Source organism: Atractosteus spatula, chromosome 18 (genome assembly GCF_055471065.1).
Source record: "Atractosteus spatula isolate fAtrSpa1 chromosome 18, fAtrSpa1.hap1, whole genome shotgun sequence".
Lineage (NCBI taxonomy): Eukaryota > Metazoa > Chordata > Actinopteri > Semionotiformes > Lepisosteidae > Atractosteus > Atractosteus spatula.
The window spans coordinates 13886753-13945080 of NC_142723.1; the positions used below are offsets into that span (position 1 = coordinate 13886753).

At 42.6% G+C, this 58328-nt stretch overlaps 2 protein-coding genes and 4 long non-coding RNA genes across 8 annotated transcripts; 3 read left to right on the forward strand and 3 right to left on the reverse strand.

Annotated features, from left to right (window-relative positions):
• Positions 1-2007: 2007 nt before the first annotated feature.
• On the forward strand, positions 2008-3313 carry LOC148818643 (uncharacterized). The gene is made up of 4 exons (XR_016094432.1): positions 2008-2039; positions 2178-2258; positions 2478-2533; positions 2943-3313. It is a non-coding gene; the product is annotated as an uncharacterized LOC148818643 (long non-coding RNA).
• A 14868-nt stretch (positions 3314-18181) lies between these two features.
• LOC148818644 (uncharacterized) lies at positions 18182-22303 on the forward strand. 2 transcript variants are annotated; one of them, XR_016094430.1, is made up of 5 exons: positions 18182-18340; positions 20851-21006; positions 21145-21225; positions 21444-21498; positions 21911-22303. It is a non-coding gene; the product is annotated as an uncharacterized LOC148818644 (long non-coding RNA). The 2 variants fall into 2 exon arrangements; XR_016094431.1 differs by lacking the exon at positions 18182-18340 and adding an exon at positions 18806-18887.
• Positions 22304-23954: 1651 nt separating this feature from the next.
• LOC148818645 (uncharacterized) lies at positions 23955-24530 on the reverse strand. The gene is made up of 3 exons (XR_016094405.1): positions 24513-24530; positions 24131-24182; positions 23955-23985 (listed from the first exon to the last, which is right to left on the reverse strand). It is a non-coding gene; the product is annotated as an uncharacterized LOC148818645 (long non-coding RNA).
• A 7510-nt stretch (positions 24531-32040) lies between these two features.
• On the reverse strand, positions 32041-35825 carry tmem11 (transmembrane protein 11). The gene is made up of 2 exons (XM_088936595.1): positions 35754-35825; positions 32041-32930 (listed from the first exon to the last, which is right to left on the reverse strand). Exons 1-2 carry the CDS (start codon positions 35798-35800, stop codon positions 32414-32416), a joined length of 564 nt encoding a protein of 187 aa, XP_088792721.1. The 5' UTR covers positions 35801-35825; the 3' UTR covers positions 32041-32413.
• Positions 35826-36116: 291 nt separating this feature from the next.
• On the forward strand, positions 36117-47013 carry LOC148818647 (uncharacterized). Its single transcript, XR_016094458.1, has 3 exons — positions 36117-36131; positions 40067-40191; positions 46878-47013. It is a non-coding gene; the product is annotated as an uncharacterized LOC148818647 (long non-coding RNA).
• natd1 (protein NATD1) lies at positions 38960-54820 on the reverse strand. Of its 2 annotated transcripts, none has more exons than XM_088937031.1 (3): positions 54598-54820; positions 51689-51807; positions 38960-44968 (listed from the first exon to the last, which is right to left on the reverse strand). In XM_088937031.1, the coding sequence occupies exons 1-3, from the start codon at positions 54695-54697 to the stop codon at positions 44852-44854; spliced, it is 336 nt and encodes a 111-aa protein (XP_088793157.1). In that variant the 5' UTR covers positions 54698-54820; the 3' UTR covers positions 38960-44851. The 2 variants fall into 2 exon arrangements, with proteins under 2 accessions (XP_088793157.1, XP_088793156.1); XM_088937030.1 differs by lacking the exon at positions 54598-54820 and adding an exon at positions 52762-53007.
• Between the last annotated feature and the right edge of the window lie 3508 nt (positions 54821-58328).

Genomic DNA, 58328 nt, shown 5'->3' on the forward strand with positions numbered 1-58328 from the left:
TTCTAAAAATGCAGTTACTGGTCGCCTTCTTAATTATTCTGAAGCTCTGATGCCTTTTCATGTTTCATTTTGAACTGTTCCTATCAAAATAGGAAGCAAACTTGTCCGACATTCTGCTACCCAAATGAAGCAAAACATCCCGGGATTATTTTCATGTCGCTGCAGAGCCGCTATTTAAGGACAAAGACGCAATACTGCTGCCAGAACAAGTTTTAAAGGACACTAATTGAAGGCAGATAAAGATTAATCACATCTGGCTTTGGACTGTTAATTAATTAGAAATGTGTAAAACACGGACTGGACTCTGGAGTTGGCATGGATCCCTCAGTCTTTCCGACACAAGTAACTGGAGTCAATCCCGTTCCATGCTTTTAACTACAGCGCTGATGAAATAACCTTATTAAAACTTTAATTGAGGATTTACGATCTGTTTACAGTTTAATTCAAAATACAATGTTCATCCCCATCTATCATCAATAGTAAAAGGTTACAAGTTAGCGACACCCTTGCGCCAGAAACAGTGTTTCAGAATTCCGTCTTTTAGCTTTGGGTCAAGCAGTAAGAATTATACTGTTAGTGTCTGACAGTCAGTCTCACCTGTGATTACTGTACTGTACGTCACTCACTGACCGTGGTTCCCTTTTCACTGTAAAACCTATGTATACAGTGTAGAACACGATAAAGACTTTTTTAAAGTAATCAAAATGAATTTGCATCTCTTAGAGATGACACTTAAAGGTATGAGTTATTACAAATCTCCTAAACACCTGTTGCACACTGCTTCCACTAGTTCACTACCAGGTGTCTGATATTCATAAAAAACACTTTCACCACCTGCACTGTGCACTTGACTACAATAACTTTACATATTATAGTTTATGAAGTAATAGCGTCTCTCATAGTAATAATAAGAAGCGATGTGATGCCCCATTTATTGCAAAACTAACTTTTACATCCTTGTCACTGTTCTGTTTTCAATGCATACACCAGTTCACTTTCTATTTACATACATGGCTTTTGATTTTTAAATCTTTAATCTTTAAGCTTCTATGTTGAACCTTGTCAAACGCCCATGGAAATATAAATATACTGTCGTGACACCTGCTGTTTTTGAGGAAATAAAGGGATACTCTGCCCAAACACCAGCTGGGGTATAAAACATTTAGACCCATTTAATCGTCCATGTAGTTTTATTAAAGTTGTCTTTAGAATCATTACAGACATTTAAAAAAAATAATGCCTGGTGATAGAGCAAACAGGGGAAACCGCCTCGTCTCGGGACTGTGAGTCGGCTTTAGGCTGAATAAGAGATGTACATGGCCGGTATTCTGCGTGGCCGGCCTGGTGGCTCCGCGGGCTGAACCATCGGACACGTCTAAAGTTCAGAGAGCAGATCGACTCCCGGAGAGTCGTGTGAGTTGAAGTCGAGCCCCGAGCCTCCCCGTCAGTCTGAGATCTAAGCCCCGGGTGAAGCTCTCGTGCTGTCGGGGTGAGTTTGTAAAGGGGCTGTTCTCTACCACGCCGGCCGTTTTGGGGGGCTCCATTTTCGGGGCCTTCCAAAACAGGGAAAATGGGGGGTTTAAGTCCTTTATAAATGCGTAGTTCGGAATTCAATTCAATTCGAAAAAGCAGCCCCTTATACCACTGTGACACCTTCAGGACAGGTGTGGCACTAGCAGCTAAAGAGAAGTGCAGTCCTAACTAGGAGCGACAGGGGTCTCTCTCCAGCACATTTCTCTTGATTCGACCAGCTGGCCGCAAGCTAAACGAGTCCGGCGAACAGTTTTGTAGGGGAATGTCACTGAATTAGGTTCTCTGAAAATCCTTAGCCGTTAAATACTAAATTTATGATTTGGTGAGTTCAAGTTTCTTTTTATCTTCAGTAGCGTGAGTGTTGAGCCCTTGTAACCGAGTGCCCAGCTGTCATTCAGGAGCCTAGCCCGCCTCCAGAGTGACCTTCCTCAGCGGACACGCCCCGTCCACCTGTTCCACAGGTGCGCCCGGCAAGATGGCGGCGGGGCGAGTTTCTGCGGCGTGAGGTGCGTTTGCGTTTTATTTCGAATTTTCTTATTTTAAATACAAAAACTCAAATTTCACTTTGAGGAAAGTTAGACAAAAATGTATTGTTGTTGCAACTTTTGTTAATTGCATTTGTTTCTGTTTAATTTGTGTTTTAGGACGCCGAAATGAGTGTCCTGTCTGAGCGTGCTCTCGAAGTTGTAAAAGTCTGCGTTCAGCGTTCTTATACTACCTTTCATGTAAGTATTTTTTAAAGACATGGTATCTCTAGCTCTGTTTCCTTTAACGAAAAAAGCTGTAATCTATCTTCAGTCATTTGCTGTATAAAGTTAGTAACTGTGTATCTAACTGATAGTATCTGTTTTTCCTAATTGGTTATAATTTCGCTTTCCGTTCCGAAATGATCAACTTTTGCAAAGTTTAAATGAACTAATTCGTATGTTTTCTTATTTCTCCAGGTGACAGAAGGATTTCAAAAACCAGCCTCCAGTTATTAAAGTGTTTTTTTTCCGAGGTAAGTTTTATTCTTAACCTACACTATACTATTTATATTTGTGTATTAAAGACGACACGTATTTCACAGCATGTTAACACCAGAACGGTTTTATACTAATGTTTTCACTTCTTTTCGTTTAGTTGTGCTCTTGCTGAATACAAATAGGAAACACTAAATCGCTGGTTCTTTTTATGGCTTCTTTTATTCTTAATAGGCTGAAGCTACTTTCTAAATAATAGTAGTGGGACCGGGGTGTATCTGTGATTTCTCATGCTGTTACCTATTGGTTTCTTGTTGAATTTGAGCGTGTTTGTATGTTTCTTTATTGGGGCAGTTTATTTAAAAAGTTAAGACTTCAGAACTTCAAGTTAAACGATTGTGCAAATCCGATATCTTGTTAACTTGATCCGTTTTCTTTTGCCTTCAGTTCTGCGCTTCCTGCTGCTCTGCGCTCCGACGATCTCCTTTCCAATCCACTCCAGCAACTCGTCGTGCTTTGGCAAGTTCTTCTTGACAATGTGTGCTTTTCCTTGAATTGTATTTTGATACCCATGGCTTGATCTGTAGTGTGTACCCTTTATGTACCGATTTATCCTGTTCTTAACCTGCATGTTGACTGCTGCTATTGTATGTGCTGCGGCTCCTGGTTCACTGCACTCCGACGATCTCCGGCAATTTATTCTTGACAATGTGTGCTTTTTCTGACATTTGACATTTGATTGTTACCAGTGGCTTGATCTGTAATGTCCCGATTCAGTGCTGTATTTTATTCTTGACCTGCGTGTTTTCTGTTGACTGCTACTATTGTATGTGCTGTGAATTCTGCAATAAAAACTCTCATTTCATTGTCTGCATTGTCCTGTATTTTCGAAGGTGCGAAGGGTTGTCTTGCAGTGTGCGTCACGCACCGCACTACTTTGACTTGGAAAAGTGCGAAGACTCCCGCCTTTTTAGATAGTGTGTGGGGGGAGGAGAACTGAGGATAGCTCTAGCCAAGCCCCCTCACTCCCAGCAAGAGGGGAAGGCAGGCTGGAGATGGCCTCGGCCCGAGAGAGAGGAGGCACCCAGGGCGGACTCAGCCTATCAGTCACAGCTTGCAACTGACAGCTTTCTAAGTCCACACACCAGGAGACCTGCCTCTCTGCAGGGACCAAAGCCACCACCAGCCTGCCATCCTCTCCTGCCGGGAGCGAGTGGGCTTGGCTAGAGCTGCGGTCAATCAGCCAGCCCCCGCCTACCCCTCTCCAATGAGGGGGGTGGGCGAGGCTCGGCTTGATTGCTACCACACCCCGAAGAAGACCCCAGATACTAAGTTTTTTGGCGGGAAAATCTGGACACGCTTAAAAAGGGGGTAGCCTTTGACCTTTTCAAGTCAAAAAGCGATAGGGGGTCCCCTTGCGGCCACAAGCTGTTAGCAAAATCTCTCCGCCAAAAAACTCACCAACATCGGGGTTTTTCAGGGCCAAGGGGGTACAGAACTCTGCACAAAAAATCAAAGAACAAAATCAAGGTTCAATCAACAATTTATTGAGCGAAAATGGCATACAAAACAAATTATTACAATACGTCGGATGCACAGGCGTCGAAGTGAAAATGAACATGCATTTCAATTACAAAGTGTCAAAAGCACGGCTACATTAACGCTAAATACTGTTACAAGTCAACAGAGAAAGAAAACATTTGCAAGCAGCTACATGTTAAAACAGAAACATACAGCACGTTACTGTTTCTCCGAGGCTTCTGTCGAGGCAGCGACCGGAATGAAGATTGGAACTTTGTTGCAATTCCTGCAAACAACAAAAATCAGAATTAACTTTCGGACACAAACAGGATCTCGAAATTATCTCAGACAGATAGATCTTCTGAATCGATTCTTGCGTTCAAAAGATGAAACAGTTTAAAAATATTTACAGATGCAATAAAGCGATTAGCCTGGTGTAACAGTTACATTTAAAGTGTGAATACTGAAACAATACAGCTAGAGTGTGTCGATTAGAAACTACCACTACTAATGTGCTCTTTAACGTTTTCCATTTTGATTAGCATAATCTTTTTCTGCAACAATTAATTTAACACACAAAGTTAATCCATATCTTTATAGGCTCCGTTGTTTTAATTGTTGTGATGCAATTTGGACGCCAAAACGGTTCTGAATAATTATTATACGCAGCAACAAACCCGAAATTGATCGTAGTTTAGCAGAAAACGAGTTCTATAAACAGCAGGCCTACAATTTTGTCGGGTCAAAACCATTTCTGCCCGGGAGAAATCTAGTATCTCCTAGTTTGAGTCTTTTTTTGACAAGGTGTATCACATTTCCAAGAACAATTTTCGGGAGATACATTATCTAATGTAGTTCAAAATGATACGTGTAAACGAATAAAAAGGTTTATACTTACATCGATAATTCCACCAGCTGAGCCAAGCATGTCCTGCCCGCAGACACCGAACTGGAAACACAAGAACACAAGTATTTAGACGATTATGTAAAGATAATTTAAACCAAGGTTTCTTAGTAGCAAACAGCGTTTTCACCAGGCTAGATAGCGCAGAAAACATTTCAAAGAAATACGTGTAAAGGAATGAGTAAAACGTTTATACTTACTTGGATAATTGCAGCAGCTGGGCCAAACATGTCCTGCCCAAAGACGCACAAATACAGAATTTAGAATTTAAAGACCATTAAAACTAACAAGTATTCGTTGCAAGATAGATTTTTATCACTTATCACTTTTTTCCTGCGAGGTTTAGACTACATAATTACAAGAGTTAAATTTTATCTATATTCAAATAGAGGAAAAACAGAAAATAATCATAAAAGACGCGGAACAAACTCACTCAGCTCCGCTCTCTCCAGCAGAAACCGGCGCACAGGTGCGCGGGGCGTGGCCTGCGAGAGATGTCATTCGAGTGGGCGTGGCTACAGACTGACGGCGCCGGTTGCTTTTTTTCTTGGCTCCACCTGGAAACTTGTTAAAGAGATGGAGCATGTTTACAGAAGCCCCCATGAGTTACAAGTTTCAAAATCTTTTTTTCCATGGCCTACTGAGTAATCACAGTTAGTGCGTTTATTCCTTATTAGTATCTGAAAGCCGCATGATGTGAATGAAAGAATTTAGCGATATGTAGGGGTATAAAGTTATTTGGAGGACACTTAACTGTTCTGTAATCTGATCTATCTTAACTCTGCACCAAGAAGTCAGATTTTTCATGTGTGAACGTTTATCATGCACTCAGTTTACCACCTTTGCACTTCTAATTAGTCATGCAGCTGAAGTGTTCATGTAATACGTTACAAGAACATGAGAAAGTTCAAATGAGAGGACAGTATTCGATCCATGTAGCCCTTTTGGTTAGTGATATCAGCTTGATTATATCATCTCATGCAGCCATTGTTCAAAAGTAAGGCTGTTGGTTTCAACAAAATGGCTGGATTGCTTGTGCCATTCTCCCACAACTCTTTGTGTAAAGAACTTTTAAATACACTTTCCCATGACATCCCTTCATGCTTATCTTGGGCCATGTCAAAGTTGTCCACACTGTATTGCTGCAACTTATTTTTTTTTAACTGGTTAACTGCAGCAACTACTTTAATCATTAGCATAACACTAGTGCACTGTACTGAAGTACATGTTATATTCAAATAAACTCAAATTTCTCAGACTCAGTGCATCCCCAATTCTAAAGTTTAGACTATTCCCTAAGCATTATATATGGATGAAAGATTATACTGCAACCCCAGACACCAGGAGGAGCTGGAGACGATGGCTTCACTCGTTAAACCAGACAGACCCACCAGTGCTTTTGCAGAGTCAGAACCTACCTGGCAGGAAATGAACAATTTCCTAAGAAGGTCTAGAGCAGGATCAGTGCCAGAGCCAAATGCTGTCCAGTACAAGACTCCCAAGTACTGCGAGAGGCTCAGGCGCAGATTCTGGGAGCTGGTGAAAGCAGCAGGGAGGAAGAAATCCAGTTTCACCAGAGCTTCTCTATCGCCTTCTTTGCCTTACTGGCAGGCCGACTCGGCAACAACCGAGGCTTCTACTCCCTCCAGACCTTGCTGCACCTCAATGTCACTTCTCAATCTCTCCAGGAGCCTCCTTCTCCTCCCTGTAGCCACTGGTCCTCTCATGACCAGCCAGCCCTCGGGCTTCCAGGTCCTCCTCCACTCGCTGACATCATCTCCTGACCCCACCGGGCTGGGTCTCACACAAACCAGAGTCTCACTGTAACGAAGCTAGGTTGTGGTGAAAAGGATCCGATGCAGATGCAGGAAACCTTGGGCGGTGAGTAGGCGGACAGAGCAAATCCAGGAGCTGAGTCGTAGTCCGAAGGCGTAAGGTAGGTCAAGATCCGGTAAAGGCACTGGTGGCGAACAATCCAGAACGAGAGACAGGTACGTGGTCGAAACAAGAGCTGCAGGGTCAATAAAGAAAAATAGTCACTGGTAGCAAACAATCCAAGGGTCGAGACGAGAACCGAAGTCCAAAGACAAAAGGCGAAGTCAGAAAATCCAGTAAGGCAAAAGGGAAAGAAACGCTAGGTAGAGCAACACGTAGTGAACTCAATACCGAGCAGTGATATGCGGGTAAGGGAGGCTTAAATAATGCAGCCTGTCGCACGGTAAGGCGTCTGATGAGAATTAACACGTGCGGCGGCGTTTGTAATTATCACCCTGCTGCTGGGACTGATTAGACCTCTTAGGAGCTGGTCTGGGCCGGTTAGTGGTCGTTACACTCACTCTCACACTCAGACTCAGCTCACTCATTACACCCAGTCTCCAGCTCCTCACTGTCGGGCTGAGACTTGACACACTCATGTTAGAACCACACAACCTCTCAGTGCCTCACTCTCGTGTCCGAGGCTGTGCACACGCAGCTGCCAGCTCACCTTTCCTGTGTCCAGTCACCACTGCTAACTACCTCCACCCCCAGTGGAGCTTTGACTCCCTCTCACTCTCATTCCCAGCAGACGTACTGCACAGCCCTGTTCTCACACTCAACAGGCTGCTCTCTCTTTAAATAATCACATCTTTCACACCAGACAATTCCCTCCAGGATAGCTGCTCTCACTCGATCCCTTCGATGTTCTTCTCCACAGTCTCCTCTGACACTGTTGCTCTCATATCTCTCCCCTCATCAGGGTTTCTTCAACTGCAGTCGCTACTCTGCTCTCACATCTGGAAGACCTGTTCTTTCCAGCTGTTATTATTAGACACAGCTCCGACCTGGTGACTCTCACTGCTGTGCCTCAGCCTGCATGTTAACGGGAGACCTGTTCTCCTCTGGACTGCCACTAACTCAGGACTGACATCCTGCTTCAACTCTCCCAGGGAAGTTTTCAGCCTGATCTAATAATCACGCCTCCAACTGAATCTCCTTAGCTTCCAGACGCTCTTCAGCTGTGGTCACATAGTAATGTGTAGTTCTCTATTGAAAGCTCCACCTGCCTGCCAAACACACCCCATATGACAACACAGGTGCTTTATACCAAAAGAGCAAAACTCAAGAAACCACAAGCACTTCAAAAACATTTCATTTCTTAATGCAGGTGAAATTTGTTTCACAATTTAGGCAAGTAGGCTAACTAGGCTGACTATGAACAACAATTCTATTGATGCATCTACAAAAGAGTGGCATTCCAGGAGTGACTAGATGCCAGGAACATGCTGGCACCATTTGTAAGATCACAGGAAGTGCAAAGCAAAACCTTGCAGTCCTATGGTTAAATCTAGCTCATGCCTGTGGAGTTATACTATACCTCACAAGCTGGTTGTCACCATTTTATACTACTTTGTTCCTGGAAGGTTTTAAGAGCTACATCATCTTTTGATCTATAGACACAAAGCAGGGAGCCCTGAACTGACAGTGCCCTGGGGCATCAGGGTAGAGGAGGCACATGAGCGAAAACTCAGGGAATATCAGTCCCTCATCCCCGAGTGTCAGAGAAATGCATGGAAAGTATGAAGACTCCCAGCTGAAGCTGGCCGTAGAGGTTTTGTGGGACAGTCAGTTTGGAGAGGCCTGGGGCTGCTTGGTGTCAAACAAGCAGCAAAGAGAAAGTTAGTGGCCAAGGTCAGTTAGCAAGTACGTGCAGTATCCAGATGGATCTGGATGACAAGGAGTGAGCTTTGGCTGTAGGGAGACAGACCTGAGCTGTTATGAGTGGATCTGAGTAACAACACATGTGCCATAAACAATCCAGTGAATCTCAAAGAAAATGAGGGTTATATGTCTTCACACCCCTGTGTTAGTTTATTATAAATGCTCCTCTGGCAGGGATTACACTAACAAGGTGTGTCTTGCAGTTTCTGGCCCTTTTGAGAGGGGATATGTGACCAATTTAGCGGAAGATGTTCATGGTCCATCTCCCATCCCTGAATTGTTCAAACTGGTAGAAGCAGTAAGAGCAGTTCATTCATAATGGGTTGTGCCTAAAACAAAGAGATGAAACTGAAAACTGATAGGTGCTGCGGTTCTTTGAGTACATGAGGAGAAGCCAAAACCTTAAGCAAACACAAACAAAATGTTATTTCAGACTCTACTGGTGATTCAAAAAGTCACTCTGCTAGTTTGTTTAAGTGCCTGCTTACCAAACCACCAGACCAATTCTCAGTGCAAATGGAAGGAAGCTGTTCAATGGAAAAAAACTGTTAAAGATCATCAGCCAATACAGGGCATCAAAAAATTGATGGTTGTTAATTCTATGTCTCAATGTAATCCCTCAAGCTCCTTAGCTAACTCAAATTTCAGGAGACTCTATTAGCAAAGCATGGATTTGCAATGGGTCTGCAGCACTGACTTTCAACTTTGAGAAACCTCAGCTGAGTATGCTATTCCAATCATAGCAGGCATGGACAAGTGTTCTGACGGAGGAAGAGGAATAATACTGGGTAGGGATGCAGAAGTGGTTTAAGAGTTCATCAGAAATCTGTACGTGTTTAAAGAATATATATAAGCCATTACCAAATCATTATATTTCTCTATTAAACGATTCCTGAAATAGATTGAGGTATGGTGAAATGTTTCGGAACTAATAATGTTCAAGGAAAATGTATTAGCGCAATGTTGCACTGTCCCTAGAAGGCTTCTGTAGGCACCTTGCATTTTGGCTCAAGCCCAGGCTGTGGTGCTTCTCTGAGCCAGGATGGCTTCTGAGCAGGTAGGGATCTGGAAGCAGGTGTGCACTATTGAGCTGGACGCACCTGGGCATTCCCCATGAGGATTGTAGGGCTTTGGGGATAGGTTCCCATGGAATTAGCCAAGCCCCTGTAATTAATGAAGAGGCTTATAAAAGTGACATTTGGGAGAAAAGCAGTCAAATGTCAGTGTGAGTTTTGCCCATGCTCCTGTGGCTCTGGAGTAGTGGGATTTGTTTGGTGAGAAGAGCAAGATGTCACTGGTTTGGAAAATTAAACCAGCACACTTTTACTGAAGCCAGCAGATCCTCCTTGGGACTTGACAAGCTTAGCTGTGTGAAAACACAACGTTTCGGCCATGGAGCCTTCACAACATTGTGTTTTATTTCTTCTTTTTTTCAGCATGGAATAAACTTATTACTTGTTCCTTTGCAGCCTACACATACTGACGCAGCTGCCCACCTAAGCTGAGCTGTGGTTTGGAAATGCAGTAAGTGATGCTGTCCAGAAGGGGGAGCTACATGTGCTGGGATGTTGTGTAAAGGATGCGTGTGCCAGCTCATGGGTAAGCTATGTTGGGGTGAACTGAAGGTGTGGAGTAAATTGGCATTGTAGAACTACATTCAGCAGCACTGACCAGGAGCTGTTCAGGGTGTTGTATGCAAAAAGCAGCTGAGCTTGTCCACATTGGTGTATCTTCTAGATGAGGGTTAGCTGGCTGCACTGTTGTACTGCCTCTGGAGGCAGTAGGTCCTTCAGTACAGGACTGACACTCTGCACAATTGAGTCTTCATGGGTTCGTACAGTGCCTTGCATTGATCTATCTTGTATGTCTTGGCAGCATGCTGTTATGGAATCTGTCACTGAGAACCCCATTCCAAAGTACAAGGACAGCTGTATTGGGAAGAACCCAGTGTGCTCCTGACTTGGGGGATCCAGAAACCCAGTTTGACCCTGCTGAACAGCCAGTGGGGAGAGATCCCTCCACCGAAATCCAGGTAGGGCACTGTGGCTCAGCTGTTGAAATTAGTAGAAAATGAAGGTATTCTGGATAAAAGCATCAGCCTAACAACCCAGTCCTTTTGTGCTAAAGGCTGCTTCCTCACGGCAGTACCTCCACTGGACAGTGATGGAAACCATCCTTCAACGACGGTAATGATCTGGGTGAGGTTGAGCATGCTCTCCATGCTTGGGAGTCCAAAGTGTGACTGGCCTGGGTACGAGTGTCCAGTGTGTGGTGTCAGGACTTGGTCATGTAATCTCACCTTTCAAGAGGTGCAGGAGAGGTGTGCTCTTGGTATCTTTTTCCCCACTTCTGAAAAGAGCCCTGTTGATCACCATGGGGAAGAATGGAGAGGTGTGCTGGGAAGTTTTTTTTCTTCTGCCCTGGGAAAAATGGAGACTGGCAACTGAAGCTCTCCAACAGGAAGGGGAGATCCTCAGCACTGCATCTGTGATGTGGAACCAAGAACTGTGGTTTGTATGGGGCTCCTCTGACCTTCTGTCATGTCATTGAGCCTGCTCTTGTAACATCTGTGTCATGTCTGTATAATAAAGCCAAGGTGTCACTGGGAGTCTCATGTACAACCGTTAACTTTGAACTCTGTCCTCTGTTGTGGTGCCCGATTGCTTTACTGGACTGAAGATCAGTACCTTCAGGGGTAGCTTTCATTGGGCTACAATGTAATGTGGAGGGAAATTGCTGTATCTTCTCACTTACTGTTCTCTCGAAAGAGACAAATGGCACCTTGCACTAACCAAGGAGCTTCAGTTGTGCAGTTGTCACACATGTAAAGCAAGTCTCTGCCTATTTAATCTGTGCAACTGCAGAAGAAGGGATCTATAGACCTCATCCTGAAACACCAATTGAAGTGGTCTTACAGGTCCTCCACTATTTACCTAGGAGCACTGGGGAGAGAGTGCAGTTACGTAAATTGATCACTCTCTGACAGGAGCTCCTTTAAGGGTCCTCATTTTGTTGTGACTCCTTCAGAATTTGACATCACCTGAAGGGTTGGTCCAAGTCCTTGAATGACCTTTTAATAGGCAAGTATGGAACCTGCAGAGCTCAGCCTCCCCCAAAATGGGGTTGAGAGAATCTCCGCTTAATCTAGAGCATAAAGGGTTCTGTTACTACAGTGCAGTGAGAGAACATCCTTTGGTGATTTATTTAATCTGGGTACAGGGCACAGTTACCATTCTCACTTTAGTTGGTTTGTATAACTACTTCAACATTGTGGAGGGGAGTTGGGGGCAGGCATGTAATTCCTTGGTTATTTAATGTTGGTACAGAAAGCAGGGAATTCCACAAAGCTTGCATTAGTGTCACACATGCAGATGTGTCTCTGAAATAGACTGTGCAAACAGAGCTGTATCTTTACATTTAAGGATCTTAGTCTCTTGTGTTCAGAAGGGTTTCATCCTAGTGTAATTATTTCACTACTGCACAAGGCTCAGTCCTCTTTTGTAGGTGGTGTTTGACATATTGGCAGGGATTCACTTTATCCATCATGAAAAGGCAGCAGTAACTGGTGACATGCACCAACAGACCCTCTACCAGTTAGAGTAAAAGAGAAATTAAATTAATGGAAACAAGCCTAGGTTGTCTAGACTAGCCATGAATTTAGCCAGGACTCCAGGGTTAAAATCCCTACACTTTAATCTTTATAAACCTTAAACATCATCCAAATGATTGAACGTCTTTGAGCAAGGGGTAAGATGGAAGAGCACCTCCTACAGGTCTCCCCCACCCCACACCCCACTCGCAGTGACAGTCTGGTTTTCCAGCTTCTGTACCAGTCTTGAGTAGGCTCAGACTTGCTTAATGTGAGATCAGGCTACAAGGTAGTAACACTGTTTTTTTTTTCCAGATCTGCTTCCTGACTGAAGAGCTGAGGAGTTTTTATTGGCAAAGTTTAGAAACCAGAGCCACACTCTGTCAACTGGTGGCTGGAGTACCTCAATCACCTATTGGTCAGCTGTTCATATACTGAGGAGCTGTTTCTATTGTAAGCTTTATTATTGGTCAATAAGAGGAGGCATCTATTCAATTCCTATTGGCTGGCCAGACGTGGGGAGCTGAGAAGCCAATCAGATCATTTTCTAGATGACGATCTTCCTACACTCCTCTCTGAAACAGAATGTGTTTGAAGTTCCTACAAGTACAGAACTGGTAGGATTACAGAAAGTCACAATTGTATAAATTAAATAGAAGGCAATTTTCTATCCTCTGAATCATATTTACATCTTCATTAATATTCTTTGGATTACAATGACCACAAATGAGTTAGAACAGAGCTCTTATTATAAGTATCATCTTTGACAACAGAATCTACCTACAGTATAACAAATGTTGTGTGTGAAGGTATGTAGATGTATATAAGCTTGTCATATGTCTATTGCATGGATTTTATTCAGACTGCTGTGGGTGTTATTTTTATGCAAACTCATCGGTTGTGGTTTGACTGCTAAAAGAGCCTTGAGCTATGTGTTACGGTGACTGGGAGGTGTGGCCACCATACTGTACTGTGTACATATAGAGCTTAATTGTAACAGTTTGGGACTCACAGTGAGTCTTACTGTGGTCACTGAAGCAGGAGACGATTTATATTAACTCAGTATAAATCAAGTAAATACAGTGAAAACTAAGTAAAAAGTACAGTATGTCATTTAAAAGTTCTTAAATGTTTAAAAGGAATAAAATTTAACTGCATATTTATTCAAGTGCCGTTATAATTGAAAAAAAACAACAATTTAATATCGTCAGCTATCGCCTACACTTGAGGCAGGTTTTGACATTCATGCAGAAGTTTTACAATTGGAACAGTCCAGTAGACATCTTGTAAAGATGATACAGCCACCATTCAAACACAAGACACAAAATGAAGAAAACCCAGACTCGCCTGTATCAGGAAGTCTGAGCACAGCTTGACCTGGACATGCATGCAGAATGCCAAGTTTACATCAAGAGTGTGTAAGATGAGAGATGAAAAACTTTAGGAATCCCTATATCTGTGACAGTGCTGACTTTCTAATGAGAGAAACTGAAACACGTTAGTGTTCATTTGCTAATGAGAGGACTCTTTAATCGAGAGTGTGTGCATTGTGGATTATTTCAGACCTGAAGGCTTCTACTTCCGGAAAGGAGAGATCCTGCACACTGAGCTCGTTGGAGGACACAGCTGCCACAATGCAGGTAGGAGTATCTCTGCTCTGCCGGCACACAGCCTGTGTTTTACAGTCCAGGTTCTTTTGCACAAAGCACCTGTCAAATGTAAAGCACTTTGTAAAATACCAGCTCTTCCCTCATGTTTTCTTGTCTGTCAGTATCACGTGTGCACCTGTCCTTCTCCAGCAGTGTTTGGACATGAACTGGATTCTCTAAGTATCACTCTGTCCACCTGCTTCACTGGAAGAATGTGTGAATGTTCTCTCTAAAATGTTTATTCTTGGAAGGTAAACTTTTGATGTTCGTTTTCACATCACTTTGTTCTGAACTATGAATTTCTGTTTGTATAACTTTTGTCATGCCATGATGGGCACTGCACTGAATGGGAGGTACTTTAAGAAGATTTTGCTCAGACTTTTGATCTCATTTAGGTGGCAGAACTGAAGTACTGCAACATACAACACTGCAATGATGATAGAAGTGGAACAAGACAGAGCAGTGCTCGTACCTGCAGGCCATATAAATCAAACCCAGAGATGACAGAGAGTAGAAACTGAAGCCAAGCTGCACACAAACTACAGCTGACTGGATATGGTGAGTACATGATTTCCCATTTGGAAAAGGACATAGGGAACATGTTGGAAGACAACAGGAAAACAAAGGCTTTGTATTAAACTAAACCATAGCAAAACAAAGAAAGGGCAGGGGGAGAAGAGAGAATTAGAAAAAAGAAAAAGGTAAAGAAATAATCAAGAGCAGGTAGTATAAGATAAAAGAAGAAAAAAACAGACCTTTTGAACTGACACGTCTTTAACTCACCAGATCTGGGACTCCTGTCTGTTTCTTTATGACCTCGCTACCTGCCATGGGAGTTTGGGTAGGCGTTTTCAACTCTGCTGTAGATTTCTCCTGATGCCGATTATAAAACTGCCTCAGAAATTAATTTTGGGAGTTTTCAATGGCTGTTTGCTTAATTGAGTTCTCCCTAATGATTATCAGTATGTAAAAGGCTACACAAGAGGTTCTAGGACATTAGATCCCTGTTATGGAAACATTAAGAACACCTATAAAGTTCATATCAAACCACTGACATGATGATCTGATCTAATCCAAAAAGAAAGAGCAGGAATTCAAAGCTGTGATAGTTTGAGAGGGGAAAGTGATTCAGAGGAAGATATAGGAAGAATTGAAACAGGCTAAAAGAGATTAGAATTCCAAGGTGGAGAAACTAATGAATAGAAATAATGTACAGGAGGAGTGGCGTAGGATCTAAACCATGATTGGCCAGGTAGCCCTTAGTAATGGGAGCTGGCTTGAGCACACACCCCACTATGTAAATGAACTGATTTTTTTTTTTTGCTCTGTTTGAGAGAAGAGAACCAGGAGAACCTATTTTTAACAATGTGATTGACCCCACTGGTGTGTCTCCCTTTACTGTAACATCTAAACAAGTGGAGTGTGTGTTTTTTGTGTTTTAAGGACTCAAAAATGAATGTGCCTGGAAAATCTGGAAGGCAATACTTTGCAGAAATGAACAAGTCATGAAGAGCTTAGGCCTGTATTTTATAAATTATTCCAAACGTCACTGGACATATATACAGTTCTGAGTTTGTGGAAGACATCGGCACATTGGCATAACTCTATCTTAAACATCTATAACCTGTTAAGTTAAAATATTTCTGTCCAGTTACATTAACTTCAGTCACAATGAAATGATTTGAACGAATAGTTTTGTTACATCTTCAGTCTGCAACCAGTGCACTCAGGGACCCCTGTCAGTTTGTGTTACAGAGCGAAACGAGGAGTGGAAGAAGAGTCTGTTGCTTTGTTAAATCAAGAGTACAAGCATTTAGATACTCTGTCATCCTATGTGTGTGTACTTCTTGCTGACATATCTGCATTTAACAGTATTCAGCCAAACAGGTTGGTAAGGAAGATTTTGGATATGGGAGAACATCACACAATTACTCAGTGGATATATAATGTTCTTCCTGGTCAGGGACAGTATTTGTGAGTGAGCTTGGGGAAGACTCTCACCATCAGCACCAGCACAGTGGTAAGATTCCTAAGATTTTATGAAAAAGTGTGTTTTATTTGCACGGTGGCTGTCAGTTTTTAAACAGTGTACGAGTAGGTGGCACTCTTCCCTGTGGCCCACAACACCATACCAAAGCCCCAGTACAAAGACTCCTGCAGTGAACTTTAAATATCCTGGGTCCTACAGGCCTCAAACAGGTCATTTCAACTCATCCTCTTGGAGTTTTGGTTTGTCTGGCAGCTTGTTTTTATCACAGTTATGTGAGCGAATAATTTACATCCTTACATTTACATACAGCCCCAGTACAAAGACGCCTGAAGTACCTGTGTCCTACAGGTGCTACTCTTGGAGTTTCATCTGGGACTCGGTGTTGCTATCAGGTAATTTTACATGCTCCTGCACTGACTACTGTACTAAGCATGTCGAGTCCAGACTAACCCCGTGCAGATTTAGATGAGATAAAAGGTTATGAGCATGAATGGTATGATTTTAGGGCCACGTTGTCCTAACAGAAATCCATCCCTGACACTTGTACTGTTATTTTAGACTGCTTTAATTGGGTTGTGTTGGTCTTGCCGCTTGTTTTTATCACAGTTATTTGAGCTAATAATTCACATACATACATTTAAGTACTGCTATATGACTCATCATAGATAACTATTAAACAATAGACTTTGTATTGATTCTATTTTCCTCTGGGCTTGAGCAACTGTCCCACCCTGTGCTGACAACCCAATTCTACAGAAAACCTGTCATGACTTGTTTTGAACTGTGGGAATTATATTTGTATCTGCAGTTAATTGTGGGTGTCTGTATATATTAGTGCTCTGGGGCAGTGTAAGCCTACCTTGGGGAAGGCCAGTAACTGAGTAACAAAGGGGTGTTGGGCAGGTTAACCTTTACTTGTGTGAAACAGACTGATTTTTAGGCTCATAATGATTTTCAATATCAATTATATATACACGAAACAGACATGAAATGGTTACATAGCCGTTTGGTTCTACAGTAAGAAGCCTTGTCTCATACTGAAATCTGTTTTCATATTTGGTGATGGAGGAATGATTATATCTCCAGTGATTTCTGATTGTATTTCTCAACTCTCAACAGTACAGACAATCACAGGCCTTACCCCCGAGTCCCTGAGCTGGGGGGGATCATGAGGACCACCTGGACACTCAACACAGTCTGCAGCCTCACCTGCATGAGAGGTCATTCTGAACAACAGGTTCTTACGTCATTAAGAGGGAGTTTTGATGTAGCGTTTTGTCTTTCAGGGGTTTAAAAGATATCACATTCCAAATTCTTTTAAATGTTGATATGAAAACATAAAATAATAGAGTGATCATTTTATCACTTGATACTCATTCCATTTTAAGTAAATAGCTCTGCACCTGGAGTTACAAATGTTGAACATTGTATCTCTTCATCTCTCTTGTTTTTCAAGGAATCATTGGATAGTTTAGTGTTTCCTTTTTCCCACAAAAGGAAACATGAAATGTAAACTAAGTTTGTAAGCAAACAATGGTTTTCCTTATGAAATGTCTTTTTCCAAGTAAACTTCCAGTTTCTTTCATCATATCCATGTTGTGAGGAACTACAGAGATCTCAGAGACCTGCCAAGACATTACGATTGATTTACATTTGATGATTTTGTCCTAAAGTAGTAATCAGTAGATATTTTAAAGAGCTGTTGAATTGGATTCTGCTGCATGCAGATTAAAAGTTAATTCCTTGAATGTTCAAAATGTTTGTCACTGACTAATAGTTAAACAGTTGAAGAAATTGAGTGTTTCTTCCTTTAAATGTGCATCTTTATTAGTTAAGATGCTTGAATTCCTGAGTTGGCACTCAAAATGCCTACTTAAATGTGGAATAGTGTTCAGAGGTGTAGCATTGTGAAGTAGATAGTGAGGGTGTGTGTTATAGCATCACACAGGTGTTAATTAACCATGAAGTGCTCTTACAGGACTGTGATCATTTTTCTCATGGTGTGCTCAGCCACAGGAAAGCATATTAAACCTCACTTATTTACATTCTCTCTCAAATTCTTGCCAATGACATTAAACAAATGCAAGTGTCTCTAAAGAATTATTTTACCAATAGGAACTGTGCTATCAAGCAGTTGCTTGTCCACAGGATGCATGCCTTTGAAGCACCCTAAAATCATGACTGACAGCCACTCTGAGCCGTCTGCAGGGAGAGAGGAAATGCATGTAGGCTCATTAAAGAAACAGGAAGAGGATCCCCTGTGGAGATGCGCTCTTACTACATAAAGTCACCCCACCAAGCTACCCAAACAATTTGGTTCACGAAACAATCCAAGGACAATTTATTGCAAAAATTGAACAAGAAACAGTACAGACGTAACACAACCGGCTGTTATCCAGACGCTCCGGCGGCCCGCAGTCTGGAGCCCCGGGAGAGGAAACGCTCCAGTCAGAACAGCCGGTCGGAGAGACGGTGGCCACCCGGGACCGCGAGGTGAGTCCGGCTGCTCGCCGGGAGTAACTGCTGCTGCTGCTTGAAAAGGGGAGAAAAAGCGTTTCTAACCCATGTAGCCGCAAGTTCTGGCCTCTCGCCTTAGCCTATACAAAGTTAACACCACATTTGAAAGGCAAAAATGAGGTGTTCAACGGAGCGAAACCCTGTTTTACCTGTACTGACCATTTCCCCGCGGTATTTTCCCCCACCCTCAGATTAAGTGAGCGCAGCTGTGGGCTTCTTCACAATCTACTGCTTTGCCATACTGAGAAAAGTCAATTGGTCCTGGGATTTCTCCGACTACACACAAAGCTCTTTCTTTAAACCTGGAAGCAAGAGGCTCTGCAAGCAGAGTGCAGACCGGTTGGATTCTCACCTTCGAGCTGACCGCTCATCTGTCCGGTTTCACGCCACACGGGAGCTCTGCCCTTCGGCGTCAAGGCTGTTGTAGAGGACAGGAAGGCCGGGGAGCTGGAGAGGAGGATCTAGGGAATAAGACACCTGCTGAAACACCACTAACAGACCTGAGCAAGCACTAAAAATACAGGTAGCCATTTTAAATAGCAGCAACAATGATCCGTTCCATTTCGCCTGTTAAAAAAAAAGTTACTGGTTTAGTTTGAATTCAACTTTTCTTTATAAGACAAATCCAGTTATTGGCCGCCTTCTTAATTATTCTGAAGCTCTGATGACTTCCCTCGTTTCGTTTTGAACTGTTCCTATCAAAATAGGAAGAAAACTTGTCCGACATTCTGCTACACAAATAAAGCGAAACATCCCGGGAATATTTTCCTGTTGCTGCAAAGCCGGTATTTAAGGACAAAGACGCAATACTGCTGCCAGAGCAATTTTTAAAGGAGACTAATTGAAGGCGGATAAAGATTAATCACACCTGGCTTCGGACTGTTAATGAATTAGAAATGTGTAAAACACGGATTGGATCCTGGAGTTGGCATGGATCCCTCAGTCTTTCCGACAAGTAACTGGAGTCAATCCCGTTCCATACTTTTAACTACACCGCTGATGAAATAACCTTATTGAAACTTTAATTGAGGATTTACGATCTGTTTACAGTTTAATTCAAAATACAATGTTCATCCCCATCTATCATCAATAGTAAAAGGTTACAAGTTAGCGACACCCTTGCGCCAGAAACAGTGTTTCAGAATTCCCGTCTTTTAGCTTTGGGTCAAGCAGTAAGAATTATACTGTTAGTGTTTGCCAGTCAGTCTCACCTGTGATTACTGTACTGTACGTAACTCGTTGACGTGGTTTCCTTTTCACTGTAGAACCTATGTATACAGTGTAAAACACGATATAGACTTTTAATGACTTTTTTAATGAATAAAAATGAATTTGCATCTCTCTTAGAGTTAATACAAAACTCCTAAACACCTGCCGCACACTGCTTCCACTAATTCATTGCCAGTGGTCTGATATTCATAAAAAAACACTTTCACCACCTGCACTCTGTGCATTTGACTACAATAACTTTCACATATGATAGTATATGGAAAAAATAGCGTCTCCAATAGTAATAATAAGAAGCGATGTGATGCTTCATTGATTACAAGACTAGTTATTACATCCTTGTCACTGTTCTGTTTTCTACGCATACAGCAGTTCACTTTCTATTTACATCCATTGCTTTTGATTTTTAAATCTGTAATCTTTAAGCTTCTATGTTGAACCTTGTCAAACGCCCATGGAAATATAAATATACTGTCGTGACACCTGCTGTTTTTGAGGAAATAAAGGGATACTCTGCCCAAACACCAGCTGGGGTATAAAACATTTAGACCCATTTAATCGTCCATGTAGTTTTATTAAAGTTGTCTTTAGAATCATTACAGACATTTTAAAAAAATAATGCCTGGTGATAGAGTAAACAGGCAAACCGCCTGGTCTCGGGGCTGTGACTTGGCTTTAGGCTGAATAAGAGATGTACATGGCCGGTATTTTGTGTGGCCGGCCTGGTGGCTCCGCGGGCTGAACCATCGGACACGTCTAAAGTTCAGAGAGCAGATCGACTCCCGGAGAGTCTTGAGAGTTGAAGTCGAGCCCCGAGCCTCCCCGTCAGTCTGAGATCTAAGCCCCGGGTGAAGCTCTCATGCTGTCGGGGTGAGTTTGTAAAGGGGCTGTTCTCTACCACGCCGGCCGTTTTGGGGGGCTCCATTTTCGGGGCCTTCCAAAACAGGGAAAATGGGGGGTTTAAGTCCTTTATAAATGCGTAGTTCGGAATTCAATTCGAAAAAGCAGCCCCTTATACCACTGTGACACCTTCAGGACAGGTGTGGCACTAGCAGTGCAAGAGAGGTGCAGTCCTAACTAGGAGCGACAGGGGTCTCTCTCCAGCACATTTCTCTTGATTCGACCAGCTGGCCGCAAACTAAACGAGTCCGGCGAACAGTTTTGTAGGGGAATGTCACTGAATTAGGTTCTCTGAAAATCCTTAGCCGTTAAATACTAAATTTATGATTTGGTGAGATCAAGTTTCTTTTTATCTTCAGTAGTGTCAGTGTTGAGCCCTTGTAACCGAGTGCCCAGCTGTCATTCAGGAGCCGAGCCCGCCCCCAGAGTGACCTTCCTCAGCGGACACGCCCCGTCCACCTGTTCCACAGGTGCGCCCGGCAAGATGGCGGCGGGGCGAGTTTCTGCGGCGTGAGGTGCGTTTGCGTTTTATTTCGAATTTTCTTATTTTAAATACAAAAACTCAAATTTCACTTTGAGGAAAGTTGGACAAAAATGTATTGTTGTTGCAACTTTTGTTAATTGCATTTGTTTCTGTTTAATTTGTGTTTTAGGACGCCGAAATGAGTGTCCTGTCTGAGCGTGCTCTCGAAGTTGTAAAAGTCTGCATTCAGCGTTCTTATACTACCTTTCATGTAAGTATTTTTTAAAGACATGGTATCTCTAGCTCTGTTTCCTTTAACGAAAAAAGCTGTAATTTATCTTCAATTATTTCATGTATAAAGTTAGTAACTATCTAACTGTTAGTATCTTTGCTTTTCCTAATTGGGTTATAATTTCGCTTTCCGTTCCGAAATGATCAACATTTGCAAAGATTAAAAGAACTAATTCGTATGTTTTCTTATTTCTCCAGGTGACAAAAGGATTTCAAAAACCAGCCTCCAGTTATTAAAGTGTTTTTTTCCGAGGTAAGTTTTATCCTTATCCTACACTATACTATTTATATTTGTGTAGTAAAGACGACACGTATTTCACAGCATGTTAACACCAGAACGGTTTTATACTAATGTTATCACTTCTTTTCGTTTAGTTGTGCTTTTGCTGAATACAAATAGGAAACACAAAAGCGCTGGTTGTTTTTTATGGATTCTTTTATTCATAATAGGCTGAAGCTACTTTCTAAATATTGAAGTAGTGGGACTGGGATGTATCTGTGATTTCTCATGCTGTTACCTATTGGTTTCTTGTTGAATTTGAGCGTGTTTGTATGTTTCTTTATTGGGGCAGTTTATTTAAAAAGTTAAGACTTCAGAACTTCAAGTTAATCGATTGTGCAAATCCGATATCTTGTTAACTTGATCCGTTTTCTTTTGCCTTCAGTTCTGCGGTTCCTGCTGCTCTGCGCTCCGACGATCTCCTTTCCAATCCACTCCAGCAACTCGTCGTGCTTTGGCAAGTTCTTCTTGACAACGTGTGCTTTTCCTTTGATTGTATTTTGATACCCATGGCTTGATCTGTAGTGTACCTTTTATGTACCGATTTATCTTGTTCTTAACCTGCATGTTTTTCTGTTGACTGCTGCTATTGTATGTGCTGCGGCTCCTGGTTCTCTGCAGTCCGACGATCTCCGGCAATTTATTCTTGACAATGTGTGCTTTTTCTTACATTTGATTATTGTTACCATTGGCTTGATCTGTATGTGTCCCGATTCAGTGCTGTATTTTATTCTTGACCTGCGTGTTTTCTGTTGACTGCTGCTATCGTATGTGCTGTGATTTCTGCAATAAAAACTCTCATTTCATTGTCTGCATTGTCCTGTATTTTCGAAGGTGCGAAGGGTTGTCTTGCAGTGTGCGTCACGCACCGCACTACTTTGACTTGGAAAAGTGCGAAGACTCCCGCCTTTTTAGATAGTGTGTGGGGGGGGAAAGGGTCCCTAGGAGGGAGCGTGGGTATAGCCCTGGGGGGAGGAGAACTGAGGATAGCTCCAGCCAAGCCCCCTCACTCCCAGCAAGAGGGGAAGGCAGGCTGGAGATGGCCTCGGCCCGAGAGAGAGGAGGCACCCAGGGCGGACTCAGCCATCAGTCACAGCTTGCAACTGACAGCTTTCTAAGTCCACACCCCAGGAGACCTGCCTCTCTGCAGGGACCAAAGCCACCACCAGCCTGCCATCCTCTCCTGCCGGGAGCGAGTGGGCTTGGCTTGAGCTGCGGTCAATCAGCCAGCCCCCGCCTACCCCTCTCCAATGAGGTGAGGTGGGCGAGGCTCGGCTTGATTGCTACCACACCCCGAAGAAGACCCCAGATACTAAGTTTTTTGGCGGGAAAATCTGGACACGCTTAAAAAGGGGGTAGCCTTTGACCTTTTCAAGTCAAAAAGCGATAGGGGATCCCCTTGCGGCCACAATCTGTTAGCAAAATCTCTCCGCCAAAAAACTCACCAACATCGGGGTTTTTCAGGGCCAAGGGGGTACAGAACTCTGCACAAAAAATCAAAGAACAAAATCAAGGTTCAATCAACAATTTATTGAGCGAAAATGGCATACAAAACAAAGCATTACAATACGTCGGATGCACAGGCGTCGAAGTGAAAATGAACATGCATTTCAATTACAAAGTGTCAAAGCACGGCAACATTAACGCTAAATACTGTTACAAGTCAACAGAGAAAGAAAACATTTGCAAGCAGCTACATGTTAAAACAGAAACATACAGCACGTTACTGTTTCTCCGAGGCTTCTGTCGAGGCAGCGACCGGAATGAAGACTGGAACTTCGTTGCATTTCCTGCAAAACAACAGAAATCAGTATTAACTTTCGGTTACAAACAGGATCTCGAAATTATCCTAGCTAGTTCAACCGAGTTTCTGAACTGATTCACACGTTCAAAAGATACAGTAGCAATAAAGCGATTAGCCTGGTGCAACAGAGTATTCCTGTTCAACAAGGTATAGAAGAAGTTACATTTAAAGATTACATTTCAAGTGTGAATACCCAAAGCACAATACAGCTACCGTGTCCCGATTGCAGACTAACATTCTTTTTATGCTTTCCGTTTGGCTTAGCATTCTTTTTCTGAAACAATTTAGTTAACACAAACTATTCATCCATATCTTTATAGGCTCCGTTGTTTTAATTGTTGTGATGCAATTCGAAAGCCTAAACGGTTTCTGAATATTCTATTGGACGCATAAAAAAACTCGAAATTGATCGTAGTTTAGCAAAAAAACGATTTCTATAAACAGCAGGCCTACAATATCGGGGTCAAAACGATTTCTGCACTGAAGAAATCTAGTATCTTCTAGTTTGAGTTTTTTTTCGACGCGGTGCATCACATTTCCAAGAACAATTCTCGGGAGATACTTTAAAATGATACGTGTAAACGAATAAAAAGGTTAATACTTACATTGATAATTCCAGTAGCTGAGCCAAGCATGTCCTTCCCGCAGACACCAAACTGGAAACACAAGAACACAAGTATTTAGACGATTATTTAAAGATAATTGAAACCAAGGTTTCTTAGTGGCAAACGACAGGCAGATAGCGCAAAATATATTTGAATGAGATACTTGTAAAGAAATGAATAAAACGTTTCAACTTACCTTTAAACTCCCAATATTTCGTGCGAATCATGTCCTTCCCGAAGACACTAAACTGAAAACACCAAAATGTACAATTTAAAGCCCATTAAAAGGTTAGTTGCAAGCGACAATTGTATCACGAATATAAGAGCAAACTCTGGAAAGGAGCGAAAATCTTTACAAAGCTACTTTTCAAAGTACTTTCCAAACGTAGGTTTGGATGAATGCACACGCTTAGTTTTGTGAACAAAGGTGCATTAAAAATGCTATTTAGCTCCCAAAGAAAATACGTGTTTTACCCTTTTCTTATGTAAGGTTTATTCTACATAATTACCTTAAATTTTATCTACATTCAAATGAAGGAAAATAAGAAATAATCATAAAAGCCGCGGAACAAACTCACTCAGCTCCGCTCTCTCCAGCAGAACCTGGCGCACAGGTGCGCGGGGCGTGGCCTGCGAGAGATGTCATTCGAGTGGGCGTGGCTACAGACTGACGGTGCAGGCTGCTTTTTTCTTGGCTACACCTGAGCAAGAAATCGAGCGTGGTTACAGAACCCCCCATTAGTTACTAGTTTCAAAATCTTTTTTTTCCCCATAGCCCACTGAGTAATCACAGTTAGTGCATTTAATCCTTATTAGTATCTGAAAGCCGCATGATGTGAATGAAAGAATTTAGCGATATGTAGGGGTATAAAGTTATTTGGAGGACACTTAACTGTTCTATAACCTGATGTATCTTAACTCTGCACCAAGAAGTCAGATTTTTCATGTGTGAACGTTTATCATGCACTCAGTTTACCACCTTTCTAATTCTAATTAGTCATGCAGCTGATGCGTTCATGTAATAAGTTACAAGAACATGAGGAAGTTCAAATGAGAGGACAGTATTCGATCCATGTAGCCCTTTTGGTTAGTGATATCAGTTTGATTATATAATCCCATGCAGCCATTGCTCAAAAGTAAAGAAGCTGTTGGTTTCAACAAAATGGCCGGATGGCCTGTGCCAATCTCCCACAACTCTTTGTGTAAAGAACTTATAAATCCACTTCACCATGACATCCTTTCACGTTTCACTTGGTTCATGTCAAAGTAGTCCACACTGTGTTACTGCAACTTATTTTGTCAACTGGTTAGCTGCAGCAGCTACTTAACTCATTAGTATGATTTTCAATACTAGTTTACTGGACTGGAGTACATATTACATTCAACCCCTTTGTTAATCTTCAAACCCTACCCTAAGCATTGCAAATGGATAAAAGATCAGGAAAGCTGGAGTTTACAAAAGAGGAGGTGGAAGAATATTTGTAAGAACCCACAGCGACCCCAGAGACCAGGAGGAGCTGGAGACGATGGCTTCACTCGCTAAACCAGACAGACCCACCAGTGCTTTTGAAGAGTTGGAGCCTACCTGGCAGGAGATGAACCATTTCCTAAGAAGGTCTAGAGCAGGATCAGCACCAGAGCCAAATGGTGTCCAGGACAAGACTCCCAAGTACTGCAAGAGGCTCAGGCGGAGACTCTGGGAGCTGGTGAAAGCAGCAGGGAGGAAGAACTCAGTCAAGGAAAGCTGGCTGATTGCAAAGAGGTGTGTGAGGCCATGAGGGTAGTGGCTGCCACTATGGACATCTCAGGCTCAGAGTCAACAATTCACTGATGCCTCTGTCCTCTCTGATCTCCTCTGAGATCAAGCCCTAGCTCCCTCACATTGCTGAGTTCTTCACTCGTGGTGTCCTGAGCACAATGAGCTTCACCTCCAGCTCTCGTCCCCTGGGTAGTCCTTGTCAGGGAGAAGCAGTGGAACGCCCTCGACTCGATCAATCCAGTTTGACCAGACGGACCCACCAGTGCTTTTGAAGAGTTGAAACCTCTTCAAGCGAATCTACAACTCTCTTCTTGTTCGAAACAAAGAGGAATGATAGTTTGGATTGCACAAATGGGCTACACCTGTTTGTTTCACCTAACAATCATAATGATGAAGCTAGTGATTGATGCTCATTTTCCAGTAGCTTGAAGAAGAACACTTCTCCGTTACTTTTTTCTTTTTCTTCATTTTCCCTAGGCTGAGAGTTCCCAGAGAATCGGTTGCTGCTGTTACAGCACTATCTTGGTTTCTTTCTACTTTGTTTCCCTCTTTCTTCTCTTCAGCTGTGACAGACCCAGGCGATGCATCTCTCTCTCAGGGTTTTAGAGCTCTCTAACCTCAAAGTCTGTTTGGCGCAAGAATGTGGTAGCAGTCTCTTTTGCTCTGACAAGAGCAGGTTTCCCCGGACATAAAGTTACAACACGCTTAACATTCCTGTGACAACGAAACTTTAAACAGGTTTTAGTATTTTATCATAATAATTCTTGCCTATTTTTATGCATTTCTATAGTGTTTCCTTTAGGAATAAAACTATACATGCCGGTCACTATATGGTATACTAAAAAAAAATACATAGGTATCAATTTTGAGATGGGTTTAATTGTATTCTTATAGACTTAACTCTTGCTCACTGGACATTACAGTGTTTTTGACTGAGAGCTCTGGTGTTAACTGACAAAGTCTGCAGTAGAGCTGTTGGTGTGAACATGAGGTATTCCTCTGATACGTTATGAAATCCCACAGGTACAACTGCTGCCTCTTTGAAACCGACATGATGAAGAAGCAGAGATAAGATATGAGAGACTCCTGGCGTCCTGTGAAAGTATCAGGGGAAATTCAGATGACGCACCAAGAATTGACTGTAACTCTCCTAAAAGTTGTGGCCTGCCTGCTGTTACTATCAAATCAAACACCAACACGAAATCCCAAAAGAAGTCACCTGTGTGCGCTGGCATTTCCTAAATTGCATATAACTCGTCGTGGCTTACTCTTCATTTGGCTCTCAGAGCGTTTGACGACATGCACTGAACCGGTATTCAGCACATGTCCTGTTTATTTGCTAGGATGTTGAATCTACTGTCAGCTGTGTATCTCCGCAGGTTTCAGATCTCTGAAAGAGAGCTCTGAGTAAAGCTGTCTGTCTTGTAATTTTTCTTCACATCTGTATATTTTTCTGTCTACTGTATTTGTGCCTCTTCTCAACAATTGACCCCCCCAAAAAAACCCTGACATAAATTCTTAAACATTTCAGAATTTGCACATATAGCAGTGCTATATCAGATAGTATGATGATATGAACAAAGATATGACAATGAAGTGACCACAACCTTTACTTGTTTCTTTGCAGCCTACGCATGCTAACGCAGCTACCTACTTGAATTTCTAGTATGATGATAGCACTGATAATATTCTTAATCATGAAACTTTCAATTGAGGGGGAGTTTTGCTCATTGTAATAAATATGCTCCACCAAGAACAAGGTGAGTCGGGTCTTGGGCTGTCTTGTGCTGGTCTACTGTATGAATAGATAGAAGATGTTGTGGTATTACAGATTATATTCTTGAATTCCAGTTTTAACCTTGTACCTATACTTCTGTACTGGTATTTACAGTGGAAGATTAGCAAGAATAAGCTAAGAAATGTAATGAATTTCAAATGCCGCCTTCAGAATGCTGTAAACCTCTGAAATCCTCGGTATTTTGTAGTGATGGAGAATGAGTGCAAAGATTAAACATAGACTATGTTGTATGTCTGGGATGTATAATTTTGTGTTTTGACAGATGTATGAGACCAAGTGACTGAAGACAAAAGTGACTGTTTAGACAAAAATGATCTAAAGTAGTGTGCTTGTTTTCTGAGTAGCGACAGCAATTCACCAAGAGATATTTTGTAAGCTATATAGTATGTCTAGCGTCTACTATACATTTTGTTTCAGTAAAAAGGGGGAAATTACTTTTTTTAAATTACTCGACTAATAACTAGTCTTTCAGACCCCTGGCACAGCTGTGTGCTCAGCAGCCCCTGAGGAAGCTCACTTCCTTCAGCAGTCTCCTGACCTTCTGCCTTCAGGAAGACATTTTTGTCCACAGCGCAAGACAGATAGAAGGAAATTTAGCTTCATTCCAGAGACCTGAGGCTCACAAACAGTGACTGGAAATGATGTCTATTGGACAGAGCCCATCAAGAAAATGCGAATGCACTTTAATACCTTCCTAAATACTACACACTGTTTCTTTTAAACACTTTCATGGTCCGTTTGCTATTTTTTTTATGCTTACACCTTTTTCTCCTAGAATTTTTTTGTTGTTGTTATGCGCCGAATGTTGCACTGCTTGCTGCTTAAATTGCTCCCCTGCCTGGGGACAAATAAAATATTTTAAATGTTATTTACAGTTAGTCTGCTTGGAAATGACACCTGGAACCGGAAAGATGACGATGCACGAAGCACGAAACAGGATTGTACAAGGAGAAAGGGCTGAGGCAGGCAGAAGGAGGAAATGACCCTCTTCAGCAAGTCCAGCCAGTGGTAGGAATGCACAAATGTTTGTTTTTCTAAGATGAAAACAATAAAACCAGCTCTGGGGGGGGGGGGAACATCCTATTTGTGTTTCTTTTTGTGTATTGCAAAATGATGGATTGCTCTACTCCTGCCATGGCTATATTAAAATACGGCAGCAGTCCAAGAACTTTCCAAGACTGTTTTTTGGTTTTTCCACTTTCTAAAGAGGCAGGAAAGCTACACATGCTAGTTTCGCCACAAGTTCACAAGCCAAGGCAAGGCAGCTGTGCTAACCACTGTGCCACCATGCTGACCTCCCAGATCTTTATTTTTATTATTCCGTTTCCCTGCAATTGCAGAGATAATCTCGGAGTGAACTGCTCGTCTTTAAGACACACCTGCATACATACATACAAGAACGAAATCCTTCTGGCGATGAAAGTTGTGCATGTAATTCTAAATGACAAGCACGCCGGAACAATTCATCAGCTAACTCAGCCCACGTTTCAGGCTGGTGGGAGAAAAACCCACAGATACAAGACAGACAACTCCACATAGTAGAGCACCTAGAACAGACTCAAACCTGGGACCCTACTCCATTGTCCCATACATTTGATCTTGAATATGAATTTAAAAAAAAATACGTTCACCTTCTGGAGTGAGCTGTCCGTTTGCATTCATCAGGTTTTTTTCCCCATGCATGTTTGGCAGGACATTAACAGTATTCTTGCACACACAGGTGAAAGCGGACACTGTCAGCAAGTGGCCAGATATTTAATCTCTGGGAGGAAAATAATTCTTGGCTAATTTATCCTGTACATTTACATTATCCTACTGTGTCGTGAGTAAATCCACTGTAGCTGCCTTTTAGAGGTCACAGGGATTTTCTGGCACTGTTCTTAATGAGCTGTATTCTTTTTGATCGGCTGTCAAATTATCATCTCCCTGCACTACACACCGCATTCACGAACACTGAACACACCCTGGGGGCCTGTACTGTTCAAATCACTGGCTTAATAAATACACTGGTTGCTCTGAAGAGATCAAGATCCCTGATCAAGATCCAGCTGGACTGAAATACAGTGCAATGTAATGCATTTTATTACTTCTCTATTCTTTTTCTAAAACCTGCAGAACCCGTGAAGCCGACTGTAACTTAACACTCGACTTAAGTTCAGTTTTTGTTCATGTAAATGAAGGTTTTGAAACTTCGCAGCTCATTAGATTGTGGATGTAATGAACCTCAGATGAACTAAGAACACTGAATCAACTTTTTTTTGTTAGTTTTAGCTACCTTTAGAAATGTGAAAAGCCAGCTAATAGCAACGAGTCATTGAAAATGACAAAGGCTGTCATAAATGCTCTGTACAATTTTAAAAAAGCCCTACGCCGAATACAATACACCACTTTATACATCACAATTACAATACCTTTTGCTCTAAGACTGATTGCTCAAAATGACTTGCCTTGAATGAATATTAGGCAAGGCAATCACATTCAACACCACATCTGCATTTTTATAAGAGCAAAAGGCATGTGTTCCACACAAACCGTCAGCTTTGTAGAGACCATTTGTGAAAATAATTTATGTAACTGCAATTGACCTGCTCAGAAGAAATAAGGATCTTTGACCCTGTCGTTTTCTATCACGCAACACCTGCAGATTTCCCTGGTGTATAGCTTACCTGGGTAAACGGGAACAAGTGGCGATGCTGTTATACAGTATTAATAACTGTCCAGAGACATGCCGGTAAGTTCAATGGCCTTGGTGTTAGTGTGTGTGCCTGCCCAGTGATGGACTGGCGTCCTGTCCAGGGTATATCCTTGGTATAAATCTTGGTGTAACAGTGACTGCTCGTACTGTATGTAAATTGTACAACAATTTGAATGTAGACACAGAAAGCTGCGCTTTCCAAGCACACAAAGAGCTGCTTGCGAGATTCGAGATGCGATTCCCAGAGCAGTGGAACCAAGACATATTCGCATGAATGGTTAAGGGATACAGGAACCATAATAGATGCACCACAGAACTGAAACCTACGAAAATCCACATGAAAAGCATTCCGACTGGTTTTTACAGGTGAGATATGAACGGCTCCATTAAAACCAAGATTTTCATAGGTGAATGCTTTCACCTGAGGCTCTGATTCACGATTTTGAGATCTGAACATGTCTGAGCAAGATTCTGTGACTAGAAATAAGCAAAGTGAAAATGAGCAAAGTGAAAATGCTTATCACTCCGTTAAAACTCTCGATCTAGGTCTTGTTACTAAGATTAATAACTTGATAATTAGCGTTAGCTTCAAAAACCCTTGTTTTCAGAGAGCAGGTCACACCACACATACTTCTGTAACTCTTTGGACTTGCTGAAAATCCTTCCCACAAATCCACTAAAAGGTTAGCGCTTGCATTTATACCAGTCATGACTACACCTGAAAATAATATTAGAGATCTAATTGAATTTTTTGACCCTTTAGAGCTTTAGTCTCTTAAATACAAGCTTTTCTGTTTGCTGACAGAACAGGCATCCTACTCGAAGATTCATCCCACCCTGAATCGAAACTGATACAGCCTCTGTCCATGTCAACCATCTGGCTTGGAACTGAAGCCATAATGACTTCAGCTTAGAATTCAGCTGAAGACCCAACTGAGCCAGTTGGGCAGATCTCCCCTGGTTAAAATTAGAATTCAGATCAGATCCCAGTACAGTTTTGCGGAGGGGAAACTGTGACGGCAGCTTCTGCTGATGGCAATTTGAGTTATGGCACAAACAAGCCAGGATAGTAATCGGCAGTGCAACTTTAGATGCATGGTGCACAGAAACAGGGTACTGTAGACCACAATGTTACTGTGTACAGTGTGAATAGGGCAAGCTGGTGAGAGCAACTCGTGCTACTGTTGTGCACAGGGAAGCCAGTGGCAGACACTCAAGGACTTCTCTAATAAACGTGTGCAATAACTGACGGCTTACGTTTCAAGGGCTAGCAGAATGTTTAAGCACTGGCCACTAGTGTTTTTCAGAGTCACCTGCAGCATTTCCACACAGCGTGTGGATTTTTTTTAACCACAGGCTCTGCCATGAGGTTCACACTAGGAGAAATAACTCAGGAAATGCACCCAACAAGTAAGACTCTATTCTTTACAGTGTATTATATTCACCATGGCATACTAGAATCACTGGAACTTTACGAAGTAGAGAGAATGGGTTGCAAGCTTGCATTTTGTAATTGCTGCCGAGTCATCTCACACTTTCAGACTTCCAGCGGAAACCTCCGGGGTCTTGCAACACACAGAGTGCAATATTTGCAGACTTGCAGGTGACAAAATGCAAGGATCACCTTAACGCATTTGGTGCATTAAGGCAGGCATTTCCATTACATGTAAGTCTCAGGTTAATTTAGTTGGCACGACAGGAAAAAAAAATGTCATGGAAAGAGGGGAAAAAAACTCATAAGAGCAAGTTAAAATAGGGAATGATCATGCTGAGAAGTTTCTGAATAGACACTACAGCAAAAGGATACCAGAACGATATTAAAAAAAAAAGAAAAAGAAAATACAGAAAAGAGTGTTTCAGATTTCCTAATATTTAATGAAGTGAGGACTCTCTGATGAGCAATAAAGGGTTACAATAAAACTACTAGGAAAAAAAACATACCAGGCCTTTGAGAATACTTCAAACTGTTTTGTCCATTCACTTTCAATGGTCTCTTAATCCTCAATTTAGTGTACGGAGGATTGGGGGGAAAAAAATAGAATATCAATCAGTGCACTGGTGATGTTACTTCAAAAGTAAATAGAAAAAAAAACCCTATAGTTTTAACCATTATCCCTCTGGGCTTCAACCAGAAACAAAGAAAGCTTTGTGTATGTCAAACAATACTAGACGCTGATTTTTTTTTTTAAAGGTCTTTTAGGGCTGTTTTGTTTTTGTTTTTAATAAATCATACGACATAGAGTTCATAAATCTTCTTTACGCAGTAAGCCAGGGCCGCCAGCGCTATCGTGTTGTGGAGTCTCTTTCTGTGAATGTCATCCTTCCTCACCAGCACCACGGGGGTGGAGGAGGTGAGCGTGTGGAGGGGCAGGCGGGACAGTTTCTGGCTGTCGTACTCCACTTGGTACTTGCAGCAGGGGTCGAACTGCCAGGAGATGCCGTAGAGCGCGGCGCAGGCCACGCTGGCGGCCCCTGCCGGCAAGGCGATGTAGCGCGAGTACTCCAGCGGCAGGGACAGCGGGGTGAGCAGGCAGGCCACGCCGGACAGCACGGCGGTCTTGTGCAGGCAGTTGCCCACGGTGACCCAGCGCGCCGTCTCGTCCCCGATGCGGGTGGGCTCGATCACGATGTACTTGTACTGGGCCTCCAGAGCCTGCTCCAGCTCGTACTCAAACTGGTCCTGGGCATTCTCCCCGTTGTAGATCTCGTGGACGATGTAGCAGTCCGTGGTGGACATCACACCCCTGGAGAGGATTCAAAGGGGGGGGGGGGACAAAGGGGGAGTGATTAAAGATCAGAGTATTTTTATTTCTGATAGTTGTTTTTTCCATTTCCCTTGCAGATGGGCCAGCTTGCTGATGGATACACAAGCTGCTTGTATCAGCTCCACACTGGGGCAGCTGTGCTGAACTGTCACAACGTTTCAAAGGCTTACTCGCACACGAGCCAGTCTGATAATGTGCAAGAGACAAAGTCTTTATTATAAAAGAAACTAGTAACTAAATATGGTGAACACTGCTGCGCTGACACTGTTGTCCACGGTTTTTCACTATTGTATTTGCCAGCTTCACAGATTAGCTGCCAAGTTATTTTAATTGCTCGTCTGATGAGCTACACTATTGAAACAAGATCGGAGAATTATTTTTCTTAAGACGAAACACCTCTTCAGTGACCTCTCAGAAAAACAACCTGACTTCATAACGACAAAGACCGCAGTCCTCCATCGATTTGTTGTGAGCCCAGAAAAATCAATCAACGCAGAAATCTTAGTACTTCTTAAATTTTAGGACAGCCTATTAAGGCATACCTTGTTTCTCCACTGTTATGCTTCTTGGGGGGAAAAAAACAGGGAAAAACACAATATGTTTCATAATTAGATAATACATAATATTCACAGAGGTGAAACTAGAATCAGTTGGCGAGGTTCTGATTCTTGGAGCCTGGCAATAGTTAGAAACCTTTAAACGACACTCTTTCAGACTGAAATTGACGTCCCCGAAGCTGAAAAAACTTCAAATGCATTAAAAAAAACGCAAATGGGATTTTTTTTTAATTCAGCATTCACAACAGAACTTTCAAAATGTGATTTTTTTTTCCCGATCCTCAGGGGACAACCGAAGAATCACACAGAAATAAAAACGAGACAATGTCCTACAGTACCCACCCCATGAATGAACTTTCAGAACATTGACACAAGTCCTTTAAGGGCTGTTCTGCAGATCATAAAAAGTTCCAAAGCCTTGCAGCAACTTGACACCCATGAGTGGCCAGTTAATACATTAAAAAGAAAAGCACCTTCTTATGAGTACAAATTGCACTGCACATACAATTACACTATTAACTAGGAGCACTGTGTGCATACATACATAGCCAAAAAAATAGGCGATATCGAAATTCCCATCCCTGTAATGAGAATATTTAATAGAAATATGTAAATTTAATTTCAGAATATGAAAATAGTGTAAGATGCCTCTACAAAAAAAAAGCATCTTTTTCCATTATTTCTGCCCCTCGCTGTGTATCGTTTGAATTACTACTGTCATTCACAAGGCAGGCCTCATCACAGCTGGGTGAAAAGATTTCACAGCTGTACCGGAGCCTGACACAGTGACTCGCAATGAGGACACGACTTTCGAATAACCACTGCATTCTGTCAAACAAAGAGGGAAGAGAATCTTCCCTTCAGTTTGTTTTATTTTTCTTTAGGAAACGCTGCTCAGTCGTCATTGCACAAAAATTAAATAAACGCTCACTATGCAAATGGCGACAGTTTCTACTACTACTAGCGAAAACCGTGTCTTCCACTTCAGCGTGCTTTGCTGAATGAAATTTATTGGCAGAGAACACGAGTCCCAGTGTGACATCAAAACCGGTATGGTAATATGTTATCACTACTTTGGTAGTGCATTTATTTTTATTCAACGCACAGCTGTCTTTGGCTATTCGAGGAGAGACGTAACACTCTAAATAATCGAAGCAATATGCTTAGGAATACGATGCCACGTTTTGCTATTTACTATTTATTTGAACTTTACTCACTTCCTATTTATTTACAGTGGGCCAGATCAGAGTGACCAAGGTTCACTCAAGTGCAACGTTTGCATACAAAATGGCTCCAAATCCAATCAGCAGACATCACATATATTACAATATAAAGACAGACACAGTTAAGTGAATCGTGAAGAAAACATAAACTTAGTTTGGATTTAGTTTCAACTCTGGTATTGAGATCTCTGTTACAGTACACCGCTGATTACTTGCGGTTATTAAAAAAATACAATCAACCCATCAGCACCGTGAGAAGCTGTTCACACTGTGAAGCTTTTTTTTTCTAATTAATGAGTTCTAGGCTTGTTCGGCTGCTGCGTTCGTGGGATTCTCGGCCGTACGAGAGTAAATAAAACCATCCTGCGACCTTCGCTTAACTTTCCCCCCCACAACACAGAACATTTTTGTTCCGCGGCTTCTTTTTTGTAACAGAAAAAAAAACTTGTAAAACAACAGCAGACACTTTCTTCATTAATACAGGACGTCGGACCAATATGAAGTCGTTTTCGAAAAAAAGGTTATAGCGTCTCTGTGTCCGAAGAACAGAGTCAATAAGATGTAAACCTAATAGTTCACTTCGCCAAACGTGCAATTGTGTTAATTTATGTTGCACCCGTTTTAACACGCCCCACCATTTTCTCATCTTGTTCAACTACTTTCTGTAATCGCTGTAATTCCGAACATCGATGTGTTGACAGGTTTTTTAAAATAAATAATTGAGCTTGCATTTCTAATAAACACCTTATTAGATAGTCTCCACGATGCACCGTTTTTGTTTTGGGGGGAAGTGCTTTTTTTTTACATTATCGGGTCTGTTGAGATCTTTAATCGCGATCCTGGTCACAGCACACCTAACCAAAACAAGACTTCACACGACCATTAATGAAAGGATATTGACAACTGGCAACAAAAAATAACCCTTAAAGACAAAGGCGGAATACATAAATATTATTTAAAACCGCCAGCGATGATCAAGGTGTTTTAATTTCGCTTGACGGCGAGAATGAAGCAGCACTGACCTCTCCCTGTTGACTGGGACACCGCGCCTCCTTCCCCACGCCGCCATCTTGGAGACTTAACACACTGCGGCTGTCACAACGTCAAGCAACGCAGCATGGGAATTGTAGTTCTTTTCAGGAAAGCCTTGTTTCCCTCAGCGACGCTGAAGCATTGGTCTGGAAACTACAGCTCCTGTAGTCTATGGGGGTCCTGCTTTTGCAAGCAGACGTTCATGGGTATAGCTGTTTGCCGTTCGGTTATTTTCCGATCACAAAAGTTGACCGGTAACGTCGAGAAACAGACTACATTTCCCACTGCATATTGTGTGTTGACCAGGGCGGCCAATCGAACGCAAGGACAGCACTATGGGGCACTATGTAGGACAAACTGTTCGTAAAGTGAGTGTCACAACATTTTTTAAATTTGTTCAGAGTCATTTTATCAAGAGATGGTTCATAAAGATTCTTATTCTTTAAAAACACTTAACTTAGCTACCCATTTGAAGTCACTTTTCCTTTAAAAGTGTTTACAGTAGGTTAGCGAAAGTTGAGCTCAATGAGACTTATTCACGCAGGTCAAAGTCGACCGTTATCATTGCATAATTGTATTTGTAACGGCTCTTTTTCCTACTTAGTCTTGGACCATATACATTATATTGCTATATAATATATTGCTATCCTCTATATTAAGCTCTAAAACGTAGCGCTTTTACTATTGCAGAAGTATTTAAGTTATGTCAGCAGTTTTTACAAGTTCTCATCTTTATCCTACACCACTTATTTACAGTTTAATAATTCTATGGTAATTTCCTTGTCAGCTACAGTATTTGAAGTGGTCAATATTACGTCTCTTATAGAGGCTTTTTGCACTTGGACAACGTAGTGATCTTTCGATATTTGCCTCTCGTGAAATTAAACTCATGCAGTACCCAGTACATAAATGTACTATATATGTGTGTATTCTGACTCATACAAAATGCCAGTAAGCAAATTATCTTAAGTTATTGTGATATTATAAAAACATATAGCAGAAATAGTGGATTAGTGGATATAAACGGCTTTTATATTAATATGAACTGCCAAAGTGCAGAGCTGAACTGTAAAAGTGCAGGAGTCGATCTACATTATTCTGAAACCGAGCTTCTATTCAAATTAAAAATGCTCACTCCATGAAAGATGTGTGGTATTGACTAGTACTATACTAGCACCGTAGTGCTTACCACAGGACTATAAGAGTGCGGTCTGCATTGAAATGCGTTGATTTCCCTGGTATGTGGTACTTTACGTAGCCAAAGAAACACAATATTTACTGCGTTTTGTACGATAGTTTTCAAGGCGCTTACCGCAGTACTTGAAGGGGCGGTGTAGGCTAATGGTGACTGATTTTCAGGCATTTAGCTTTCTGTTCACAACATTCCCGAATCGGATCTTGACCTGCCCGCAGGCCTTTAGAAGGGGTAATATTTCATGGGTCATGCTCTGTTGATTGGGGATGGGTTTCAGGGTAAATGCTGAAGGTGACATCTCCGGTTTATTTGTAGTTATATTTAACATCAGTCAATCAGTGTCAGAGCAAAATGAACTGCTCAGCCTTTTGCCTGTGCAGGTCACTAAGTTGCGAACTGCTTCTCCAGTCGGCTTCCTGGTTATTTAATAATTAGCAGAGGCTTTATAACATTCAAGGTGCTTGTTGTGTTAATGCACAGCAGTAGTGTGCATAAGAAGGGCTGTGTGTTGAGTCATATATCTGCTTGTTATTGTGACTGTACAGGCCTACTTCAAAATATGTTTTTGAAAACCTGGACTTCTTAAAGACGTGAGAAGGGCAAAGGTTCTTTTTCAGCCCACCCTGAAAATAACATAACAGATTTTATTCAGCAATTTAGAGTCACTGTTAATCACTGAGGTGACTGAGCTGTTAATACCATAATATATAGTGCTATAATATAATAATTCCATTGATCCTGTACGCGACAAAGTTGGTTATGAGCTAATTGGGGGAAAAAGTCAGTTGTGAAAGGTGATAGCAAGTCTGTCAACAGCGAAAACCACAAACATTGTGAAGGAAAAGTCATGGTCAAAGTTCAGGCTCATGAAAAGTTATCCGTGTGGGAGACCCGGACTGTACTTGATTGTGCCAAATGTATTTTCAATGATTTCTTTGGCAAAGGAGATGGAGGGTTAGATCGTCTGGACGTGTGAGGCTTTGAACCCACAAATGTCCACTCTGAGTCTGGGTATATTGTTTGTCAGTCCCCTCAGCATTTCTCAAAATCTCAGAAACGAATTGGCTGGAGGTGGAGGTAGGATTGGGGGCCTGTGCTAACTACTGGGTCACTTTTGACTTCTTCATTCTGCTCCACTTCGCTGCAGAGCCCTGAGTACATTTCTCATGGCCTTTTGGATTTGTTTCAGCACAAGCCCCCCTCTTGAAATTTTGTCAATGCTTTTGACCACCAGCACATTGCAGGATCAACGCCTTATGCCTGCAATTACACGTCGCAAGAAATCAACAACGCAGCTGTTCAAAGTCTGAGTGCGTCGTTAGGCTCTGCCCTGACTCTTCTGTGAGAGCACTCACCCGAATGCTGCCTTCAAATTAGGCTTTTTTGAGGTCAGTCATCAAAATGTGAAATTTGCTTCTGGAAAAAAGACAAACGTTTTTCCAATAATTAAAGGCCAGATTTGCAGAGTTCATGTCTGTAAAAATGTTAGCTCTGTTTTGGTTTTTTTTAAACCCGTCTTCAAGAGGTAGCCAGTAAGATTATTTTTTATATTCAGCTAATATGGGAGTTCACCTTGAGGAGCCTTGCTTTAGCAAAGCCCCTCCAAAGTATTTTGGACTCTAGGGAGATACCAGTAGATTTTTCATTCCCCCTTCATTATTCAGCGTACAATACGAGATAACCTGGCTTCCCAAACATTTGAACGACCGAGGACGAACTCTCATTGTGCTTGTGTTATGTGAGAGGCAGTGAAACACTGAGTAAAATCTCTATTTAAATAACTTGTTGATTATTACACCTGACTTGTACCTCTAATTATAAAGATATCCTGGCAGTTTAAGTGTTTATGCCATCACAAACCGTTGCGATTATTAGGAGAAAATGTGTCATAAGCTTTATTATTGTAGACTGGCAAATAGGAGGAGCAAATCCTCTGAAACCGGTCTTCAGCAATGTTTGAACCGTCTCCCAGTATTTAATAGAGAATACAATCCACATAGTCTGTTTTTAGAAGGTTTACTCATTCAGACAGGAACACAGAATCTTCAAAAATGCAAATACCAGTTGTACATGTAAATAAGACATCTCAGAAAAAGAAAAAAAACAGACAAAACCATTTAGTCTGATCTAACTGGAAGGATAGGCAAGGAAAATCACTTTCCACCTGTAATTTCGTAGCTTTATTGTCAATATGTTTATTAATTTAAAGAACAGTGATGGAACTTGAAATACAGCAATAATGAGTCCTGAGTTGTAAAGGCACATAACTGTTTTAGTCTTTAACAGAAAGGACTACGAGGGGATCTGATTCAAGTATATCGTAGTGCTCAAGGGCACCGATAAAGCTAACCCACTGAACACAAACCAGAGAACACTATGGGGATGGGCACCTCTTCACACAAAGGGTTGTGGGAGTGTGGAACAAGCTACCCAGCCATGACGTCAAAGCCAGTACCCTGGCTTTTTTCAAGAAACGTCTGGTTCAGAACCTCAGATCATAAACCATATGAGTTAGATGGGCTGACTGGCCGCTCCTACATTAAAGACATAGAACATTACAGAAATAAAAGGACACATTAGAAGTGGAAAGTAGGGGGATCGTGGCAATAATGACAGTGGAAGGAGCCGACATGAGATCCACAAGAGCAGAAGTGATCAATTAACATTTGCACCAGGATAAGTGAAGTCTGGCTTATGCTTAACAAGAACCTGAGGACCCGTGTCATATAAAAAGAGCTGCTGTAGCAATCCTCCAAATACTTTTACCAGGACATATCAAAGTCTCTTCTCCACTGTTTTTCCTTCTTCTTGGGAGTCCCAAAAAAACACCACCAGTGAATGTAGAAACAAATCTCGCTGGTAAACATTTAATTAATTCATTGCAGGTGAATAGCTGTTATGGTGGGAGAGAACTTGACCTTTAAGTGAATACATCTGTTTTATAATGGGCCAGTGAAACTACCTTTTAAGTGTATTGCATAATCACTGCAGGTTTTGAAAATGAGAAAGCCAAAAATGTTAAAAGGCATTTTTTGAACAACATGACCATGACACTTTTGTCGCAATGCTTTCAGATGTCAATGTACACACATTCTTGTGTTTATACAGGTGAGGGTAGAGTCCAGACCAGAGCCCAAGCAGCGCGGAACCTGAGCTCATCCTAGTTTCTCTGGTGTTAAGAGGACTAGAGAGCATGTGACCCCCCTCTTGGATGGGACACCAGTCCATCACAGGTACTAACCCCCAGAACTGCTGGTTCCCAGCCTCACTCAAGGTACAAGAGCAGTGTCTACAATGGGAACTCAAACGCAGAACCTAGCAGTCATGAGTCCAACCCTATACTCACTACTCTACACCACCCACGATACAGACAGATTTAGGACTAATTTATCTGAAATCACTGAATATCTTCTTTTTCCTTGTCATTTATTCTTTTTAAAAACGTCTGCCCATTGGCAGCGCGGGGAATAAGACTCCTTTGATTCAGATTTTAAAAAATCATCTTAGAAATCTGTTTCAGAAAGCTGTACCAGATTCACAGTATGCTGGGCAGCCAGGAGGGAGCTATTCTACTAATCCCACATAGGCTGGTAATGCAGTCCCTGCTGTGTCTATAGAAGGAGTAAGGAAAGCAGCTTCTGGCATTTTTTAGACTCTCTCCTAACACTCTGGCCCCGGCTAGCTCTGCTGGTAGAGCATGCGACTCATAATCTCGGGGTAGTAGGTCCTTGTCTCACACTGGGCACCAGGTCCTCAATGCTGGAGGTTGGGCACAAGGCGAACAACCCTGTCCTGTAAAAAATAAACTGTTACAGTATGCTGGGAGGCATAACGGACAAACATCCATCCATCCTAACACTCTGGCTCCTACACTGCAGGATTACCAGCATCTCCAAAGGGACCACTTTGTGAGGATGAAAATAATCATCAAAGGATAAAAGGGAATACTCTGCAGTGCATGATTGCCGGATAATTATATCACTGAAAACAATTACAAAGACAGTAAAAGAAAGAGTTTTTTCATTTCCCGGTTTCCACTTAGGGGAGGCAGTGTGGAGAAGTGTTGGGGCCCCAGGACCTGCGTTCAATTCCCAGGGGGGGGACACTGCTCTGGTGCCTGAAGCACTGTTCCTCACGGCCTGCTCCAGTGTTCGCTCTCTTATCTCAATAGATTACCAGCTTGTCATTGGGAAGCTAGTCTCAATGGACTTATCTGGTTAAATAAGGTGAAACTGAACTGAGAGAACTGCCTCCTGCAAGCCTGCTGCCCTGAGAGTTTTACTTACGGGTGATACAAGATACAAAACAAAAACGAGGCAAACAACAGCAAGAAAATAAGGTTGGATCAGTAGAACTACGGATTTAAGCACTGAATTTTACCATAATGAATCTGGAAAAAACTACGGTATTTGAATAATTAAAACAGCACCCTGTCCCACCCATGCTGAGCTTTTATCATTTGCATCCAGACAGAAATAGAGCAGAAAAGTGTTTACAATTCTAAAGATCCCATTTTCCTGAACCCTAGCATACATAAAGGTCCTATTATTATGTTCAGAATGGCTGTTAATTCAGATTCTAGGTGGGAATTACAACAATTCTAAAGATTTCCTACCCTGGCTCAACTGAACCTCTTTTGTCTAGTTTGTCAACTCTCTTTATGGGAGCGGACATTTGGGAGAATATGGGAAATGAATGTGAAGAGATGTGTGGGTTTGGGGAACTAGGCTAAATTCTAGGTTGGGTATAAATGGGATATCTGGAAAACAAAAAAGTACTCTAAAATGTACAATTTCAAACTGGTCTGATTTATTATGGACCTCCCTCCCAAAATGTTTTTTTTTGCGCGCATGTGCAAAGAGCAATCACAAATGAATGCATCACAGGTGTTTTCCCCCTGCACGTGCATGGGACACACATTGGCTCAGCGAGGCCAACGCTGGGTTTCCCACACTTGCCACAGTCTGTTCTCTCTCGTGTCTGCCGGGGAAAGATTGTAGGGTGTTCATCCAAAAGAGGCTGAGCCTCACTGAGTGGCTGGGAATTACTGCGAAGCACTCTTTCGTCAGATCAGGAAAAACCACCAAATCCATTCTAATGGTCTTTGGAAACAATTATGCTAACGCATTGATTAGAGATTTAATTACAAAGTGTTTTTTTTTGCATATCAAAACCTTAACTCAGTCCTTAATTACCTGAAATGTACTGGGACAATGTGTATAGAATTTCGATCTGCCTTTTATTACAATCACGTCTTAGAAAAGCACGTCGGCCTCAGTTTAATATTTCATCAACTAAAGAAAGTTATATGATATCACTGTAACTGAAGACTGCCTCTCAGCACGATTTTACCGCGCAACGATTTTGTTGCGTACGTTTTCCATTTCCTCCAAGGCACCCGTTGGTGTACATTTGTTAATTCTTCGTAGTTTTAATAAAGAAATAAATAATAATGAGATCTAAAGTGCACCATGCTGGCTGGTGTTGTGGAGTTTATTTCCCAGTACAGCCGCCTTTATAATGCATTGATGATAGTCATTTGACATTTGAAATAATTTCTTTTGGGTACACACTGGAGTTCAATATAAAGGTTTGTCTCAGTTATGTATATAATTAACTCTTTAGTACACACAGGTAGATACCCAATGCATGTTGTCAAGTTATTTGAAAGTCTAAAACTTTTTTAAGGTGACATACAGTATATATATATATTTTAGACAAGAGATATTGTGACTCATTGATGTACAATTCCCTTTCATGAATGAAGCAAGGTCAGAAAGACTTTTGAAATTAAAGGCTTCTACCCATGCATTTGAGGTCTACCCGGGCTATTGTCTTTGACGGACACTGACCTGTCCATTTCTCTCAGTTCAGCTGTTCTGGAGTTCTCGGAAAGCTGGAGCAACAGTACGTCAGAATATGGGGCTGTTATTATGGACTCTAGAAATATTTCAAGATGTACTTTCTAGAGTCCATGTGTACCTGACTCAGAGTCTCAGACCCCATCAGGCCCCCACACCCGTTCTGAAACAGATCACTTTTCATTCTAGGGAGCACACAATCGTTCCTATCCTCTACTACGACTGTGGCAGAGCTTTTACAGCAATCTGTCACCTTGCCTTCATCTGTCAGCTGCATTGTTTTCTTTGAAAATGGCAGATATTTCCTGTATACGCGCCCCCCCCTCGCCTTTTGAAATTGTCAATGAATCGACTGTCCCACATAAGGGAAGGGTATTTTCTTTGGAGACCCACACTTCCCCCTGTCAGTATCCCCTTCTTTTAACATTACAAGCCCACCATCACAAAAAGTCACAACTCTGGCAGCTCACAACTCCCAACTCACTGTTAAACCACCAGTAGAGGAAAGCGTGGCCAGCAAGGAAGCACCCAGATCTCTGCTCCAACCAGAGCTGCCGACTGGCTGGACAGGACCCCTCCAGAACCCTATTTTTAATGACACTTCTGTTCAATAAAACGTTACGCAATTCACACGTATCGAGAGGGATACACAGCAAGGGACACATTTCTCACAATGTGTAAACCAGCAGTGTACCTCCGTTTTTTTATTAAAAAACGGCTGCTTGCTACTTGCCTGGAATACACTATACAGAACACAAGATAATCCAAACACTTGAAACGTAAAACGGATTTCACTTGATTTATTAAAAAAAAACACCTAAAGGCTTAGTAGGAAAGGAGTCTTCGGCAGTTTCATTGATGTCTGCAGTGTGGTTGTCCTTTTTTACTGACATAATGAAAACATATATTTGCAGGTATTCCCTTGTCTAATGAAACTCAACATACTGTTCGCCTATACTATATATAGTATAACCTTTGCTTATCCTAATGGCCTATTACCTTGGCGTTTTTCTGACTCATGACAATACATATGTTACAAAAAATCGTGCTCTTTAATGTCACAGTATATAGTTTTCCTATGAACGCTGACCTTTCTAAATTGGTGGCATGTAGATGTATTTCAGACACGACCTTTCATAAGCTGTGAATAGTTGGCCCTATTCTGTTATACTGGATGTAACAGAGTCAAGTTCCTCTAGCTAGCACTGTAAATATCTTCCACTGCCTCGGATCATTCCCTGAGGCCTTGACTTGTGCACTCTGAATTCACGTAGCAACTGGGATTGTAACAGAAAAGGATAATAAAAGTTCCTGAATATCACGTTCTTCCATCCTCCACTGCTCGAAGCTTCAGTCATCATGAGTGAGGTATCCAAATACGCTGCCCAAAGACACAGTTTACTTCCAACCCAGCTGGCTAGCACCCAGCTTCATTCTGTTAACCCTTGTCAACTAGCAGATGAATCTCAAGCAATGAGGATGAAATATGTCCCCTCCTTGACATGTAACCTTTCCCAGATATTTCCTGGACATCGCAGTCGTTGGGTCTTGAAGGCCTTTTCACTCAGTCCTCACCTGCTGAAATCCTGCACAAAGGCAAAAAGAAACCCCAGCATCACCTGTGGGAACATGTGTTGGAGCACCAGCTGGGGTTCTTTCCTGTTTGAGATAGAAAGGCCTTTTCAGTATGGAGTGGCTGTTCCACAAAGAAAGATCGCGCCACCAGTTTCTGTCAGATCTGCAGCATCCTGATCGCGATGGAAGCGGGTCCCCTCTTCTTGTCTTCCTCGTTAAGATGGAATCCACCGGCTCCATCGTCCTCCCTGGATGTGTGAGTGCAAGCACCACTTAAGCGGACCGAAATGGATAAACAGGATCCGGCAGGATGTTCTGTGATCCTAAATGAAGCACCTGTCCTTCAAAACATGCTCTCTACTCATGAGCTCCCCTTTCCCCCTCCCACCCCACCCTCCCCTCACACGTCCTGTCCTCTGACCCCAGCAGACACAGAGCCTCTCTCTTCCTCTCAGGATCAGTGCAAGATTCGCTCCAGGTACTGAGGGTGTGGGTTTTCTTTGACATATTTTTGGATGTACCAGCAGGTCAGGTGAGCCTTCAGGTCCTCCTCAACCACAAAGTCCATGGCGGCCTTAACAGAGAGGTGGGGGAAAAAGAGAAACCTTTTATTGAGAGAAGTGCAAAACCAGTTTACCGTCACATTAATCCACGAGGATATAAAAATTGAAGCTGGTTTCATGCCAAGCCAATGCTGTCAAGAGAATGTTTGGGCAGATACGGCTCTATTGGAGGGCTGGCACAGTGCTTAGCATGGGTTCGATTCCAGACCTGGAGTGCTATCTGCCTGGAGCTTGGATATTCTCCCCGTGTTTGCAGGGGTTTCCTCCAGGTGCTCCAGTTTCCTCCCACTATGCAGACATACTGGTATATAATGGGCTTCTGGGAAAACTGTCCCTGTGAGTATGTGCCCTGCGATGGAGTGGCGTCCTGCCCAGGGTGTACCCTGCCTTATGCCAGTTGCTTGCCAGGATAGGCTCTCTCTCCCCTGTGACCCTGAATTTGGAAGAGGTGGTTAGAAAATGGATGAAAGAATAGCTTCATTGGATCCATGAAGAAAATGTTATTTGGAGTTTACTTTGGGATTGAAGTGTTTCTGTGTGCGACAGTCTTCCTAGTTGCAGAAACTGGAATGGACAGTGGATATTTCAAGGATAACCACTGTGTAGTATATCATCTGTTGTTATCACCTGCTCTTACATGCGGAAATAAATGGTAAGCATTAAGGTTCATGGCTGGTCACTCCAGACACAAGCAAGGCGCTGATAACAAACATGCTTGTGCACTGTGTCTTGTGTAAGAGTGGCGCAAGGAAATAAGTTTGGAAATGAAAGCTGATGTAGTCTCCAGTGTAGCAGTAATAATAAGACTAAGAACAATCTATTTTATATAGCACCTCTTAAGGTACATCATCTAAAACCAACAAACGGTTTATCTGAACGTCACGACAAACCTGGGCTAATTAAGCAGGAGCTACAAGCATTCTTACACCAGACGGAGCTCAGTGAATGTCTTTTTTATGACTGCACGAAGATCTTAAAGTACAAAGCATGCCTTCACCACCAAAAAATGAACAATATATAAACCTCCTTATTCCATCTTTCCTAATGGGTTTTAATCTTATTCCAGTCAGCGGTTTTGCCAACGTCAGCCTGTGACCCGAAAAGCTGAGAACTGGCCTGTTTTTCCTTGCACATAATGGGGAGCAGAGTTAAATCCTGTTTCCAGTTTCAATCACGTTAGCTGTCGCAGGGTCCCGGGTTCGTCCGATGTTCGTCCTGTTGATTTGTCCATTCATTTATTACCGTCAAGCACACCGACGTGCAAAAAGAATAACCAGATCATAAACACAGAATGGTGTTGATTGACATAAGGAGAATTTCACATTTCAATCAGGCTGAAACTGCTTTAAAGAGCAAAACATGCAAGGTAGTTTTGAATTTATTGCAGTTCCTTGTATCTAGAGTCAATAAATGAGGCCCGGCTTTACTTTTTACATTCTTGCCTCATTCTTTGCCTGAGATGCAGTGAAGACACTCACATGCTCTGAGATAGCAAGATTCACCTAATAGATTAGTAGGAGGCAGAAATAATACTTCCCCAGTCATACAGGGAAAGTCAAAGGGTAAAAACCCAGTGTACACCAGAAATAAGGTCAAACCACACACTAATGATTTCTCAAGATGCATCATGTCCATCAGAGACGTTTCTGTGTTTACTGTTTTCCCTGGTTGGACACACCTTATGACTGTATAAGCCTCAGTGCTGCTTCTACACTACTGTATCAGTGCCAAAAGGCCATCAATAATTTATACAATGAATCTTGGATACTGAAACAAATGGCTAGATTTTTTTTTTCCCTCAGCTATCCATGCCCATTTCAGGACTTTAAATGCAAGTCGGAAAATGTGCGAGGGTGTGGGGAGGGGGGGAAATATTTTCGCTGTGAAAATTTAAACCAGGGGATTTTTCTTCTCTTTCAGACGCAAACAAAATGTGTCCCCGGAGACCGAACAGCAGCTCACTCTCAGACTGAATGGCAACAGCCCCGTCCACCAAAGTGGAACCTGCCGCCTGGCTCTCCTAAAAATGAACTGGCACAGGACGGGGAAAAAGAAAAAGAAAAATCAGCCCTTTGTTTTATGCACCAGGTAAATAAACTGGGTGAGTGCACTTCAAAAGCTGCAGGGATACTCTTCCCCGAAGCGAAAAAGCACAGTGGAAGTACAGATTGTTTTTTCCCTCGTCCTGTTCCCACAGTGGCATTATCAGCGTTATTCTTTTAACGTGGAAAAAAATGAACTCTGCACTACTGAGCTGGCACATCTGGTGGCAGCGTTACTAAGCAAACAGTGTGTTGTCAACAGAAGGCTTCGCATCGATGTTTGTATAAAGCGAGAAATTCTCTGGCTTCTAAGAAGCCCAAGAACTTACACTCTGCTCTTCAACTACACAATTTATGCCGTAGCTGGGCCCCTGAAAAGCGTCCGGTTTATTTTATTTTGGTGACTATGCCAAAACTTCAAAGCCTCCACACAGGCCCACAGCGTTGCCATGGAGACAGCTGAGAAACACCAGTGGCCAGGGAAGAGCTCTTAAACTAGCTTTAAGCTTCTGGTGTCTGCTCTCCCTGTCAGCAGCGTGTGGCCCTGCTCAGTGACGGCATTAGCAAAATGACTCCCGATAAGAGAAGCATTGCCAGCAAAGTGCCCTGCCTTTGAAATGGAGATAAAGCGCAGATGTCTTCCTAAAAGCTTTGATAACGTGCGAGACGGCTACACGTCTCTCAGCTGAACAGCATCACTAACCAGCTGTGAGCTCCCCGCCAGATTCGCGCACAAAGTCCCTTTCTTCTAAGGGCACGCTCTTAATAAACAGCGACTGCTTTAAAGGCTGGGAGGCATGAAGTGGTTTTCTTTTGGCCTGCTTCAAAGCGCACAGAGTAACTCTCCTGTGGGGCTCCACGCATTGGTTATCAAAGAACCTCCAAGTCACAGTATTCGGCTGTATTTAAAAAAAGAATTACGAGCATTCCATTCAGTTTATTTTGCTTCTCTGCAAGCTTGGCTGGGGGAGACGCTGAAGTTAAACTCTTGCTGGTTTGGAGCCAGGGAATTCTCAGCTAATGAGAAAGAGCTCTAGCAAGACACTGCTTTCACCAAGTACATTAGGGGAGTCATATGGCCCTGTGCTTTATTTCACACAGGAGAATGTTGAATGGGAGACAGATATTTATGGACTGGATTCCTTTTTCTCCTTGGCCAACCACTAAAACGTGCTTTGCTTTTTCCCCCCATAACTGCTATGGCTTCCCACTCCTGATTTCGCTCATTGAGGTAGCCGTTCTGCTCATTTTCTTTTTGCAATCTGTGTGCTCCAGGACGCTTTAAACTGGGGGTAGGACAGAGATGGGCATCCTCGCCTCTCTCTTCACGGTCAGTTGGGGAGGCCAGCGCCATAAATCCCGAGGAGACGAGGTAGAGTGGCCAATTAGACGAAAGTGGGGGTTTCTGGAAGGCGGGAGGAGACCGAAACAGCTGGCAAATAACACCACAGGGACACGAGGAGGAGAGGACATGCAAGCACCACACAGACAGTCAAACACCAGGACCCACACGCCAGACCACCCCCCTCCAACCCACAGAAATTAATTGGCAGGAAGTATAGCTCACTCAGCTGAACCCCCGACTCTTACAGATCTCCGCCCCAGAGCCTCGGGTTCGAGTCCTGCCAGTCTCGGCTATTATTTGGGCGGAGCAGTGGCTCTGTGGCTGGAAGGCTGCCGGTTCGTGTCCTACAAGTACTTGGGATGGGTCGTAGACAAAAACTTGAGTTGGGACAAAGGCTGTGACAGCATTTATTAAGAAGGACAACAGAGACTCTTTTTTTTTAAGGAAACTAAGCTATTGTAAGGTGGACAGAACCACCCTAACACTTTTCTACAGCTCTTTTATTGAAAGTGTCTTAACAAATTATTGTCTCATTTGCTGGTTTGGCAACATCAGTACCATTGATTGTAATGGGCTGGAAAAACTAGTCAAATTAAGTAGCAAATTAATTGGGGCGCAAATCAAATCACCCGAGATATCCTCTACAAACAGAGAGTGGCAAAGAAAGCCATGTGTGTTATGAATTGTGTCTCTCATCCCCCTCCACTGCGATTTCACACTTCTCCCATCTGGGAGACGCCTCTGTGTCCCCTGGTGTAACACAAACAGACAGAGAAATCTTTCATCCCCACTGCAATATCTCTTTCAAACAATGTTTCATAACTATCTCCTCCCTTATCTTACTATAACACTGTTGCATTGACTTCTTGCTTAGTAGAATTTTGTCTGCCATTGTGTTGTTATGTTGAGAGCGCTGTAAAGCAAATTTCCCCAATGGGCCAATAAACCTTTAACTGAAATGTCTTTGTGTGGTATTGGCCAAAACATCCTGCATTTACAATGACAATGCAGGATACCCATCAGGAGTGCACTGTGCACTACCAGGTCAGTCAGATAACGGGAACCAGGGATAATAACCAAGAGGGGCAGTGTAGACCAGATTCTTATACCTATTCCTTTTTGGAGCAAAGCAGAGTACGTGGAAAAACCCATGCAAGTATAGGGGAACATGCAAGCTCCACCCAAAAGGTCTTCCAGCTCAGAACTGAACCTGGAACCCTGGGACTGTGAGGCAGCCTAGACGCCATGCCACTCTGCCATGCCAATGCCCTCCAAAAGTGACCAATTGCCCCTGCCACTCAATTCAGCTCTGAGTTGCCCTCCCCACCCCCAGTATAGGACAAGCCCTCAAGACTCAATTTTTATGCTGGCTGGGCGTGCGGCAGAGGAAGAAAGCAACAACAGCAGCACCACCACGTCTGACTTCGGAGCTGGACGTGGATATTCGACCTGGATTTCCTGTTACGGCAGCGGCGTGGCTCGTCTCTGCTCTGGGAGTGTGCAGCCTGGCTCTGTACTGCATGCCAGTGGTCAGCACAGGCTTGGGTTGCCAGCAGGGAGCACATGAACTTGAAACCACTGAGAGGGGAAAAGCTGTGCCCTCTGACAGCTCCTTCTGTGTCTGTGCGGAGCGCTATCAAATGGCCTTTTTCTTGCAGTGTTTTACACACTTTGCATTTAGAAATGCAAGAGTAAGCAAGCACCAGAGTAAAGCCATTACTCAAATTCTGGAGGCTGTGGTACTCTTGAAGGAGTATCCTGTTTGAATAGGTGTGAGGTATCATCCATTGGCTGTCATTTAGTTTGACCTGAATTACCCTACACCACACAGCTTCGTACAGTGAAAAAACATCATGAAAAAGCACAGAAAAATGTAACCTTTTTTTCTAAGTGCACAAGTTTCTCTGGATTAAGCAATGTGTGAGCACTGGTTTTCACCCAGCGATCCTGCCAGGGCTGGAGTGGAGCACTGTAGATGTAATTTTCACAACATTGTCGGTTTTGCTGACTACGGATAATTAATTACACGAATACAACTATGATATACAAAGAAAGAAATGCCACATTTCAATTCATTTGGGTACAAAACCAGTGTCTTACCTGGGATTTGAACCCTGAACCTTCTAGTTACAGGTTCAGAACTCTAACCACTGCTCCACAAAAAAGAATTTCAATTAATTCTTTTTTGTGCCTCGTAGTAACCATATAGGCTACTGTACTGCCACTGCACTAAGCTAAAAAGAAAAATAATTTTAATAGAACTAACATGCGATTACATTTCATTGAACGCCTTACAAAACAGGTTATAAATCGTAATGTAAGAGTTTGTAACAGTTTTGTTTTTCTGCATGAGTATATATTGTCTCTCCCCTGCTACAATGTAATGCAACATTGTAGAGAGAAGATATAGACATGTAGGGAAAAACAACTGCTACTTTAGGTTAAAAAAAAATCTTGTCTTTAACTTAATAATCCGTCAAGTTCACATCGGTGAAAAGAACATGTTCACAAAGACTTTGGTGTCAGTCTTCACATTATCACATTATCTCTTCTCAACTCTGACCTTGTTTTCTTCTCGGTAACCTTGCAGAGCTATCAGATGTGTCAGTTTGCTTCCCAGGATGTCAGGAAGCAATGCTGCCCTTTAGGATACCATGTCTACTCACCCGTATACATTTTATAGCACACTTATGTGCATGTATCATGTTCGCATAATTTTTTCCTTCCATCCATTCATTTTCTAATCTCTTCCTCCAATGCAGGGTGACACTCACACCGCGGCCGGATTTCCCAGATGCCGCTACCCTACCAGTATGTCTTTTGACAGTGGGAGGAAACCAGAGCACCAGGAGGAAACCCATGCAAACGCAGGTAGAACATATAAACTCCACACAGACAGCACCAGAACTGAACCCAGGACCCCAGCACTGCGAGGCAGCAATGCTGACCACTGCTCCACCGTGCTTCCATTTCTCCACGACAACACCCCCCCAAAGAAAACTAGCAACCCTGAACAGAAAGGCAGATCTCCTTGAGTGCCTCCACTAGATATCTCTGCATGCAACTCACTGCAAAGATGGCTTCTTTAATTCAACTAAAAACAAAACACAGGCGTTGTCTATTTTCGGCATCAGTCATCTAACCACACAGGGACCAGGGGCGACAGATTTTTTCCCCTGTTACTTTTGCCTTTCCTCAGTCTGCAATAAAGACTGGCCCAGGTAGTGTCCCAACAGCCTAAAGTAGTCTATTGCAGATCAGCCTACTGTGTGTCATTCTCTCTTAATCAGTAAATACAGAAGCCTGTCTGGCAATGCTATCAGGCATAGCTTCGAGTCCCATACCTTGGCCAGATGTTTAGCAATTCCTCTTCCTCTGTAAGCATCCGGGACCTCCGTGTGCTGCAGATCAACAGTCCTTTTCCCCACGTACTCATAGAGGAGTACAGCTCGGTCATGAGACCCTGAGGATTAAAGGAGACACCATCAGACATTCTGCAGACGCACCTAGATTGTTGCCAGTCTCCCTTAGGCTCACCAGGACTCATCAAGTAAGGGCATCTTTGACGACATCTATTCAGATCCAAGTAGAACTATCATTGATCTCTTTTACTCTTCTGGGCCATAATGTATGGCTTATGGCTCATACACCTTAGGTACAACACAGAACCCCCCCAGGAATGAAAGGAATCAGATTTGGATCTGAGTGGATGATATTTTCTCTGTGCTGATCTTGAACATCACAAGGATGACACACAGAATCGCTGCCAGCGGGCCTTGCCAGTCACAGGCAGTATGAGAGGGAGCCCTGGGAAAGCAACTTCAGTGGAATGCTTTCCCTGGGAGTGGGCGAGGACAATTCAATCCAATACTTTAATGCCACTACCACCAGTTGCATGGAATTTGGTCTGATGAGCTGCTACAATTAAAAGACAACAATACAAATATACAACATGGAGCCCATAATAAACAGCATCCCGCAACACATCTTCACATAGCACCCTAACACACACCAGTAATTAGATCAGTAACACTGAGACCAGATACAATAACGATGAGCCCCGCAGAATTTTCTAAATTAAGTACTGAGTTCTCAGCCTCTGGGTAGGTGCTGTTATGGAATTCGGTAGTCCTTATCTTGATAGACCTAGGACACTTACTAGAGAGGAGAAAAGTAAACAGAGGTTGGGCAGGATGGGGTCAGTGATCATCTTTGAAGCTTTGCCTTTCAATCTAGAGACGTACAGTGAGTCCACAGACAACCAACAGCTGCTCATCAGAATCAGTCCCTTTCGTTATGTAACCGGTGCCCTCTGCGTGTCACAGTTCACACACCCAGCGCAACCCAACAGCACTCCCACTGGCCCCAGTAAAAGTGTCACGGAAAAACACACTCATCAGAGATCAGCAACCCTCACCTGTAAGCAAAATACTGTCATGGCCTCCTAATAATCCCCATCTATGAATTGGCTTCATCACTCTGCTCTCCTCCCCACTGATAGCTGATGTGTGGTGAGCGTATTGGCACACTATGATTGCTGTCACATCATCCAGGGGGGGCTGCACATTGGTGGTGGTGGAGGGGATCCCCATTACTTGTAAAGTGCTTTGAGTGGGGTGTCCAGAAAAGCGCTATATAAGTGTAAGCAATTATTATTATTACTATTATTATTGCTGCCTGTACCACAAAGCATTCACAAATCCTAATTTGCTAAAGCTACACAAGGTTAACAGGCTGCCTTTTCAACTTGGGTCGCTATGCACACACACTTCTCTGTATATAAACCTAGCAAGATTTAGATTTGTGTACTGTGTGACTACACATTTACTTTTCCTCCACAGCTTATAGAACTGACACAGTTCCACCATAACCTCTATTTACATTGAACATGTTATATATACACAGCATATAGTGTAGATTACGTAACTCTGCTTTCATGATCCCACACAGTTTACCAATAGATGACTGTATAATGCTCTTCCAAATATATATATAATATATAACCATGAGCACTAGAAGATTTCTGACAGGACACAGGGGTAACGTGGAGGGTAGCTACATGCAATACGGAGCCTTTTAAACAAAGGGAAATCAGAACAGAGTAGGGCTTTGATAAGCAAGTAACAGGGTTGCTAGGAGAAGAAGGGGGAGGAGGTGGGGGGGTTTACCAAGGCCGTCACATCTCTAATCTCAACGCCGTGCCCGGGTTACACGCGTAGCCTTCGTTTCAAATATGGCCACGTCGTTTCCTGAACACCTTTTCTCACCCTTTCGCTGCGCGTTACTAACAATCAGAGGCACACTCGTTTTCCTGCGTGATTCACCAACCACGTTCCGCCCCTACATGTGGTGTTTCAAATACGTTATGTAGCAGAAAATGACAAAAGGATCCCGGTTGTTGTTGGTCATGTTGTTGTTTTTACATGGGGCTTCAATTGAGCTCAAGTTTGGAAGAGTTCGACTCCTGGCACAGACAGCGAGTCCCTTCCCCCGTTTCCCCCTCTCTTCGTCCAGACCAGCTTAGCGAGCCTGAAAAGGACCGCTTTACAGGTTATTATTTTTAATGACCATTTTTTTTTAATCAGGAAAAACTGGCGAAACGTGTGCCGCTCTGCTGTCAAGGCCCGACCCTCCCGAAATCCCAACACGCTTCGATCGGTCCACTCGCGTCTCTCCTGCTTTTGTTTTCCCGTTTCCATTTTTTTGCTCTCCGTCTTTAAATCACCGTGGGTAGTGCCTATCTGACATCGTTTCCCCCCGCTTCGTATTTTAGGGCGACGTGAAGGCTGAAATGTAAAAGAACAGGGGAGGAAGGCATCGCTTTCAGTGACAGGAAACTGAACAAAACAAGGTCTAGAAGAAAACTATACCTCAGATGCAGCGAGGGGTTTTCAGCAACAAGCCGGGAGTTTGCAGTCTTTTCGTCGCTCCGTAAATTACCGGAACCAACCGCGATCACAACCTCCACGGTGTTAAAATGGAGATATCTAAAAACACATTTTGTGTTGTGTTTGGGGAGGGGGGTATGGGGGTTAAAGCAGACGTCGCTAGTTTTTAAACTTCAGCTTTTACTCCCGCACGATTACCGTTGTTAAAACGACGATGCGAAACGAGTACGGTGAGGATGACTCGTCAAAGCAAGCAACAACAACAACAACAACACGATTCTTCTAAGTGCTCGTTTGGAAACAAAGGGAGGGGGGGGGGGAAACTGCAGTAAAGTGCATTTGCAATCGCGATCTCCGGACTTTACCGTTTAATCTAACAGTGAACTGCCTCCTCTTTCTGTCGTGCTCCACTTTGATCGGGCAGTTGAGTTGTTCGAGGACGTTAATCTGCGCTGCCTGGGCCATCTCTATTATTTCTGTTAGTATTTTCTCCCGAGATCATGCAAATAGGTAATCAGTGGGCTACGAAGTAGGGCGAACTACAACGAAGAGGATTCATGATCCCGTAAACTGACAGAGAAGTGAACAGAACACATTCTCCAGCCCCAGGAAATCAGCTGGAGGGACACGTGGGGCGCTGTGGCCAATCAGCACCCGCAGCAACTGTTTTGATCCGCTGCGCTGCTGCTGCGTTAAAGGGGCAAAGCTCTCCCAGGCTCTGCCGGCGCAAAGAAGGCCAAGGGCCCCAAATGTCGTGCCCCCCGGCTCCAGTGCAAGCCCTGGAGATTATAGTGTGAACACAGCGCGACAGCTGTAGGCACGGCTTGGCATGACCGGAGCCGCTGACGTGCAGGCAAGTGTGTCACCTGCAGTTTTTGCATGACTTGAGAGCTGCAATTTATTTTTTTATAACTGCGTGTAGACCACTGTCCAGTCACACACACACACACCCTGAGACGATGTGCTCAAGCTCTCAGCGGCCCAGGAAAAGTAAAAAAAAAAAAGCACAACACACATCCATGGCAGAAGTTCCTAGGCCTTAAACCCTGAAGCGTTTGTTTCTGAAAAACATGACTCCATGCGCGTACAGGCACAATCAGCATGGAAAAACCAGAGGGACGCCTGTCTGGAACCGAGAGGTGTTGCCTGCACTTACACTCGGGAAGACATCAGCGAACACAAAGACACAAGCATCCATTGTCAAATCTTTAGAAAGGCAGCCAATTAAGGATAAAATGTCACTTCGGTGCTAGGAAAACAGCGAAAGTACTTAGGGCACATAAATACCCATAGGAAGACTGTTGGTGTTGAGAACACGTTGCTTACTCCAAAGATTGATTCCTGCACAAAAATCGTAACTTGGTCATTAGCCTACCTAGTCTTTTACCTGCGGATACATAGTTTCAGTTTTTCCTGGGGCCCCCTGTTAAAAAAGTGAGCGTGCCATATTGCGAAATGCCATTCACAAAATTAGCTGGCAGCTGCGGTAAAAATTTTTTTTTTTACCATATGCGCAGAAGCAGCCAGCCTGAGGGAAGCTGCTAGCATTTGCTGTCCGGCTCTGGGAAGAATTGTAGCTCTCCAGCTTTGAACTTCCGATCCCCAGTTTCTATATGTTAGCTACAAACCTCCATATCGTGGCCCACGGCTTTTGCACAAATTATGGTAGTTCTCATTCAACAAATACTACAATGTCTAAGCTCAGATTGTTGCATGCGTGTGATACTTTTAAGATTTGTGTTTAGCAGGATGCTATTCTTTTATAAGAAATGAGAAATTCTAGTTTTATAGTGATCTTACCACTAAAAACTCATGATGGTCTAGAAGGTTAAGACCTATGTGACTGATTACGTTATTGATCAATTAATAAGAAACTATGAGTTGCTGCAGCACCTCCTGATTGTTCTTTTGCATAAGAAAGCAAAGACTTTGGAAGAATTTGAAAAAACGCGAAGAATGCTAATTGAGCTTAAATGAGTTCCCTTCACTGACCTCCTCTCTCTCTCTGGGCCTTGCAGATAATACCGAATGATCCAACGGCATCGCTTGCAGTGAAGGTGAAAGATTACCGAGTCTACATGCGGTTTGATCTCAATATTCTGCTCCCTCCACGGACACCCTGTGAAGTCTCTCGTGGCAAAACGAATCAGTTTCAAAGGAAGATGAGCAGTCTAGCAGACTGAGAGTGACAGGAGCTCCGCACTCTGTCACAGGCAAGCCAAATGTCATTTCTCTGCGTGAAGTGTGTCGGATCAAAGGGCCTTTCTGACCACTTCAAGCTGCAGACCTTTTTAAAGATGCTGAATTATAATTAACACATTATGATAAGCTTTCTTTAGGATCAAGGAAAATTCAAAGCTTTCTCTATAATAATAATAATAATAGGTTCTGACTTCACACCTTTCTTCACCTCTCTCCACTTTACACTTCCTGAGTTGCCTCTCTGCTCCTCCTGTGTCCTCCCCTCTCCCAGCTTTTGTTCTTCTGTGCTATTTCATCTTTGCTGTCTGCCCTGTCTTTCTCGCACCTGAAGAAGGCTTCACAGCCGAAACGTTGTTTTCTCTCTTCTCTTTTCAGCATGGAATAAACCTTTCACTTGTTCCTTTGCAGTCTACGCATGCTGACGCAGCTCCCCACTTGTATTATTATTATTATTATTATTATTTGGCATGTACAGTATAAGGTGAATTGCTTCTAGCCAGATGTTCTGGCAGTACAAAGATTTTGGCATTGGTGTTGGTTGCCATTCCGTGAATTTGCAGCAGATTATTTTTCCATGTATCTGATAGGTTGGAAACATCCTGCTAGCTGCGTCCGTGTGTTGTGTCTGTATTGCAAATGAATAGCTGACTGGTTGGTTTAAAAGACAGACGACTCCCATCTTTCTTGATCAAGTGTGCACTGCAGTAGTGGAGCGGTAGAGGAGAATGTGGGACCTGGATAGAAATATTCTTGAAAAAAAATGGTTGATAAAAAACGAAAAACATTGTTTCTATGTGAGCAGTAGATTACATTCATTAAACAATAATCCTATAAGTGAACAAAACAGTATGATCCTGAAGAAGGCTCCACGGCCGAAACGTTGTGTTCTCTTTCTTCTTTTTTTCAGCAGGGAATAAACCTATTACTTGTTCCAAAACAGTATGATGCCCTAAATAATCTTTAAACTTCCTGTGAAAATTAGATTATTGTTTAGGATTAGCACAGGGCATTTAGAAATGCAAAAGAAAAGATTAGAACAACTTTTTTCTCCAGCTGCAGATGAAATACCATGTTTTTTATTCCATGGTGTTCTCCACTAGAGGGCTCAATACCCTGTAACAAACTCAGACAACAAGTTCAGACATGCACTCAAGGTTCAGAGGGCTGTAGGCTCAAACTGAAGAGAGCCATGTGATCACTTCTACAGCACTGTTTACTTTTAGTCATTTAAGCTGCATGTCCAGAAAGTGAAGCCTGACCCTTGTTCTATCTAGGACTGCTGTCCAATGAAGTCTCTTTCTTCGTGGAAAGAATTGCAAGTACTTATTCATTTAGCATCTCATGATGCTGGAGAGGCGATTGATTCATGCCTTAAAATAGGCATTTTGAAATGTTTTCAAAGCATAATTAGCTTCTTTTACCGGATGCAAGAAGGCACTGCTTTGACAACCCTTTTTTAAAACAAAACTCTCATGATTTAGAAAACCACATCTAGTTTTTAATCCATCCATTCCTTTTCTAACCTCTTTAACTGATATGGGTCACAGGGGGGCCTGAGTCTATTCCTGGCCAGCATTATTTTTTAATATTAAAAGAAATATTGGGTGTGGAGATTTAAAGCACATGTTTGAGACCTGAATGTAAAACGGTATAAGAACAGGTTTGTCGCACCAAAGTAATCATAACGATGGCGACACATACTGTACATCGCTGCACAAATCTTTGTCACTGAAGACTTGATCAGGAGTTACACTCTACGAGCATCAATAACTTGCTCAAAGCCTCCATTACTGCTATTACAACAACTTTGACTTTTATTTATACGGCTTAGTTAAAGGGAGAGGAAGCCACGCTTTTCGTTTAGAAATCTTTAATTCACATTGAACAGGATCTT

Bases quoted from the DNA above. Each gene is read 5' to 3' on its own strand.
- tmem11 (XM_088936595.1), bottom strand. From the start codon at position 35,800: ATGGCGGCGTGGGGAAGGAGGCGCGGTGTCCCAGTCAACAGGGAGAG. The intron at 32,931-35,753 runs GTCAGTGCTGCT...AATCCTCTCCAG, and splicing joins GTCCCAGTCAACAGGGAGAG to GGGTGTGATGTCCACCACGG.
- natd1 (XM_088937030.1), bottom strand. From the start codon at position 52,936: ATGGGGATCCCCTCCACCACCACCAATGTGCAGCCCCCCCTGGATGAT. The intron at 51,808-52,761 runs GTGAGGGTTGCT...TTTAATCCTCAG, and splicing joins TGACAGTATTTTGCTTACAG to GGTCTCATGACCGAGCTGTA. The intron at 44,969-51,688 runs GTATGGGACTCG...CTCTCTGTTAAG, and splicing joins TTGCTAAACATCTGGCCAAG to GCCGCCATGGACTTTGTGGT.